The sequence below is a fragment of the Arachis stenosperma genome, chromosome 8, assembly GCF_014773155.1.
Source record: "Arachis stenosperma cultivar V10309 chromosome 8, arast.V10309.gnm1.PFL2, whole genome shotgun sequence".
Lineage (NCBI taxonomy): Eukaryota > Viridiplantae > Streptophyta > Magnoliopsida > Fabales > Fabaceae > Arachis > Arachis stenosperma.
The window spans coordinates 3,689,329-3,754,961 of record NC_080384.1 but is presented as its reverse complement, the minus strand read 5'-3'; the positions used below and the strand labels follow the sequence as shown (position 1 = coordinate 3,754,961).

The following is a 65,633-nucleotide window of genomic DNA, read 5'->3' as shown; positions in this document are numbered from 1 at the left end:
CACAAAATTAGGAAGGAAAATATAAAACATGCGAATTATATGAATAAGTGTGAGATTAATGGATAAAATCCACTCAATTCAATACAAAATAAACCATAAAATAGTGGTTTATCAACAGGTGCCTTTCACCACAATCCTAGATGCAACTGGGACAATGCCACAATCCTTACATCTACCCAGACAAGTGTCTTTCACCACAATCATATTCATAGTCTTTAATCAAATTCACAAGTTATTAGATTTATTAGCCACAATTATTTACCAATTATTTCAATTCTATTAAGTCATGAGCGGGATGAAACCATTGTTCTCACCGCGTACGGGATAAAACCTCCGTCCCCACAACTACACCGCAACCACGAAACAAGCCGGATGAGACCTCCATCCTTGTCCAGTGTAGGTGCCAAAGAAAAATGAAATCAGTACGCAAGGGGGATAACACCCAAACCTTGCCACTAGCAGATATCTAATCAATATATAAGCGGGATATTACCCAAACCTTGCCAATCCAACCAATCAGGCCATACTCAGTTATTATTAGTGTCTTTTAGTAATTCATAAATGATTTAGCTCATTAAACGACATTACTTATCCATTTCATCAATTTGAATTTCATAAACCCCGAATCATATATTAGTTTCCCAATTTCATTAACATGTGAGCCGATGGAACCTCCATCCTCATCGCAGGCGGGATAAAATCACCATCCTCGCAACAACTTTATCCTATTTATCATGTGGTTATTCTGGAATTAATCAGTTCATCTTATTATATCACTTTCCAATGTATTCAAAGCTTAATTATCGGTTATTCCACTCAATACAGAGGTTAGAGAAGTTTATAAACAGACTAGGAGGGCTAAATAGTCCAAAATCATCATTTTCAAAAAATAAGATGTCATGCATACGCATGGATGGTTTCAATTCAGGAAGCCACCTCATGTGTACGCATGGGTCGTGCGTATGCATGGCCCCAACATTCTGCAAAATCTGCAGAATTTAGTTTTTGACACCAAATTTCAAACATGCATAACTTTTGCTACAAAATTCAGTTTTCACCCAAATTCAAACTCCAAGCACCAAGTTATGACCCATCGAAATTGGTCAAAATTTACTTTTTACGCAAAATTCTACACCTTTAAAATTATAATTTCGTAACTCCCTTACTTTTCAAATCAATAACCATTCTTTCCTTTCAATACCCAAATTTAAACCATACTATATACACTAAATCCCTCTTCATCCATCAATTTTCATCCTTAATCAATCTTCCAAATTAACACATTTAATCATTCAAAAAAAAATCCAAAGTTCACCATCATTCACAAGCAATCCAATATCATAAACATGCCAAGGGAAACAATTCACTCAATCAATTCCACCAACTTGTCATAACTTACCAAATAGGGGACACCTCACCCTAGCACAACCTTCAACCTAATTCTCATCACTTAGCCTTTCATAGGCGAACATACCACAATACTTTTCAATTTAACCATATATATGCATTATTACTTAAATTCATGCTAACACACATCATCATTTCAATCATCAACCAACACAAAATTCACATGAAGCACCAATCATCCACAACAACAATTATTTTCATTCAACGCTATCCTAGGAGCAATTAACCTAAGTTTTCACATAGTGTTACACAATGTCTATTCGAAATTAAGATCCGTAGCTTCGTTGACGGCGGTCTCAACCTCGGGAGAACTCTTCTTCGGTAATTCTAACCTCCACACCGATCCAAGCTCTACCAAAATCTACACCAAAGTGATCCTTGAATTCAATCCCGCACCAAATACAAGCTAACTCAAGATTCTACCAATCAACGAAGCATCAACCCGCAACAATCAACTCAACGATTAAGCTATTCATAACAAGATTCACAATTTTTTCAACCTAGGGTTTATAGAATTAGAAAAATTCAAAGTGAAAAAGCTTTTTTACCATAATCTACTCGAATTTGGGATGAAACTCACTTGAAATCCATGCTAAAGTACTCCTAAAGAACCAAAATCATAAGATTTCAACACCATGTATCCTAAAAACATGAAATAGAAAAGAATTTAAAAATGGAGCGAGGATTTCAGATTTAATCACCACAATATTAACATAGAATTGAAGAATATGAGAAGAGTAATGCGTGGCCACAAACGGCTCGCCAATTAGAGTTATGGATTGAAAGTTATGAGGATTTGAAGTTTTGATGAATAATGTCAAAAGGGTTTATTTTCTCACCTCTCTTCTTCCTTCCTTTAGGTAGCGTTTGTTGTCAGGTACTGAGACAGAGACTGAGAGACTGAGACTTAGTATCGTGTTTGTTAGTTTAGAGACTGGTACTAAAATGTCCCTTTTCACTGTTAATTTAGGTAGCGTTTGGTGGAGAGATAGAGACGGAAAGATTGAGACTGAGAGATAAAAATTAAGAGACATAGATTGTAATAAATCTTAATATTCTGTTTGATGCAAAATGGGAAACAGAAATTGAAATAAGAATAAAATTCTAATTTAATTTGTACAAAATGTAAAATTGAAATTAATTAATTGAAATCAAGGTATTTTAAGTATAAAATGTTATTAAAGTTTCAGTCTCTATTTCTAAAAATTTTAGTACTTTGTGTCCTTACTTTTTGAATGTACTGAAATATTAAAATTTTAAGGATAGAGACAACAATTTTAGTATCAATCTCTGAATCAATAAATATGATATTGAGTCTCAATCTTCTACTCTCTGTTTCCGTACCTCAAAACAAACGCTACCTTACCTTAGTATGAGATTTAGTAAAATTAAAGGGCAAGTAGTGTGGGACAGAAGTAGGGGTGTAATCGGTTCGGTTTGGTTCGGTTTTGGACCGAAAACAAACCGAACCGACCTGATCGGTTGAACGTTAATATCAACCATTCGGTTGGCTGCTTTCTGGACAACCGAACCGAACCGAACCGAACCAACAGCGGTTTGGTTCGGTCGGTTTTTTCGATTTTTTTATACCTAATAAATAGAATTTAAAATATCATAAAATAAAGTTTAAAACCTTCAATAAACCAAAATAACAAGAGTATATCACATCCAAATCCAGTACAAATTCAACTTAATTAAATATAAAACAAAGGCAATTATAAATGTCTAGCAAAACAACAAAAATAAACACACTTTAAACCACAACAGTCACTTTAAAACAAATAAAAACCAAACAGCCAATCAACCACCATGCTTAATCTGAATCCACACCAGACTCATCCTCATCTTCTCCGGTTGGTGCAATTTCTACAAAAATAAAACAAGAAAATCAATATAGATTATAGATTATAAACATAAACCATGAAAGGAACTACAAATTTCTTTTTTCCATACCTAATTCAAGTTTCTCAAACTCTTCAATAACAGAATTTAAATTCATTAACAGCTCTAACAGTCCACCAAAACAAGCATCATTAACAGCTCAAATAGTCCACCAAAACAAGCATCATTTAATACTCACCAACTGCCATATAATCAACAGAATTTAAATTCATTAACAGCTCTAACAGTCCACCAAAACAAGCATCATTAACAGCTCAAACAGTCCACCAAAACAAGCATCATTTAATACTCACCAACTGCCATATAATCAACAGAATTTAAATTCATTAACAGCTCTAACAGTCCACCAAAACAAGCATCTTAAAAATTTAAGGAATAAAAGGTGAAGGAAGTAAATGAGGTCAATCATCATATGGGACAGGTATTCCTGTAAGCATTGATTGCATGCCAAGAACATGTTTCATAAAATGGCACCAAAGAGAAATAGGAACAAATTTTTAACATCCTTTTCAACAATTCCAAGTAGCAATATGAAATAATATGCAATTTCACTTTCAAAACCATGACAGATAAAAAACAACTTTCAAAACCATAATAGATAAAAAAACAAGGCAAATACAATGAAAATTATGGACAAATAAAATAAGCTGTAGTCGGGTAGAACAACCAGCTTTGAAAGTTTTAGAGAAATCATAAGGAACTATATTCCCATCTTTAATGATCAAATAACAGCCTAATAACTTCAGCGTAAACAAGCTCTTTGATTATTAACATAAATATTTTTACATTTTAATCAATGTAAGGATGTTGAAAAGACCAAAGGAACCAGTAACACTTCACCCAATTTAATTTGTGTTCAAAGTGTTTCAACAATCATATATAAAAGGGCTTCAAAGTTACTACTTTTCTGTTCATATATTTGATAGAATACACAATATTCTTGCAATATAGAAATGGATTCTACTATCTTTATTCAACCACATAGTCATGCAAAAAGTAAATTCTTTATCGCCAAATACAAAAAGTAAAAACAGATACCAAGATCAGATTGCATAGTAACAAAGAATTTTCTTGGAATTGAAGTTCATAGAACAGATTCTATGCAGTTTGTCCCAAATAAAATATATAATAGACCTTCTATCAAAATTGGAAATGAGTGAAGCTAGTCTAATGCCTATCTCAATGATTTCATCCCTAAAATTACTATCAACTGCCACTTTTAGCCAGTTCATGCATAGTCCACTAAAACTGAATTCTAAAGCTTGACAGCTGGTGAAGCAGAGATCACATGGGTTTAGAATCTACTTCAAAAATTAAACATCAAACTTCATATTTCCTCACAAGCAATGTATTCAATGAATGTCTCTATTTTTCATCCAGGAAAAAAATTAAAATAAAAAAATAAAGCGATGCATTATCCTGTGAGTTCTTGATGCAGCCAATACAAACAAAATTTCTAGCTACAGAATTTCTAAAAAACATAACCACAAAGGCACAAACAGAATTTCTCAAAATCATAACTACAAACAGAATTTGTAAAAACAATTGTTCAGGTTAAATCAAGCACAATATCACTAAACAGAATCTCTAACAATAATTGTTCAGAATTTCTAACCTCCGAAGAAGATATTGTGGAGTTGCTTTCTGCAGGAGATGGCTTGGTGACAGGAGTGCTGCTCGGCGCTCGATTTGGACTGCGACGGCCACTGGAGTCTTGCTTGGCGACTGGACTGCTGCTCGGTGACAGGACTGCTTCTCGGTGAATGGATTGCTCCTCGGCGACGGCGACCCAGCGAGGCAGCGACGGCGACCCTGCGAGGCGACCCTGCGACGGCGATGACTGAAGACAAGAAGAGAGGAAGAGAAGCTAGGGTTCTCCTTCAGGGTCTCCTTCTCTCGAGCATGGTGGAATCGAAGGTGGAACTGTGGAAGTGTGGAACCGTGGAAGAGAAGAACAGAGGAAGAAGGCTAGGGCTCCGGATTCGCCATTCGCGTAAAAGAGAGGAAGAAGGCTAGGGTTGTGTGTGAAGTTGCCCTTTTATACCTAGGTTAAAGGGTAACTTGGTAAATACACACGATTGAACCTTCATTTTTCGGTTCGGTCCGGTTCGGTTCGGTTTCTGCCGAGTCAACCGAAAGCCGAACCGAACCGATCAGTTTACTTCGAAAAAAACAAAAAAAAACCGATTTTTTCGGTTTTCTAATTGGTTGTTGTAAAATTCGGTTCGGTTCTGCGATAATTTTCGGTCCGGTTCGGTAATTTACACCCCTAGACAGAAGGCACCAAATTGAGCACTTGTGCGAACATCTCAAGCACAAGTTTCTTTAATTCCAAGTACTTTTTATATTAAGAGGAGTCTTAGTGGGAAAAAGAGACTTGATTCATGAAGTTGGGTATGGGTGAAGAGTATAATAATACTAAAACTTTGGGCCATTAATTTAGGAGCAACATATATTGCAGAGCATCCACCCACACCCCACCGCCTAGGCCCTCAAACATGTGAAGTGGACGCGAAGAAAAGAAGCTTCCATTTTTCACATCACTACTCGTAGTACTTAATTGTAACCAACACAACACCTCTTATTATTGTTCTCTCAATCTCTCTCTGTTTCTCTGTCTCAGGCGAAGATGATGAAGAATAGGGAAGAGGGTGTAACGGCGGTGAGAAATGCAGAGATAGATACAAGGGCGCCTTTCACGTCTGTCAAGGAAGCTGTCTCATTGTTCGGTGACAAAGTTCTCGCTGGACACGTCTATGCTAATACAACCTACCTTAAACACCAGGTTCCTTCTATATATTTATTCATATGCACCATTTCATGCACCTGAATGATTATCAAACTGTGTGTATGTGAGTATATCATATTTCATCAATTCGAGTATTCCAACACTCATTCATAGTCACCAATTGAATTGATGCCACTGGGGTCTCTCTGGTTCAAGAGTGTTGTACCAGTACCACCAAGTATTATATATTTTGTTAAGGTTATTAGGTCTTTACGATTTAAAAGCTTGTAATTGAGTTTTTTATATTATATAAAAAATCATAATCATGTTTTTATTAGTTATTATTTCTAAAAGAAAATAATAATTTTAAAATATTTTTTTAGAATATTCTATAATTTATTCTACATTAAATACAAAAATAAAAATTTTAAAAATATTTTTTTTTAACAAAAAAATAATTTGAGATATTTAATTGAAAATTTTTGTATAATATAAAAATTTAATTATAAATTTTTTAATTATAAGTATTTAATTTAAAATTTGATAAAGTTATAAAAGTCAATAGAGTAACTAAATATTTTGTTAATTACATATTATATGAAGAAGTATAGGAATTAATTTTTAAATAGTTGATATTAATTATTTTTTTATGAAATTATTTTTAATTCTTATTTTTGAAAGATCCAATATTAAATTTAGGTTCTAGAATTTAAAATTTAAAATTTAGACATAAAAAAAGTTAGCCAAAAAATATTGGTTCACTAGTTAAAGAAAAAAGCTTAAGGATTAGTAAAATTTATTATTTTTGGCCAATATTTTTAATTATTTATCTAATTTTTTTAGTCTAACAATCTAATATTATATTTTTAACTTATATTTTTAAATAATAATAATTAATTACTAACCAAAATAATAATTTTGCTGCCCCTACCATTCTTCTTAGTTAAATTCGTGTTACGTGTAACTTTGAGAATCAATACCTTTCTTGCATTGGCGTGTGACAAAACCAACTAACTGTGTATATATTAAAATCTTAATTCCAAATATATATTTAATAATAATCTCTAAACTTTGCTATGATATTATGTAAGATGAGTACTATGCTTTGCTTGCAGCAGGGTACAAAGGGCAAATAGAAATGGTTATCATTCAAAGAGTAACAGACTGTGGAAATAACATTAATATATGCTTTTGTGTGTTTTAAACTTTTAATTTACTCTTAGCTTGGACATACCATATACAATATAATATACATTCGTTATATTAATGAGTTAAGCTTATTCATATATCACTTGCATATGTTCAGAGTGGAGAGAAGGAAAGTTATTGGAAGATCGGGGAGGTTGCGGCAGAGCTAAAGGAAACGCGAGAAAACTTGGAGAGAGCAAGAGAGGAAAGCATGTTAATGGCGCATTGTCTTTCTTCTCTTCAGGAAGAGCTAGAACGCACCAAGCGAGAGCTGCAACAACTGAAGCAAATGAGTGAAACAGAAAAGCATGTTGATGTTCATCCACCAGCAGATGATGAGATTGAAGAAGACGTCAAGTTTGTTGAGAACTTAACCACTTTTCAAGTTAAGAGTTCGAGATTCGAGGATGAGTTCCAGAAGAAGAGGTACGTCACCTTCGCCAATCCACCCTCAGAGTCTCATCATCATCATCATCATTTGATGCTGCAGCCTCCTCCTGAAAAGTTGGAAAGGCATCCTTCTCTTAGGAGGAACACGAAGAAGAAGTCCTTCATTCCACTCATTGGTGCTATCTTTTCAAGGAAAAACCCAACCCAACATTAACATCTTTTTCGCCTTTACATAAATAATTACCAAACTAATAGTTAATTACATTTTGTTTTAATGCTTGCTTTTCTTTTTAATTTCAGCAATAATAATACATTATCCTATATATTATGTAAAATTGAGATGAGAATATATGATTAATACTATTATCTATTATTGGTCCACTTCAAAATAAGAGCAAAACTAATAACTATCCTTGGAATGCATGTATCTTAAGATGTCCAACGTTGAACCAAATGATTTTTGCCTAATTACTTGAGAGCAGTGGATCTTTTCAATTATTTTACTAAAGTGTGATCTTTTATTATTTATTTTTTTTATATATTTTTTAACCTACTTAAAGAATGTAAGATAAAAGATCACATCTTATCAAATAATTAAAAAAATTAAGCGAATCATACTTTCTACAACTTTTTCCTGTTTACATCATGATAACCAAGTTTAGGATTGTTCAACTCCAAATCTGTACCTAGCGAGCATTCATTAGTGAGCATCAATGCCATAAATTTATAAGTCGTTGAAATTGTAGCAGAGAAGTGAGGAGTGTTAGTAATTTTTGTCATTTGTAGTTATCAAATAGCTATCAATAATAATTTAACGGTGTGAGATTAGTATGAAATTTCATCCAATAACTCACTTCTCTTTGCTGATTATATGCTAGCCAAAATTTAATAAAGTTACTAACTCTCTAAACTTTTCCTATGAAAGAATCCGCAATATATATACGTCTCTGGAAACATCCGACATTATTGTCTTTGTTCTATTATGTTGAAGTAATCAATTAGTATGAGTGAAGTATACCACAAATATGAAATTATTTTGTAATATTATTTATAGGCAGGGACGGATACATGGGGACAAGTGGAGGCCTGGCCCCCAGCTTTTTAAAAAAAAACATTAGTAGTAAAATTTAAGTCCAATCCATAAACTTTAATAATTTTTAAATTTTTTAAATCCCTAAATTGGCTAACAGAAACACTAGTAACTAGATTACCTTTCTTCTTTGACGTTTAGGATTCCTTCTGCAATTGAAGTCATAGCCCATAGCCACGCACTGACGCACTGCCCTCCACTCCACTTAATCATTGACCATTATCTTACTCTCACAACGGTACAACTATATACAAGACAAGGTACATTTTATTATATATTTTAAATTTTATATAAATTTCTTATTATATATCTTAAACAATTACTATGCAGATTTTATTGTTCTTGTTGATATATCTGTGTACTGTGTGACTGTGTATTAGTGTATATTATTAATTTGTCTAGTGGTTTTTTTATTTTTTATTTTTAGTAAAATTGATATAATTTAGTAAAAAAATATTATTAATTTATTATTGATGTTTAATTAATAAAAAATATTTAGACTTTATTTATTCATGTGAGTATATAATTATTTGATTTTTTTTTCAGGTAAAAAAAAATTAGAATATTTTATGACGAGAAAGCAAAGTAAAATTGATGCAATTTTTAAGAGAAAAGCTGCTGATAATATTGGAGTTCAAACAAATCAACCCTCTAATCTTATTTTACAAGAAGTTCAAGTAAGTGAACTCTCTAATCTTACTCAAAATACACATGAACATGAAGCTAAAGTTTCAAGATTAGAAAAAGATGTTGATATCTCTTTACTAGAAAGGGATCCAGGAAAGCGACGTCCAATTTGGCAGTATAATGTCAATGAACGTGACAAGATTCGTAGAGCATATATAATAGCTGGGCCATACCAACCAACAAATATTAGCTATCCAGCTTCTGGTAATAACAATCACCGTCGATATTTTTAATCTTCTTGGTTTAAGAAATTTTCAAGTTGGTTAGAATATTCACCAGAAAAATATGCTGTTTATTGTTTGCCTTACTACTTGTTTAGTAAACATTATGGTGCTCGCAATGATGGAAAAAATGCATTTTCAGAGTTAGGATTTAGTAATTGGAAGAAAGTAAACAATGGAGTGAATTGTGCATTTGTATGTCACGAGGGTTCTATTCCTAATTCTCCTCATAATTTATGTGTGAAATCTTGTGATGATTTAATGGCTCATTCTAAGCATATAGACAAAGTTCTTGATAGGCATAGTGATGAAACTATTGCAAATAACCGATTAAGGTTGAAGACATCTATTGATGCTATTCGATGGCTTGCATTTCAAGCATGTGCATTTAGAGGCGACGATGAAAGTCCTGGATCTTTGAATAGGGGAAATTTTATTAAGTTAATTAAGCTTTTAGCTTCATGTAATCAGAATGTTAATAATGTTGTCCTTGAAAATGCTCCTGGAAATGCTCAATATATATCTCCCGGTGTTCAAAAAGATATATTGCATATCTTTGCTAGAAAAGTGCGTGCAACAATTCGAGAAGAAATTGGTGATTCTAAATTTTGTATAATTATTGATGAAGCAAGAGATGAGTCAAAGCGAGAACAAATGGCTGTGGTTTTGAGATTTGTAGACAAGCACGGTTGTATTCAAGAAAGATTTTTTGATCTTATACATGTTTTTGATACGTGTTTTTTGACATTGAAAACAGAAATTTCATCAGTTCTTTCTCGTCATAATCTTGATGTTCAAAATCTTAGGGGATAAGGGTATGATGGAGCTAGTAATATGCGTGGTGAATGGAATGGATTGCAAGCTCTATTTTTGAAAGATTGCCCTTTTGCTTATTACATTCATTGTCTTGCTCATCGATTACAATTAGCACTTGTTTCTGCAACCAAAGAAGTTTGTTATGTTCATCAATTCTTTTCAAAACTTACCCTAATTGTGAATATTGTGACTGTTTCTCCTAAACGTCATGATCAGTTAAGGGTTGCTCAAGCAAATAATGTTGCAAACTTAATTGCCAATGATCAAATTGTGACAGGTAGTGGACTTAATCAAATTGGTACTTTGCAAAGAGCTGGAGATACTAGATGGGTGTCTCATTTGAATTCTGTACGTAGCTTGCTATGCATGTTTGATGCTACTTGTGAAGTTCTTGAAAAAAGCACTAAAGAAGGTAATTTCTCCACTCGTGGTGATGCTAGTGCTGCTTATGATGCTATCACATCCTTTGAATTTGTCTTTGTTTTGCATTTGATGAGAAATATTTTGGAAGTTAGTCATGATCTTTGTCAAGCTTTGCAACGAAAAAATCAAGACATATTGAATGCTTTAACTCTGGTTTCTACTACCAAGACTTTAATCTAACGAATGACAGAATCAAGTTGGGAGGCTTTCATAAAAGAAGTTATATTATTTTGTGAGAAACATGAAGTTAAAGTTCCTAATTTGAATGCAATGCATATTCCTAGAAGAGGCCGAACTCGCAAAATTGTTGACCAAATTTCAGTGGAGCATCATTACCGTGTTAATTTATTTCTGGCTGTAATTGATACACAGTTGGAAGAGATTAATGGAAGATTCAATGATAATATGGTGGAATTGCTTACTTTAAGTTCAATTTTAGATGCTAGAGAAAATTATAAGCTCTTCAGTGTCAACAAAGTATGTGAATTAATAGAACAGTTTTATCCAGGCGACTTCACTGACCAAGAGAAATTTCACATTAGAATGCAAGCTCAACATTATGAACTTGATGTTCCTAATCATGTTGAGTTAACCAACTTGTGCACAATTTCGGAGTTATGTCAAGGATTAACGAAGACAGGAAAGTCTTTAACATATCCTTTGATTGATCGTTTGATTCGCTTGGTATTAACTCTCCCTGTTTCAACTGCTACAACTGAGAGATCTTTTTCAGCTATAAATATTGTGAATAATAGACTCAGAAACAAAATAGAAGATGAATTTCTTGCTAATTGTCTTTTGATTTATATTGAGAAGAAGATTGCTGAAAGATTTGACACCGATTCTATTATCGATGAATTTTATGATATGAAGAATCGACGTGTACCACTTCGTTAGTAACAAGTACACATGTTTTTTTGTACTTTAAATATATAGTTTATGTCGTTATATTTTTGTAATGCATCTTACATTATAATTTATTTACATTTTTTTTTAATATTATATATATTATTGGCCCCCCACAATAACATTTCTGGATCCGTCCCTGTTTATAGGGGACTATTTGTATTAAAATGATTTTACGTGTAAATGATATTTAAAAATTATTAGATAATTTAACATATTTTAATAAATTGTTTAATATAATATGTGTTAATATCTCAATTATTATTTTTTGTATGAATCATATAAATAATCATCTTATACATAAGTCAAATTATAAGATAGATATTTTTATAAAAATATTTTTATGTAAAAATAATATTATAAAATATTAAATAATTTAACATGATTAATTAAATATAATTGATTAAATTATTTAATAGTTTAAAATATAATTTTTACGAAAACATCTATATAAAAGTAGCACCAAATTATAGCGCGGTAGTAATTTTTTTTGTCAGCGATGGTCCTTAGGACCGTATATGATTATGGTTAATCTAAAAATTAAATTTATTTTTAGTATAATCAAAAATTTAATTTAAGTTAATTAACTAAATTGATTTGAGGAGTGTTAGGATCACTTCAGGTTGGGAATCAGGGTCGTTAGGAGACGAGGGTTTTTTTTATTTTTTTTAATTCATAAACCAAACCACATCGTACTGTAGGCTTTTTTTTTTTGGAAAATAAATAAAAAAAACTATTATTTTTACTCACAAAAATTTTAAACGCTAACAAATTTACTTGTGAAAAAAAGAAAATTATAATTATACTCATAAAAAAGAGTTTCATACAATAAAATTATTCACATACTAAAAACTTATCTAAAAATTCTAAATTATCATTTTTTTAATCTTAATCTTAATATCTTTCTTTTAAATCTCAATATTTTTTTATTTTTTTTATAAATTTTTTCACTTTTATCGTCATAACTACTACCACCACCATTGTCACTAATTATCAGTCTCATCTTTTTTCTCTTTTACTGTTACAACAACACCACCACCATTATCACCACCAAAGCTATGTTATGCTCGATGAGAGTGAGAATATTCTTGAGTCTATGACATCTAAATTCTTACATAGCTTCACTCGGCGTCCCACTTTATTATGAGTCTCTCTCTCGCTACTGACGCACCCAAGTTTCTTTCTTTCTCCACGTACCGTTTTCTCTCTCTGTGAAACACTCAAATAATGACCACTTTTTTCTCTGACTTCACTACACTCTCTTTTTGCAATTTCGAGTTTGTGTTCTATCTCTACTGTTGCTCTGTAACCTCTCTCCGGCGTGACTGTAATATCTGTACTCATAGTCATCACTGCTACTTCTAAGATCGACGATGGAACAGTGGTGATGATTGCGGTTTCTCAAGAGATGGTGGATTTGGATTTTGACATGGCTGGTTTTGAAAAATCCTAACCCTTTAGCTCACGATTTGAAAAAGAAGATGATTGGAGAACAAGATGAAGAAGAAGAAGAAGCTAAGGTCAAGTGAAACAGGTGCTGCTTTGCCATTGCCATGCTCGATCATCGTTGTCGTTGTTGTGACAGTGGAGAAGGAGGAAGGTGAGGCTGACGGTTGGTAGCGACGGCGGCAGTGGTGTTAGTGAAGGAGGTGGTGAAATTCATGAAAAGAAGATCTGGAAGAGAAGTATTGAGATTAGGGTTAGGAAAAGGGTAATTTGAAATTTTTAGGTGATTTTTTAGTTTTGGTTAATTTTGTCATACGAAACCTATCTTTTCTTAGTACAACTATAATTTTTTTTCTTTCATGGGTAGAAATGGTAATTTACTCAAAAATAAATAAAGCACATTTATCATAATTGAACCGGTAATTAATTCGGTCATACGACCGAATCACTGGTTCAATCAATAGGTCATTGGTTCACTTGATTATCAAAAATTAAAAAGCATGTCTTCACAAACATTTTAATAACAATCAAATATCAATTCTTAGACATAACTAATATTACAAAAATAGATAATAAATTAGTCACTAGTACAAAATACCTTCTCGATTTAAATGAACAAGAAAAACAAATCAATAAATTGATGATTAACAAACTAACCAAATTCAAATCGATTCCTATAGCAACAAATTCATCTCATCGATAATTTTCAACAACAAATTCAATTATAATCATTTTTAGCAATAAAAAATTTAGCTAAGTGATTATTTCAGTAAGACAACAATAAATTTAAGGTTCAGTGATGATAATTAGTAACAAATTCAACTCAGTGATGATTTTTAGTAACAAAAAAATCAATTAAGTGATTATTCAGCAATACAGCAACAAATTTAAGGTTCAATTAGTAACAAATTCAACTCAATGATAATTTTTTACAACAAAAAAATCAATTAAGTGATCATTCAGCAAGATAGCAACAAATTCAAGGTTCAATTAATAAAAAATTCAATTCAATGATGATTTTCAGAAACAAATAAATTTAGGCTAAGTGATTATTTCAGCAAGACAACAACAATTATAACATTTGGAAGCATCAAGCATAGCTTATGATCCAAAGTCCAAACTCTCAAAATGGAGCACCATCTAAATCCATCCAAAACATTTGTAAGATATGTAACACTCTACCACACAAAACTTTACGCCTAGGACGTAAATTAAAGGTGGTGAGGCGCCACGACCTCTAAAACAAAATACGTAAATAGATATATACAAATAATAGTTTAACGAGGAGTCTTGAAAGAAAAGTTAAACAAAACACCAACAGAAAAAGCGCATCACTCTCAATCGGGTCAACGCAAAAAAGTAGATAAGTTATATATATATATATATATATATATATATATATATATATATATATTAAGATCAGAGTTTTAAGATACAGAAAATTGTCCAAGCTCCAAAAAAGTTAGGAGGTCTGAGAGTGGGTGATGTAGTTATTCGGAATGCAATTTTCTTGTTCAAGTAGAGGTAGCGATTTTCGAAGGAAGATTGTCCATTATGGAAGAAAATTGTATGCTTTTGAAATGATTTGAATCTAAACATAGTATTCTGTTGTCATCTTGTGCCTAAAAGAGGAGGTCCATAAAAGGATATATGGCAGTTACAGATAAAAAAGCAACATGTGAGAGACAATATGATCAAAGGACTATCTTTGGAGGTAGGGGATGATAGAAGAATTTGATTCTAGGAGGATAATTGGCTACCATGTGGTATATTGAAAATCGTCTTTTCAAGACTTTTTTCGGTCTTAAACCAAAGCGGATCGGTAATAGAAGATTGTGGGTTTTGGGATGGGGTAAAGTGGATATGAAATTTTTAATGGAGAAGATAATTATTTCAATAGGAGTTGAATTTAGTTAACCAACTCCATAGAGTCCTTCACTCAGTCAAATTACCTAGTGTAAAAATTTGATAAATTAGGTGTTTATCCTACTAACTTTTTGTGTAGGTTTTGCAATCTAAACTAATATTGGAAGATATTACAAGTTACAGTTTTACTAGTTCTATTTGGAGGAGTTTGGTACCACCACGAGTTAATTATTCACCTAATTTGTATTAGTGGACAAGGTCAATACTAAGAAGAGATTAAATAAATTTGGCGTTATTGATCAAAATAATAGTATTTGTGTTCTATGTAAAAAGGATAATAAGAATGATTATTACTTATTTATTGGTTTTGAATTTACTTGGCAGGTATGATATGCTTGGTTGTTTGCTTATGATAAACCATGATTTATTTCAGGGAACAATTAAGCAACATTTTAAAAGTTGGACATTTGTACTTGTAAGAAAAGAAGAAGTTAACAGGTAGTTGATTGGTTTTTTTCCTATTATTTGTACTTGTAAGCAACATTTTATTTACTTGTCTAGTACTCTTTGCATTGTTGCTCCACTTTATTGCGTTGAACTTTTTGTTTAAAAAAATTTTTTTAAAAAGATTCATAGAATGTGATACTTACAAATTAAATTAAATTAATATCTGGTATGGTAAAAAATAAATATGAATTTATTTTAGTTTAATTTTTTTTAAAAATAATGTCTTTTTAAAACTAATTTATAATTTTTTTGTATATTTAAATAATTAAATTTGAGATAAATAGATAAAAATTTTAGACGCTAAAATTTAATAAATTAAAAATAATTATATATAATTAATTTGAAAAGATTATTTTAAAATTTTAAAATTTTTTAGTAGTTATTTTAAATATTTTTAAAATTATTCAAAATTATTTTATACTTTATCTTAAATATTGATCTGTTTGTATCCAAACACATATACATTTAACTACTATTCGTATAAATTAACATTTCACATCAACAATTATCATTAATGATTAACAAAAAATTTTATTATCTAACAAAAATAAAAACTAAAAAATATTTTATATATTTTAAAAGTTAAAAAACTAAAATATCTAATTATAAAAACTTTAGGATGAATTCGAATAATTGCTCTGTAATTTTTTATAGACCCTTATAAGTAAATGCTTATTTTGAAACGGTTCCAGTTTCCAAATACCTTTTTTCAGTTTTCTCGGCTTCCTTCCCTCTTTGTATTCTCTACTCAACTCAATACTCTTCTCTCTTTCTCTTTCTCTCTTTCAGGGTATAATTTCCGCGCCGGCGATATCAAGCCGTAAAGTCTCATCGTCGATTTCTATCATACTTGCTTCTTCCGCTTATTCTGCCCCCGAAAACTCAATAGGTTTTATCTTCCTCTCTCGCTCTCTCTATTTGCTTGATTTTGCCATTAGCATATACTATCAGATTAAATTAAACTTAATTGCTGCATTATTTTGGTGTGTGTTGACATTTGAGCTTCAAATTTTGAAACTGATCTTTGTTTTATTTGCTATAGGTTCGCCCTTTATATTCTAAATTCAATCGTTACTCACTTGTTTAGACAGAACACCCAAAAAAAATCGCGATTTTCTATCTCATCAATAATATATGAAACCATTGTATTCAATTTATTTGATTTGATTGTGGTTTCAAACTCGCATTGGACTAGTGAGGGAACTGGCTTTCCCCGCGTTTCTTCCGTAAGAAGCTAAGCATAATCAAATCATCAAAATTTTGTAGTGACCCTAATTTTGTTCATAATTTCCATTTCAGGTATATAACAAAATGATAGGATCGTTTATTACCCGGGCACTTGTGTATGTCCTAACCTCTTACTGTGTATTATATTTTTGGTTTTTGTCATAATCTTTTAATTTTGAGGATAAGATTTCTATTTATGTGCTTGCAGAATGGCTTTTGGCTATGCCTACCCAGCCTATGAATGCTATAAAGCAGTTGAGAAGAATAAACCAGAAATTGAGCAACTTCGCTTTTGGTGCCAATATTGGTATAATATTGATTTTTCATTTGACCGAAGCTTACCTGGTGGTGAATACCAATACCAACTTTCTTTTCTCCCTTGTGATGCAGGATTTTGGTCGCTCTTTTGACAGTTTTTGAGAGAATTGGTGATACTTTTATATCATGGTACAACATACATCCACTGCTTTCAGTTGAACAAATAAGGAAACTGTTTTGCTTTCATATTTTGTTCTTGTCTTTAGAGTGTTCTTCTTGTAGGGTCCCAATGTACAGTGAAGCTAAGTTGGCGTTTTTCATATACCTGTGGTACCCTAAAACAAAGGTATAACATTATTCACTGTTGTAAATCTGATATTACTTTGTTCTTTGCTTTCAAGTTAGATTGACCTGTAACGCTATACTATATGACTTTTACGTGTGTTAGGGGACAACATATGTATATGATTCCTTCTTTAGACCATATGTTGCAAAGCATGAGTCAGAAATCGATCGCAACTTGTCAGAACTAAAGACAAGGGCTGGAGATGTAGCAGTTTTGTATTGGCAAAGAGCTGCTAGTTACGGCCAGACTAGAATAGTTGACATTTTGCAGTATGTTGCTGCGCAATCAACGCCAGCACCTCCCCCTGCTCAGGTAGCTGATGTCTATGTATTGCTTTGAATACTGTTTTTTTTTTTTTTTTTTACGGCAATGTGACTTAACTGTAAGGTCACTACTCCATTTGATGTTGGCATATTGATCAATTAGCTTTCTTTGTTAGCAAATATTTGATTGGTCATCAATACGTATTTTGTTTTCATGCTTCTTTACTGCATAAATTGCCATCTTCAAGGGTTTCAATCTTCTGCTTTATTCTGAAAAACTGTCTCTTCAAATCATAGCAACGACCAGGTGCAAGGGTCCGTCAAACTGCACCAGCTAATCATCAACCAGCTGCTGCAACAGAAATACAGGCTGAGGATCCTCCTTCTCCTACTTCCCGATCATCTTTAAGTCAGCAACAGAAGGAAGTAGCAGAGATGAGTTCTTCACAAGTGCCTAAAGCCGTTTTATCTGCAGCAGGCATAAGTACCCAGAATCCTACGCCCCAGTTGATCAACCAATCAGCAGCACCTGCAGAGACAGAGCCAATGCAGATTAATGCAGCAAATGAAAGTGAGAACCCCTCTACAGAAGAGACAGTAATGGAAGAAAGCATTAGGGTTACACGTGGCAGATTAAGAAAAAATCGATCAACTGCAATGCCTTAAGTCAGTAAAATTTCAATTGTCAGGGTTGGTGGACAAAGATTGGCGTCAACTTCTTGTAAAAAACTGTAAAAAGGCATACTTAGATTAAAATTTCATTTCTTGCTTTATTTTTAATTTTGTTTTGGCATGAAAGACTTGGTAACTTGATGCCACTTCATATGAACTCAGATTCCCAATCCCAAGGAATATTGCATCAGCTGCTTTGAATAGTTGACCTTATCCTTAAGAGGGGGAATATGTTAACACTTACATGGAAGGCACATTTGATGAAGGATAATTTGTCCCATGGCAGTTTGACATTTTTGAATGGATGTATTTCACCTTAGATAGCTGAATGTGTGGGGTGGAAATACTTGAGAGTAGGTGACGCCCAAAAGAATATCGGGGAAGAACATAGATTCATATTTTAATTGTTTGATTGTACAGATATGATACTTTGATTGACTGATTGACATTAACATGGGAAGTCAATCTTAACCACACAAGGTTGGTTGTTCTCTCTCGCTCTCTCTCTTTATATATATATATATATATATATATATATATATATATATATTGCACCGAAGATATTGGACTGCAAAAATTACACCCAAATGAGTTCAGTTTGTTTGTCCAATATATGCTTGAACGAAAAACATGTGTCAATATATTTTACCATCCAACAATTTTGATATGTTTTGAAATTAACCTTAACATTACTAATAGCACAAATTCGCAACATTGTTGTGCCCAAGCATGACAATTTTAAGATGTTAAAGGGCCTTTATTGCAGCTAGGGTTTTGGTTGAGTGGCAATATATGATGTTTCTTGATATGCTGTATCCGGATTCGGACTTGGTAATGGCAAAGTGGTGGATCGGACTCTTAAATGTGTCTGTGTAAATGATAAAAAAAAGCACATTTATTTACCATTTCTTTCTATTATAAAACAATGAGAGCCAGTAATAGGAAAACATTTATAGAATACCAGGTTTGCATGCTAAGTTATTTTGTCGTGAATATCAATATTCGAGCGTGTTATCAGTTTCAATAATCATTAACTACCTCGAATATAATACCGCAAATATATAAGAACTCGCTATATGAATTGAATAATTTGGCACAGCAGCTTTCGCCGCATGAATTTGTCTTCTTACTTGACTGAAAACAAAAATATGAAACACACAATACATAACTTGCAGTTGCATAGTAGTAAAATAGATATTTAACGTGAAAAATGTCACATAACTAAGTCTTGCATAGAATTTCACTATTGTATAGAAAGGTCACCCAGATCCTGGGCCGCAAAAAATACCTCATCAATAGTGGAATTTGATAATTTCCACGAGTTAACTCATTTCTGCTCCATGCCAAAAAACAAAAAACGTTTCTACTCAATACATGTCGGATGCAATACTCTACCTACCAATTTGGTGTTGCTTTCATGCACAAAGGGTGTTATTTCCATACATCAACATCATTAGTATAGCTTCTGCAAAAATATCTAATATCCAAAACCGGAGTTGGTTTATACTTTATGGCTAAACTCTGCCACATCTATGCAAAAAATCAACCAAACAGCTTATCTCTTCGATCTGCATACTTATACTGCCAAGGCAACAGCTGAGAAAGGGAGGGAGTAACAAAAAAGGCCTAACATTTACAGTTTAAATTGCTAGCCATTGCCGTTTGTGTCATCTCAAAAGTTAGCAGCAGCTTGTATTTACATACTGATGATTGCTTCTGTTAGAAGTTATTGTTAACCCACAAATCTGTTAGGGTCACTCCAGCATCTGATTCAAACCAATAGTCATCATCCATCTGCAAATAAATCAATAGATTAATCACTATGGTCTTATTTTATTTTATTTTTCTAGGTTTTGGTTTTCAATATTCAAAGTAACAAGTTATTCATACTTTAAATTCCATAGGAGTAATTTCTTGGATTCCAAATGCCTCTGAGCCTGGGGATGTTAAAACCTCACAAGGATTTTTTAGATCAGCCTCGCTTTCTGATAATATCATGTCCCTCATTTTGCAGTGATTACCATTCCATGATGGATCTATTAGCTTCACCTGCTCGATAGTATCACCCTTACACTTAAGGCCTTTCTTGCTTCAAGCATTAAAATGAGAAAACATCAGTTAAAAGACCGTATTCAAAAAACAAAAATCTAAGACTAAAACCAACAAGGTGCATGGAACACATAAATAAGCACATAAAGAGAACTTCAATAAGGTGGAAGCAACTTTTGGGAGCAATGTTACAGAACACAATACCTCAATAGGTATATATATATTGGTCCAGTTGCACTTCTAACAGTCATTTTGTAATGCCGGAAACCTAACTCCTGCATATTTGTGAATTAGCCATTTATTATTCCAATAAACTTTAATATCATAAAATCTATCGGTAGAACCCACCTGATCAGGATCGGGAACCTCGACAACACTAACTTTCGGAGCCTTGATTGCAATAAGCTCTTGGTTCTATACAAATAGTTAATAAGTGTAAGCACTTGTAATATATAAACAAAGTTTGATAATTTTTTATGTTTAAGGAAAGGAAATTGACCTGGAAGCATGGAAGGTTAAGAATATCTTCATTTGTCAGGAAAAGGTACCTAATAATCAAGCAAGATCACATTCAGGTAAGAAAAACAATAACAAATTCGCAACTTAATATAACACAGACCTCAGAAAGTATATACCTTTGAGAATTTTCATTTTCCTCCAGGTTTTTTATTAGCTCTTGCTTTTGCCTGAGAATTTAGAATGATAGATTTTTAAATAACAGAAAGGTTAATCATCAGAATAAACAATGATATTAGTGGAAAACCTTATACAATCATCAAGTGCAGATTCTTCAGCATACAGACTTTCAACTTCAGTCTGCAATTAAACAAATCAATGTCATAGAGTTCCTGAGTAATTTGCATACAAGTTAATCAACAAATAAAAATGATCAAACAACCTTAAGTCTTTTGAGTTGATAATCCAGTTCTTGGGGTCCATGTCCATTACATCCCCTGTTCACAAGGCAAGTTAGGAATAATCATGTCATATATTCATGATAAGCAACAACAAAGTAGCAAACAAAAGAATAGATGTTTACTTCCACCGTATATGATTCTTTGAAGTCTTCTCTATCAATCCTATTCCTTCGAGAACATTTGTAATATCATAAATTCTTCGTTTTTGAACCTGCCCATAGAAAAAAATATTAGGGTAGCATGCATAAATATATTTTGCTAGGGAAATTAGAGGGAGGAAAAATCATTGTGTGAACCTCCAAGGTCTCAGCAGTTTTATTTAAATCCAAGGTACCATAGTCAGCCGCTTCAATCAAGCAGACAAATTTCTTGGTTAACAACCCTGCCATTACAAGAAAGCACCACATTAATGAATAAATCTCTTCAAAATATCATCATTGACATTTAGCATTACAGATGGAAGAATAATTGATTATGGACATACCTAAGGAACTGTCATAACGACAGTTGTTAACTGCAGCCAAATGAGGAGCTTCTGGTATGAAAATTTAACCCCCACATAATTTATTCAAAGAAAGTAAAAATAACAATGTGAAAAAGCGAACAAAAAATTAACTCAAGAGTTTTAAAAGAAAAAAAATAAGATTGAGAAAGTTGTTACCAGTAGCATTAGGTTCGTGAGTGGCATGTTTTGTATATCTGGAAAGTTTTGACTTGGTGGTTTGATTCTCTGCCCTAATGGGAGGCTGAGTTTGATTGTAGAAAGTAGGAGGTAGTTGACGATGATTACTTGTGTGATTGTGATTATGATTATTGAAGTTGAAACTATTGATTGCACATGTTTGAGTCAACTGCTATATATACATAGGTAGTTCAAGTGTGAGCAAGTGGACATTCTACAAAATAAATTAATAAATAAATTAATGATAGTTAGTATTTAAAACTTATAAGCAAACTCAGCTAATTATATTATCCATCACCATCACTTCCCTCATAATAAAGTGTTCAAGCGGAATCCCCTAAAGCGTAAATTGCAGAATTAACATAACATAACATAACAATTAAGCGTGATAATATTGAGTATTAATTAGTTTTCGATTGTAAAAGAAAAAGAAATGGAATATAAACAAGAAAGAACTCACGGGTGGGTTAGGGAGTATGGAATGGGAAAAGGATTGAGAAAGAGAATGAGAATGTGGATGGAATCGATGCTTTAATTGGGATTTTTTATCCTTCCCCAAAGTTGACATCACTGGTCAGTGTTGCGCCTGGTGTTATGTGTTTCTGTTAGAGAGAGAGAAAGAAAGAAGCGGTGACTGAGTGAAAGAGTGACTTCAGTTCGAATGATCACGCCACCCGCCTTTTGTTCTCTCTCTCTGTATATTTGGGCTTCGCCTCCATTCATACTCTTGGCCTATTATACTGCTCTTTTTTTTTTTATTTCCGCCACAACATACCAAACAAAAGTGTGTCATCCTGACCCCAAAAAAAAAAAAGTATGACCTATTGGCTATTAGAATATACTTCATGAGTGGATACATCTTGTTTGGGTGAATTTTTTAAAAAAAATCTTTTTTTAATTTTTTTTTTAAATCTTATAAAAAAATAAAAATAATTTTATATTTAGATATCTCATGTAAAAAAATTTTTATTTATCAATTATGTTTGGATATAACCATATAAAAGTATTTTTTTATTTATTTATTATTTGAAAAATATTTTTTTTTAAGAAAAAAATCTTTTAAAAAATTATGTAAATTACAGCTTCTAGAAAAATATGTTTTTATAATTTTTTTAGTGTTTTTACTTTTACTACGCAAAATTTGCCAAACACACTAAAAAATAAAAAAAAAATTTATTAAAAAAAGTTTTTTTTATTAAAATAATGACGTCCAAACAAGCACCTTTTCAGGCTAGAAATACAATAAGAACAGAAGCAGGATTCGCAATTTTTCGACATAATTAACATAATCGAAATCAAGTCAACCATGTTTTAGTTTCAACTAGCCTTCAAGGATTCCAAAGAAAAGAGGGGTTACCTGGGAGGGTGGAAACGGAAATCTGCGACAGGCACGAAGCTGAAGGGGAAGAGCGGTTTCAACCCACGGCATTGCAACGGCCTACTAACGACACCAGCAACGACATTATCAACATAGGGAGAAGGGACCGCGGAGGGGACGCCGAGGGACTTATTGCTTGGCGGAAGGTTAGGCGGCAGAGGAGCAGCAGCGGCTATAGGACGACTGTGACATCAGGAGCTCCATGGCGGAGCCAAGTGCACCACCAGGAGCTTCAGCGAGACATGTCTTTGGCGCGGAGCGGCTGCGGTAGAACCCAAGTGGAAAAGCTGTGAATTCGGGCTGGTGACATCACTGAGGAGGACCAATTAAGGCATCAGCTTCATGCATCAAGTCCTCGGAATTCTGTTAGAAGTTTCGATGACAATGGGAGAGCGCTGAGAGATTGACTTCGAGGAAGAAGAGTTGAGGTTCGATTAGGGTCGGGCATTAGGGAGTTGGGTCGTTGGGTAAATTCGGGTTCTGGTTATTAGGTCGGGTTAGTTCTTTGGCCCAAGTCCAAAAAAAAAAAGAATATACTTCCTGAGTAGTTCATATATACTTGCTGATTCAAAAATATTTATGCCCTGCAATCACAGGGGAACACCAATGTTAATGTTAATGTCATTTTTTTATTGAATTGTTGGAGAAAATATAAGCATAGTTGTTTAGTTTCTTGCACTCTTAGTTCTAAGAATTGGACTATTTTTCTTTGAGTGGTTATTTACTTGGTCCTAAATATAATGCTGTATAGTCAAGCACTCATGCCCCCACAAAATAGGCCTCAGATTTAGAATTAAAGGATCACATATTATAATTTAAAATACTATAGTATTGTATTTTTGGTAGAGATAAGGAGTAATCTACAAACCAACAAAATATACTCTATACGACTATAACATTACAAACACAACTATAATTAGAAGTGATAAAACTGAGTTAGAATTTACATCAGAACTATAGTGAAAATATAGTTTCTCAGCTACTATGCATATTTCTCATCATTAATTAACTGGAAATAATTTTGCTATATTTACCAATGAGTTAGACTAGAATGGCATGTAGTTATGGTTCTAAAGCAAAAGAATGTAAAATGATGCTTTTGAAATTAGCATGCTATATGGATATTTACATTTTAATTTATATATATTTATAGATTTAATATTGTTGAAGTTTTTAATAATTAGATATTATGATTTTTTATTTAAAATAAGATAGTCAATCGTGATGTTTTTATGTCGGAATTTCTATAGAGTATTCGACTTCTAAATTACTTTTTCTTCCAACCACATCATTTGAGCAAAGAGATCGATCAATAGTTTAGGACTACTGTAAGAAAATCCCTGATGATAAAAATAAGACTCAATGTCAATATTGTTCGAAAGTGATCAAGTGTAAGAATAGAACAAGTATAATGAGATCATATTTTTTTTTAAATAAATTAAAAAAAAATATTTCCACAAATCCGTTATTCCAACTTTAAATTCCCAGATACGCCTTTTTTTTGGGATTTAGGTCAAGTTCGCTGCACCCCGGTGAACATGTATCTTCATAAATTTCAGATTGGGTGAGAAAAAAAAGTTGGTAACTATTATTATCGTCTCTAGGGTACATAGAAGTATACAAGAGTACACAGGAATAAGTCGTATTTTTTTTTTGAAAATAGTGATTTTTTTAATTTATAATAAAAAATTCTTGTTAAATATAGTTTATTCTGGTGTATTTGTGTATTTCTAGAAATGATGATAATGGTTGCCATTGGCGTCGACGATATTGAAGAAGCCATGCTTGTAGTTTGTGTACTTTGGAGACGATAATAATGGTTTAAAAATTTGAATTTCGTTCTCAACCGAGAGAAATTGGGTGAAGTTCGCCAGGAGTGCGGCTAACTCTATAAAATTATAGAAGTTCGTTGGGGGTTGGGCGAACTCATCCTAAACAAAAAAAGCGCATTCCGAAAATAAAAAAAGGCGCATTCCAAAAATTAAAAATTAAAGTTAAAATAACGCGTTTTTGGAAATAATATTTTTTTATTTATTTCAGAAAAAAACCATGAAATCACATTTAAAGATTTGCATAAGTAACTCTGGTATTACATTGGCACGTGACATCTTGATGCTCTATGAAACAAAGAGGATTCAACTTCAAAAATACTTTTTCAAATGCGGTGGAAGTATTTATCTTAAGACTGATAATTGGAGTTCGTATCAGAATATGACGGATATGTGTTTGACTCCTCATTTAATTGATGTGGATTGAAAGTTGCAGAAAAAAAAATACTAAATTTTTGCTAAGTCGCCAACCACACTGGAGAGATTATGGCTCAAACAAGATTTTGAGTTTCACAGTTGATAATGTATTGTCTAATGATGTAGAAGTTATGTATTTAAAAAGAAGGATGATTTCTTGGAAGAGTTCAATTTTGAATGGAGAGCATCTTCATATGCGGTGCTGTATGCATATTTTAAAGCTAATTGTGAAGGATGAACGGAAGGAGATCAATGATTCGGTTACCGAAAATCGAGATGCTGTGAAGTATGTTAGATTTTCAAATTCAAGATTAACTAGGTTGAAGGCATGCATTGCACAAGAGAATATTTCATATAAAAACCTTGTTTACCTAGATGTTAAAACGCGATGAAATTCTACATACTTGATGTTAGTAGTAGCATTAAAACATCAGAAGGCATTTGAACTATTAGAAATGTAAGACAAAAAAATTTGTTGTAGAATTAAACAAGGGAAAAGGGACATCTTCAATTTAAGATTGGGATTATGCGTGCCAAGTCCGTCTTACTATTTTTGGAGATATTTTATGATGCTATTTTTGTATTTTTGGATCCTCTTATGTCACCAATAATTTGTACATAAAAAATATATTTGTTCTTGAAAGGAGGATTTAACAATATCTTAATGATGATGATTTGAGCATAAGTCTTATGGCAAGTAAGATGGAAGCAAAACACAATAAATATTGAAAAATGTAAAAACTATTAACATGTTATTAATTGCTGTAGTTCTAGATTCTTGTCATAAATTGAATTATGTTAAGTGGTATCTAGTTAATTCTTTAAGTGCAGAAGTGGGCAGTGAGTGAATTGAAGACAAAGTTATCTTTTTGTCTTCATTCACTTTATAATTTATATCAAGGTGCAGCTGAAGAAAATCAAGATGATACCCTCTTCCAACCGAGTACAAATGATAAAACCAAAAATATTTATGATATGGGGTTGTATCACCAATCAACCGATAACAAATTTAATCTTAAATCTGAACTTGATCGTTATTTGAATGAAGATTGTGAGCTAGATAATAAGCCTTTGAATATTTTAGGGTGGTGGAAGGCTAACTTGAATCGATTTTCTGTCCTGACAAATATGCATATGGCACAGGATATATTGGCTATAATAGTTTCAACAGTAACTTATGAGTCTGTTTATAATATGGGAGGAAGAATTATTAACCAATATCGTAGTTCATTGACTCCCAAAATGGTAGAAGTACTTATATGCATCGAAGATTGTCTTAATGAAGACTTTTTCTCTTCTCTTGCACCTGAGAATTTCAAAGAGCTTGAAAAGGTTGAATAAGGTAAACTGAGTATTAAATGTCTCTTAAATATATCATATGATAATTTATTGATTTCAAATATCTATTTTATAGTTTTTCTCTGTTAGTTAGCTTGATATATATAGTACTTTTGTGCAGATTTAATTTTATCAGATGACATTACTTGTTCTATGGGTCTAAGGTTTAATTGCGCTTGAGGATGATTATAAAGTCTAGATAATGATTATTTATGTTTTCTTTAGTCATGTTCTAAACATTCTATATATTAGACATAATGGACAGATGTTTCAAATAACTTGGTAGGATTTAATTATTTATTTTTATTTTTATTTCAGTTTTTTTATCCTGTTATTCGTTATATTCTAAAACTATTTGGTTTTTATTAAAAAATTAAAATCTTTTTGTTGTTGTATATTATTTAAAAATAAAAAAATATAATTTTTAGATTAAAAAATTCAATTTGAAAAGAAGGTAAAAATTTGGCTTGGTGTGTAAAAATCGATTTTACTATGTAAAAAAAATATTTTTTGTGTAAAAATCAATTTTTCAGTGTAAAAGTCGACATTTTAATGTAAAAACTAATCTTTTGGTATAAAACCATATTTTTATTTTCAAATTAATTTTTACTTTTATAATCAGTTAAAACAAACTGAATTTTAAAGTTTTTAACTAGTTAATAATCAATTTTATTATGTAAAATCAAATGAGAAAGTTTAAGGCGTCAACATGTAACACCCTACCATACAGAGCTTTACGCTTAAGCCGTAAAGTAGAGGTGGTGTGATATTACGACCTCTAAAATAATATATATATATATATATATATATATATATATATATATAATAATAATAATATTGAAAAGAATACAATAAACGAGGAGTCTTGAAAAACGGGTAAAACAAATTCGCAAGACAAAAAGCGCAACACTCAGAAAATCGGGTTACTTGCGTGCGAAGAAATCTAAAATTCTTAAGTATAAATAAACAAAAAGTGGGAATAGAGGGCCAAAAGTACAAAATAACAAGTTCCTGACTCAGCCTGCGAAGCTAAGGCTGGCCGGAGGATATTTAGTTATTTATATACATATATACATACCCTAAAAAGAATCCAAAATACAAAGATAAACCCTAATTCTCCATAAACCTCTAAGAGGTACAAAATAAAGTAGTTGGTCGAAGAATTAAGTACAGATATATACATAAACTATAAAACCCAGAAACTACTCTACTACAGAAGTCCAGACGCCTACCGAGGAGCCTCTCGACCTGCATTTGAAAAACAACAATACAGTATGGGGTGAGAACCAAAGGTTCTCAGTATGGTAAAGGTGCCACACACATAAGATATAAAGTCTTGGGAATGTCAGAGGCAATCCTAGAACGCCATCACTCAGATATAAGGTCCTGAGAATGCCAGAGGCAATCCTGGGTTTAAGCGGTGCGGATTAGGCGGGCTTTTGCTATTTCTGCGTTGACCCGATTGAGAGTGATGCGCTTTTCTATTGGTGTTTCGTTTAACTTTTTTTTCAAGACTCCTCGTTAAACTATTATTTGTATATATCTATTTACGTATTTTGTTTTAGAGATCGTGGCGCCTCACCACCTTTGATTTACGTCCTAGGCGTAAAGTTCTGTGTTGTAGAGTGTTACATATCTTACAGGTGTTTTGGATGGATCTAGATGGTGCTCCATTTCGAGAGTTTGGACTTTGGATCATAAGCCATGCTTGATCCTTCCAAATGTTATAATTGTTGCTGTCTTGCTGAAATAATCACTTAGCCTAAATTTGATTGTTGCTGAAAATCATCATTGAATTGAATTTTTTATTAATTGAACCTTGAATTTGTTGCTATCTTGCTGAATGATCACTTAATTGATTTTTTTGTTGTTGAAAATTATCATTGAGTTGAATTTGTTTCTAATTGAACCTTGAATTTGTTGCTGTATTGCTGAATAATCACTTAATTGATTTTTTTGTTACTAAAAATTATCACTGATTTGAATTTGTTACTAATTATCATCACGGAACCTTGAATTTATTGTTGTCTTACTGAAATAATCACTTAGCTCAACTTTTTTATTGCTGAAAATTATCATAGTTGAATTTGTTGTTGAAAATTATCGATGAGATGAATTTGTTGCTATAGGAATCGATTTGAATTTGGTTAGTTTGTTAATCATCAATTTATTGATTTGTTTTTCTTGTTCATTTAAATTGAGAAGGTATTTTGTACTGGTGACTAGTTTATTATCTATTTTTGTATTATTAGTTATGTCTAAGAATTGGTATTTAATTGTTATTAAAATGTTTGTGAAGACATGGATTTTAATTTTTGATAATCAAGTGAACCAATGACCCGTTGATTGAACCAGTGATTCGGTCGTATGACCGAATTAATTACCGGTTCAGTTATGATAAATGTGCTTTATTTATTTTTGAGTAAACTACCATTTCTACCCACGAAAGAAAAGAAATTATAGTTGTACTCAGGAAAGATAGGTTTCGTATGACAAAATTAACCAAAACTAAAAAATCACCTAAAATTTTCAAATTACCCTTTTCCTAACCCTAATCTCAATACTTCTCTTCCAAATCTTCTTTTCATGGATTTCACTACCTCCTTCACCAACACCACCGCTGCTGCCGCCACCAACCGTCATCCTCACCTTCCTCCTTCTCCACTGTCACAACAACGACAACGATGATCGAGTATGGCAATAGCAAAGCAACACCTATTTCACTTGACCTTAGCTTCTTCTTCTTCTTCATCTTGTTCTACAATCATTTTCTTTTTCAAATCGTGAGCTAGAGGGTTAGGATTTTCCAAAATCAGTCATGTCAATATCCAAATCCACCACCTCTTGAGAAACTACAATCATCACCACTGTTCCATCATCGATCTTGGAGGTAGCAGTGATGACTATGAGTACAGATACTACAGTCACGCCGGAAAGAGATTACAGAGCAACAGCAGAGATAGAACACAAACTAGAAATTACAAAAAGAGAGGGTAGTGAAGTCAAAGAAAAAAGTGGTCGTTGTTTGAGTGTTTCACAGAGAGAGAGAGAGAGAGAGAGAGAGAGAGAGACTTGGATGCGTCAGTAGCGAGAGAGAGACTCATAATAAATTGGGACGTCGAGTGAAGTTATGTAAGAATTTAGATGTTATAAACTCAAGAATGTTCTCACTCGCATAGAGCATACCATAGCTTTGGTGGTGGTAGTGGTGGTGGACTGGTGGTGTTCTCGTGACAGTGAAGGAGGAGGAATGTGAGATTGATAATTAGTGACAACGGTGATGGTAGTAGTCTTGACAATAAAAATAAAGAAATTTATAAAAAAAAAAAAGAAATGTTGAGATTTAAAAGAAGGATGATAAGATTAGGATTAGAAAAATGATAATTTAAAATTTTTAGATGATTTTTTAGTATGTGGATAATTTTATTGTATAGAACTCTTTTTTACGAGTATAACTATAATTTTCTTTTTTTTTTCACAAATAAATTTGTTAGTGTTTAAAATTTTTGTGGGTAAAAATGATAGTTTTTTTTATTTATTTTTTAAAAAAAAATCCTACACAGTACAATGTGGTTTGGTTTATGAATTAAAAAACAAAACAAAAAAAATAAAAAACCCTCGTCTCCTAACGACACCCTGATCCCCAACCTGAAGTCACTCTCTCCCAAGTCTCCCAACTGAGCACAGCTTCACTCACTCTCAAGTCTCACCTCTCTACCTCACTCCGCCGTGCCCTGTGCCTCGACTGTGTGCCTGTCGTCCGAAGCTCTGCGTGCGGCCAACCCTCCTCGCCAGTGGCCTGCCTCTGCAACGGTGCTGCAACCCAAGGTACCCAGTCCGTCCCTGACTTTGCGTCTGCTTCTGCAGTGAGTGTAGGTGAGCTTTCAATTTTTTTCACTAAGCGAAATCATTTTAAGAAACATCCACCGTCATGTTTTTTTAAGGATATAAGTTTTTAATATCATATTTAATCCTTCTTTAGGACCTGAAGTTTTGTCTTACTTGATTCAAGAATATCACTTTTTTAGGCATAGCATTTGTTCTTGAGTAATTTTATATACTTGATTTGTTCAGTTTTAATGGAGGTTTGGATAATGGCGTTTAGGGGGTTTTATGGCTTAAAGACAAGTTGAGACTAAATTAGGAAGTGAGGGTAGACAGTTGGGAGGAAGAAGAAGAAGAAGAAGAAGAAATGCTGTTCATAATTGGATTAGGATTGGGAGATGAGAGAGACATAACGTTGAGGGGGTTGGAAGCAGTGAAGAGCTGCGAAAAGGTTTACATGGAATCCTACACTTCCCTCCTCTCATTTGGGCTCGACTCTCATGGCCTCTCCAACCTGGAAAAGCTGTATGGGAAAACTATAACTCTAGCAGACAGAGAGATGGTGGAAGAGAAAGCCCATCACATTCTTGAAGAAGCTCGCCACTCCCATGTCGCCTTCCTCGTTGTTGGGGACCCTTTTGGGGCCACAACCCACACTGACCTTGTTGTTAGAGCTAAGAAGATGGGGATTCATGTCCAGAGTGTGCACAATGCCTCTGTCATGAATGCTATTGGCATCTGCGGTCTCCAACTGTATCGCTATGGCGAAACTGTTTCCATTCCGTTCTTCACTGACTCTTGGAGGCCCGATAGCTTCTATGAAAAGATTCACAGTAATCGAACCATGGGACTCCACACACTTTGCTTGTTAGGTCTCACTCACTCGCTCACTCACTCACCTACTCTCTTACTTTCTCTGCTATTTCTCTGTGTTGACAAATTCTACTTCGGTTTTCAAATTCGATGGGTTCACTGCAGATATTCGTGTGAAGGAGCCCACCCTCGAATCTCTGGCAAGGTTGGGTTTGGTTTACTCAACTTCTTCCTCTTGGTTTTATTCATTATTGATGCATTTTTTTTTTCAGAGGAAGAAAAACCTATGAACCCCCCAGATATATGACCATAAACACAGCCATTGAGCAGCTCTTGGAGGTTGTGCAAGAGCGCCAACAACCTGGTCAGTTCAATATTCTCCTCAATCATAAATGCTATGCTTCTTCACTTTGGCATGCTAAAATGTTTTTAATTGATTTTGATATGTTGTTACGTGCTGGTTAAGAACAAATCTTCTTTACTATCATAGCTGTAGAATTCCCTTTGATACCCTCATAAGAAATATTATTAACAAGCTAAATACAACTTTTCCCTCCCTTTGGCATGCAGCCTACACTGAAGATACCCAGTGTGTTGGGTTTGCTCGGCTAGGAAGTGACGATCAGATGATTATAGCTGGAACAATGAAGCAGCTGCAGATGGTTGATTTTGGAGCCCCTTTACACTGCCTTGTCATAACAGGCAATACCCATCCATTAGAGGAAGAAATGCTCGAGTTTTACAGATGTAGGACCTAGTTACCACTTACAAGGTTGCAGGAACATTTGAATTTTGCAAATTTTGAATTTTTGTTAATGTGGAGTTTCTACAGTCAAAATTTATGTGGAATTTGAATTCATTACAGGCTAAAGAATTAGACACTTGGATTTTTTGTTTTTTTCTCACTTTATGCTTTAGACACTTGGATTTTTTGTTTTTTTTTTTTTTGTTCTTTTTATTGTTAAACAATGTTTTTTTAATAAGTGTGACTTTAATGTCAACAACACTTGCATAGCTACTGTAATATAATCATATTAGAATTCACCTTTTTATATAGCATAAATCTCATATCAATATTGACAGATTGAAACTTTGTCATTGATCAATTTCCTATCGAAGAAATCAAATAGTTATTTCAATTTTTCTATCATTAGAATGCATTAGAATCAAAATTCATTTGAAACAAAAATGATTGCAGGTTTCGTTGGTTTATCGAAATGTTGAAACTCACATACATTCAAGCCAAAATTAACTGATTACTGATCACACTTCAACGCTCAAGCATTAATTTATAAGCAAATGTAAGTATTTAACACAATAGGTCAGGTATAAATAGCTAGCTATAATCACATTGGAAAGAATAATAATGGAATGATATCCACAAGATATGGACAATGTTAATATGCTTAAATACAGCTAAAGCTGGCCTAAATCTAACGGAAGGCACTCTTACCACACTTCCCTTGTAACCATGTCAGACGTATCTTATCACATTTTAAAGAAATGAAGGTCTCCCTTAAATTAGGGTCTTCAAAAAGGTCCAATGCAGAAAAGTAGAGAAGTTGATCAATGCCTTGTATCTCATCCAGAGCCCTAATACAGTTAGTTATGGAGAATTTATCATCATTTTCAGTTGGAACAATTGTCCTTAACCTTGAAGCAGCAACCATCTCTAGCAAGGCTTCTGCTATAACATCGCAGCTATCTTGATCCAGACTAGGAATTAGCGTCTGAGATGGACGTTTCTTCTTCCTATCTAACGAATTCTTTGTTACTTTCTCTGCAGTTGAGGTGTTACCTTGTAAGGACTTCATTGATGATGGGTTCCGATAATGTGAAACCCCAGCTTCCGGACATGAAATTGAGCCGGCAGCATCGATCCCAACAGACTTGTTGAACTCTTGGTAGTGACTAGATTGGGCATATTTCCCATCTGCAGCTGAATCTGTGAATATTGTGCAGAGTTGCTCGTATATTGGACAATCTTTCACTTTAACTGTTTCAGGCCTAGGTTGTTCCTGTAGACAAAACCTATAAAAATTTCATAATGAAAATAGAGATAGATAACACCAATGCTATTTTTAATAGACTATTTTACCCCAATGTCATCCCATAGTTCAAAGCCAATGCAACAGGAATCATCTATCACGTAGTCATTATTTTGATCATATGCAGATCTCAAATTGTAGAAGCGTGTCCGAAGAACATCTAGATGCTTCCTCAACTGATTATTATTGAAGTTGAGATCTGTTTGCTTATTAAATTCATCACGAATGTGATTCCATGTTTTCTTGTCAAAAACATTGTTTGGTCTATTCCCTAGTTGAATCTGCTTGACAACCAAATCTGCAAATATCTTGTCAAGGGATGCAGTCCATCTCGTCCTTGAACGCTCTTGCTTGGGTTGATTACCAACTTCAACGTCCATCTACACCTATTGAAATGTTCATAAATCAACACTTAATTTAATAAAATTCTTATGGAAAACACCCTTTCTTGAAAGCTTGCCCAAGTTTCAATGAACAATTTCATTGTTAGCATAATCATCTTGGAAGAGCATTTTAATGAGAAATGTAACAAAAGTTTAATAAAAATGGAGTTGGCACTAAATGTTACTATGAATCTATGATCATTCTGTTTACTCCTACAAACACAAGCAAAAAAAATGAATTAAAAAGTAGAACAGCAAATACCATGTGCAACAGAACCTAAGAAAATCGACTCGCACTTTGATAATTGCTTACATCATTTTGAAATGAATGCCCTGTATCCTTTGATTTATAGAAAATAGTAATGATTGGCTAATTATTGGCATTAGAAGGGAATGAGGTGCTGTACAAATTTTGGAAAAACGTACTTAGAAAACATGGGAAGCTGATATACAGCAAAAGCAAATCGAATAACGATAGATGAACCTGTGAATAAGGAAACCTTTTAACCTGAAATTGCTATTCTTGCATATTAGATCAGAAACAGTGCAAAAACATATTCATGTTAACGTGAGTACGTGACAAATGCAAGCCTATAACCAACTAAAATGTTGTTCAAAAATAATGGAAGAAGAGCCGAATAATCCTAAATTATCAAGTAATGTTTGTAGTTAGGATCTCAATCATCAATCAATTTACGCGCGAGAGTAGGAAGAGAAGTATTGCAAGGCAGGAATATCAAATATAGTTGGAGGTTTGAGGCGAAAATGAATGATGAATGAAAGTGAAACCTGCGGGGGCTAGCGATTCAAATTCCAAAACCAGAATAATCTAAGATGAAGAGCAGCGAAGTGAGATTGGGTTTACCTTTGGAATTTGGCGGTGTGGGAGTGAGAGGGTTGCATAAGGAGTGGAATTGCTGAATTGCAGTAAGCAACCATGTATCGAAATTTTATTTCGAAGAGCAAACACGCAAAATCACACGCTCAAGGGTTCTCTGTGCTCCTCTCTCCTTCCATTCCTACTCACACTTACCAAAACTTTTATCAGTTATCTCACGGGACTTAATTTTGAGTAAAGTGTACGGTCCGTTTTCACATATACCACATCAATTAAGTGGAAATCTGCTATTCCATGTATGGTCCGTTTTTAAGTTAATCATTTATTTTTTACTGTACATGAAAATTACCAAAGAATCCCTAAAATGACAAAAAAAAGGGCTAATCTAATAAGCAGCTTTCATGCTACGTTGAATTGAGACTGCAGCGAGAGCCAAATTATTATTCTAATGGCTTGAAGTTATTGGATAGCATTTCAAACTTATAGAGCTGGGTAAATCCTAAAAAAATTATTGTAAATTATTTGGCCATAATTTCACCATTTTTTTCACTTGTGTCCAATCATAATTTTTTTACAATACAATTATCCTCCAAATAAAATTTAAAAGAAATACTAAAAAATATTAAAATTTATTATTTTTTATCATTAATTAATAGAATAAAATATGCTGTTGAATTATTAAACTAAAATAATTAGATCAATAGTTAAAATAACGATAAAAAAATAATAAATTTTAATTAGGAGTGCTAGGGAGTTAATAAGTTTCGTGATCTATAATCATTAATTAGTTATCATTAATATTTTTAATGGTGTGAATTTACATCTAATGGTGTGGAATTACTTATTTTTCTTTTGTTAGTTAAGTACTGACTAAATTTTAATAAAAGTACTAGCCTCCTAAACTTTTTCAATTATCCTCTAACACTCTAACAATTTTCAAAATTCAATACGCATTTATTAATACAGTACTTTTTATCATCCGGAATAATTAAAATAAGGATTTAATTAACTTATGTTATAAAAATAAGGACACATTTTAAAAAGATAACAATAGATTTTTTTAATACTTTTAATGTATTTAATGCATTAAAAATATAAAAATAAATCATTTTTGTAATAAATTTTATAAAATATATATTTTTAAATTTTTATGGTATACTTAATTTATGTTCTTAAGACACAAGTTAGCAAAATTCTTAAAATAATACTACACAAATAAAATAATAAAATTTATATATTTAGAATAATTCACATAAACAATTCAAATGCACTTTAATATTACACTAATGTCTTAAAATAAAAAAGAGTAATTCTTTATATCTGATTTACTTGTAAGTTTTACTAGGTATGCTTTATATATTACTTTTGGACAACCCTCTCAACAATTAAGAGATCCATTCGAAAAAAACAGAGACTAGCTAGTTGAAGTAATGAGCTCCTAATATACCAATATTGGGCTTCAATCGAGATAATGAAAAATTATTTGGTCTTTTTAGTTAGAGCAATTACTTAGAAATACATTTTTTGAAATATCCCTTCCTATCTGATAAAAAAGGATTCCATGATCTTGAACTGATCTTACCTGAAATTGCAAATTTTAAGTTTGTCTATGAAGAACAGATATAATTATATTAGTGTCTATAATGGATTACTTTTGTATAATACTAATCGATAGGGTCTCATTGGTAATTGCTACAAGATCTCGTACATTAGAATCCATAATTATGGTTATGTATCCGAGTCCATTAGTATGGAACATTCTCCTTTTCAAGTGAAATCTCCTAGTATATGAAAGAGTGATAAAGTGCTTTCGTTGTTGTAGAATAAGAAGTCTTCGTATCTTAATGCATGTATTTAATTTATTTGGAGCTATTAGAGCGGGATCCACTTTTTGGGGAATATGAGTTAAAACAATAACAAGAATATTTTTAGTGGAACATCTTTGATAATTGCTGGAGAGATAGTTCACTAATAGACCGAGAGATAAGTAATTCGACTTATTCACATCCATTGGATAATGGAGATGGAATAGCCGTCGGTTGGTTAGGACATCCTAGCTTTAGAGAAAAAGAGGAGCGTAAACTTTTTATAAGACGTATGCTTACTTTAATTTTTTTGGGACATTTTCAGTTGTTTTGATCATGGTTCTGAAAATCGAACCGGACCGGTCGGTTCAATCGAAATAACCAGGAATCGATCACCTAACCGGTCCGGGTAAGGTCAGAAACCGTCTGGCAAAAAATCGATAAAAAAATCGGTCGAACCGAAAGTTAACCGATGAACCAGGAGAACCGTCCAGTTTTTTAACGGTTTTTGGTTTGAAAGTAAAAGTGCTAAACGGCGTCGTTTTGTCTCTTGAGAAAAAAAAAAAGAAAAGGCTAAACGCGGCGTAACAATACGGGCAGTACAGAAGGCTCCCTCCCCCTTCACTTTCACAATTCACACAACCTAAACCCTATCAGAGAACTCAGACAAGAGCAACCCCCACCAACAGCTGCTTTTCACCCTCTTCTCCTCATCGTGGAACATCGCCGTCGCTCGTGCCGCTCACTTTACCGTTGCACGTCGCTCATCTTGTGGAGGCGGGGAAGAAAGAGGAGGAAGGAAGCTGACGGTGGTTATGGTGTGTTTGCCGGCGGCAGTGGAGGTGGTCGCGGCGGCGTTCGGGTCGGAGGCTGGGAGAAGAAACAGTGAGAGGGAGAGGAAGAGAAGGAAGAAAGGGGAAGAAAAGAGGAAGAAACAGTGGAGGCGGTCGGCGGCGTTCGAGTGTCGCTACATGCTTCTTCAATGTCGTCGGTGGTAAAATCTTCGACTCTAACCTGGTCGTTCTTCCCTGATTTGAGTTTCTAATTACTAGCAGTAGCCAGCAAGTTTGCAGCTCCCCCGATCTGAGATCTACCTCTCCTTCCCGTTCACCCACTACTCTATCAATCTGAGATATGCTCATTTTTTCTTAATGCAGAGTTCAATTTTTGAATTTCTGCTGTTGTCAGTATGAGAAATCTTTTCTTTCTTGCTGTTGTGGAAATTAGAATTCCTAGGATTTGGAGTTGAGTTAGCATGAGTTTTTGTGGAATCTTGATCTGGAAGAAGCGTTAGAAACATGCGTTTTTTAGAAACATGTGTTTGTGGTGGTTCTTGAAGTCTGCAGTGTTGAAACTTGGATTTGGTTGCTTTTGGAGAAAATGTTAGAGGTCAAGGGCATCCCTAGGTAAGCTTGGAAAGAAGAAGAACATTTTTTTTTTGCATTTTGTGTCTTAAGACTTGTTTTTGTTCTAATGATGTTCTGTATCAATATTTGAGAGACAACTAGTATGCGCTGAACTCTCTATTGCTAAGATCATTCTTCTGAAACCAAATTCCTGGCCCTTTAATTAAACCGATTCAACTACGGTTCGACCTCGATTAACCATTGAACCGTTGAACTAGTTACTTGACCGGTTCAATGACCGGTCCGATTTTCGTAACCTTGGTTTTGATAAACGGAGACAGAATTAATTATTAGAGCCGATATTCCTTTTCGAAGTATAATATTAAACAGGTAAATGTAAATTGCTTCTGCAGAATAAATGCAAAAAATAAAAAAGATAATTAATTCAATAAAATGTAAATTATAATGTCATAACCATTTCTTTATCCACACCCACAAATTTATTTAATTTCTATTCATATTTTGTGTTGTGAACAAAAATTTTTATTAATATAACGATAATAGAAAAAAATTAATGCATTATAAAAATATCGACGACTAGGCTGTCGATTTTAATATTTTATTTTTAATTTTTTTTAGTACTATCGACAGCAAGCCGTCGAAAATTATCGACGGCAGAAATAGCCGTCGATTTTTGGCGTCGAAAAAAACGCTTTTTCTTGTAGTGATTTATATAATTTTTATTTTTTATGTTTTTAATATATAAATATTATAATTTTTTTATGATGTTAAAATTATTATTTATTAGATATTAAATAAGTTCATTAAACAAGTATATTTTACATATTTTATCCAATACTTAATAAAATAAATTAATTAACAAAAAATAAAAAATAGATATTTTTATAACTTATAAGAATAAAGATAACTTCTTTATTTGACAAGAATTTATTAATATTTTTTAATTAAAAAATTAATCATGATTATATGTATTATTAAATATATAATATTATATTTGATTGTAAAAAATTTTAATTTTTTTTTTCTATTAAAATTTTAAATCCATCCTATTCAAAACTTTTATATAGATAAATTGTGATAAGAAATTGGGTACTAAATTTATCATAAAGATCCATAACAGTACTAAAATTTAATAACACAAATTACACTAAACAATCACCAAGATTTAGTAAGGAGTGACATAGCTACTAAACCATAGTATGCAGTAGATTCTCATTATTTAGTATATTTATGTAGAAAAATAAGTATATGCAATTATTTTTACCGAATTAACCACTTACAATCATTTATACAATCTTTACATATATCATTTGAGGTTAGAGATGAGAATAAGTTAAGGCCAACTGATTCCAAAATTCAAGTTCAGGTCATTAAATTCACGATCTGAACTTAAACTCGCGAATTGATTTAAATAATAATATAAATATAATCAATAATTTTATATATAAATAAATTATAACTTATATATATTATTTATCTATTAATTATAATTTATTTTTATATTAAATTTTACATAAAAAGATGATTATAAAATTTTATAGCAAAACATTAATTAAATTTATTACGTTTTACTTAGTTCATCTTTTATTCGACTTCTAATAAAATAAAAAAATATTTCAATTTAGATATGACAAAAATAAAAAGTGATGCACACTCGTTTTAATAGACTTCAGTACTAAAAAACTCGGGAATTGGGGACCTAAGGTGGGTAATGGACTCCCAAAAGTTTTAAAAAGTTTTTAGTAGTTAGTAATATTAGTTTAATTATATTAGTAATGTAATATTAGTCATGCTTAGTGTAGATTTAACTTGGTATGAAGACATAATTTATAAATAAAATATTCATTTTAAAGTGAAATTAATAAAAAATATTATAATTTTATATTGTAATTGATATTTTTTATAATATATAATGTTATTTTTATTTTAAAATAATTTTTATATAAATATTATATAATTATTAAATATAATCTTTAAAAGTAAAATTTTAAAAATTTATTATATAAAATTTACAAAATTATATATATATTGAATTGACCTAATATAAATTGTTGTTTTTATATTAAGTTAGACTAAATTTGAATATTTAAAATAAATCTAACAAAATATTAATATTTTATTGCAGTACATTATTTATCATTGTTGCAAATTACAATAATTTACAGAGTATTTTGTTTTCATATCTAAGGTCCATGAAACCATTAAAAAAAAAAATCCTTAACCCAATATTTTCCAATCGGCTCCCCAGGCAATTAGGCAACCGACTTCCCACTATCGACAATGGTTTGATGCGTTTAGGAAAACACAAGGGTAATTCCGTAATTGATAATATGGTGTTTTTGGATAAGGGTATCACATGTTGAAGGTTTTTCTTGCACTCCCTTTTTATGGAGTATATTGCAGATTTCTAACAATCAATCATGTCCATTACAATATTTTAATATAGATCTGAACGCCCACAAATAATGGAATAGCAGATTTCCAATAAAGTGATATGGTACATCTGAAAACTTTCCTATATTATATTAGTGGAATAAAAAAAATATAAAAAATATTAAAAAGTTAGAAATTATATTTTATTTTTTAATCGAAAAAAATTTAAAGATTCATTCTACTATTCATTTTTTTTTGGGCTTAAGACCACTAAAAAAACGAATTGAAAAGATCCTTTCTGATTTTACAACAACGTTGAAGCTATGCTCTAAACGAAGATGATGAAACGATTGACGACCCATGGTGACCACTCTTTCATGGTATCTGAAGCCATTTTCACAGCTCATGGGAATGCTTTGGAATCTCAATTGCGACCATGGATGTTCAGTGATGATTCGTCTTTGCTTCCCCTTTGTCGTAGCTCGGAACGGTTCTTCTAAACTTATCGCCTTGTGTTGTGGACCTGCCCCTTAAATTCAAGGCAAAGAGATCAATTTCGAGGACGGATATCCCTGCTTCTCCAATTTCTAATGCGAGCTAGCCTGCATCTTGTCTCTGATTCTCCATGTGGATCTGTTGCTCCTTCTTTGTTCTATTTTCCTTAATTTGATATATCGCGGAGCTTTCTTGAATGGTTAAGGTTGGGTGGTTGAAACCAATGTTGATTGTGCATCCCAAGTAGGTTTATGAGCTTCTACCCCGAAGTCCCAATGTAAGATGCTTTCCTTGATTTGTTTGATGCTTAACTTTGGTTGGAGCCTGTGCCCAACCTGCAAATGGATTTGATCCAATCCTGCTCGTTAGACAAGCCTCCTTCTCAAGTATGTCTTGTAACAGATTAGGAGGGTTCCCGGGTCAATTCTTATTCAGCTTTCGCTCAGCTTCTATTACTGCCGCCATGTGTGCCAATTAGTTCCCCTCCCTGAGGTCCAGGTAAGTCCACCATTCTCCACTTCTTTCATCCAATCTAGAATATGTCTTAGAATGGTTCTGCTTCACCTTCTATATTGTTTGATTTGAGTGCTTGTACCATGAGAAGGCTATCCGATTCAATTAAAATTTTATTTAAGCTAAGGTTTCTGGCTAAGATAACTGTATTTCTAATCGATGTTGCCTCTACTGTTAAGGATGAGCTTGCCATGATTCTGTTCGTAGCACTGATGAAGGCCAAAGGTGGGTTCGGAATTCACAAAATAGAATTCTTCGTTGCAAGTATAGTTCCAAACCGACAATTGACCCTCAATCAAAGTTTAATTCAAAGAATTGTTACAATTCAAATCAAATTATCTGGGAGTTTTAAATCCCGTGTCATTCTCCCTAAGAATTGCAATAGAGTACTCTATTATTGGCTATGAAGAGAAGGGGGGTTTGATGGCAAGAAGCAAGTAATATAAATAGCAAGAAATTAAAGAAACAAACAATAACTAAATATCAAGAGGAATCAAACTCAAGGCAATTAATCAAGAGAAAGGAGAATTTAAATGCTAAGAAACCTATTGGTAAGGATTGAGAGTTAAGGTTACCTATCCTAGCCATTGACCACAAACAGATGATGATTATGAAGAGTTAATCCTATTTAGTCAACCCTAACATCGAGGATAAGTCAAATAGGCATAATTGATCTCAATCCACAAGTCTAGCCTACTCACCAATTAGTTTAGTCAAAGACTAGCATTAGTGGAAATCAAATCAACTAACTACCCTAATATATCAATCAAGAATGGACATCAATGACTCAAGGTCACCAAAGTCTTCAATTTCAATCCAAGAGTGTGAAAAATTACACTAAAACTAACCCAAGCATTTTATCAAACACTTGATGTGCATGAAAATAAAAACATGTTAAATTGCAATAAAAATAAAATCTAAAGCTACCAAATGCAAGAAATTAATAATAACAACTCAATTAAACATCAATAAATATAAAAATATCAAATTACATTAATGGAAATTAAAATCAACAAAGAGTTCATAAATATTTTTTTTGGTTAATGAATTGCTGCATGCACAAGGCGGGATTCGAACCCCCGACACTTGCTTAAGCAGACGAGTGAGCTGACCACTCGACCAACTCAAGTTGGTTAATAGTTCATAAATATTAAAGTGACCAAAATAAGAAATTAACAAGAATAACTAAGAAAATTAAAGCAATAGAACAAGAAAAAGTAAAGGAAACTAGATTAAGACAAGAAATAAAACCTAAATCTAAGAGAAATTAACCTAATTCTAGAGAGAATAGAAAGATTCTCTCTCTAGAATATAACCTAAAGCATGATTCTATCTAAACCTAATTACTCTCGCCTTGGTCCTTTTTGAATTTGGCCTCAAATAGCTTCAAAAATGAGTTGGATTGGTGGTGCACGAATTTGTGATTCGCACAACTAACCAGCAAGTGCACTGGGTCGTCCAAGTAATACCTTACGTGAGTAAGGGTCGATCCCACGGAGATTATTGGTTTGAAGCAAGCTATGTTTATCTTATTATTCTTAGTCAGGATATTAATTAAAATTATCAGTTGGAATTATTAGATTAGAAAAATAAAAGAGAATAATAACGTTACTTGTTGCGTAGTAATGAGAGATATGTTGGAGTTTTGGAGATGCTTTGTCCTCTGAACTTCAACTCTTCCTTGAAATCCTTTTCCACACGCAAGGTCCCTTCCATGGCAAGCTCTATGTAGAGTGTCACCGTTGTCAATGGCTACTTCCCATCCTCTCAGTGAAAACGTTCCTATGCTCTGTCACAGCACGGCTAATCATCTGTCGGTTCTCAATCAGGTTGGAATAGAATCCATTGATTCTTTTGCGTTTGTCACTAACACCCAGCCTTCAGGAGTTTGAAGCTCGTCACAATCATTCAATCCCAGAATCCTACTCGGAATATCACAGACAAGGTTTAGACTTTCCGGATTCTCATGAATGCCGCCATCAATCCGGCTTATACCACGAAGATTCTGATTAAGGAATCTAAGAGATACTCATTCAATCTGATGTAGAACGGAGGTGGTTGTCAGGCACACGTTCATGGGTTGAGGAAGGTGATGAGTGTCACGGATCATCACCTTCTCCATAATTAAGCGCGAATGAACATCTTAGATAAGAACAAGCGTGTTTGAATGGAAAACAAAGGAATTGTATTAATTCATCGAGACGCTGCAGAGCTCCTCACCCCCAACAATGGAGTTTAGAGACTCATGCCGTCAAAGTGTATAAAATTCAGATCTGAAAATGTCATGAGGTACAAAATAATTCTCTAAAAGTTGTTTAAATAGTAAACTAGTAACCTAGGTTTACAAAATATGAGAAAACTAAGGTAATTGGTGCAGAAATCCACTTCTGGGGCCCACTTGGTGTGTGCTGGGGCTGAGACTAAAGCTATCCACGAACTGAGGCTTTTCTTGGAGTTGAACTCCAAGTTATAACGTGTTTTGGGCGTTCAACTCCAGATCATGACGTGTTTCTGGCGTTTAACTCCAGACAGCAGCATGTACTTGGCGTTCAATGCCAAGTTAAGTCGTCTATCTTCGCGCAAAGTATGGACTATTATATATTGCTGGAAAGCCCTGGATGTCTACTTTCCAACGCCGTTGAGAGCGCGCCAATTGGACTCCTGTAGCTCCAGAAAATCCATTTCGAGTACAGGGAGGTCAGGATCCAACAGCATCAGCAGTCCTTTTTTCAGCCTAACTCAGATTTTTGTTCAGCTCCCTCAATTTCAGCCAGAAAATACCTAAAATCAGAGAAAAACACACAAACTCATAGTAAAGTCCAGAAATATGATTTTTGCCTAAAAACTAATAATATTTAACTAAAAACTAATTAAAACATGCTAAAATCTACATGAAATTACCCCCAAAAAGCGTATAAAATATCCGCTCATCAATTGGGCTCTGGAAGCCCACAATTCCCCCAGCGTATTGCATTAAATGAAGTCACGTGTTGAGTGTCACGCGTACACATCGCTTGATGAAGTCTCTGGTCACGTGTAAGCGTGGGTTACGCATACGCGGGATTGGGCAAATTTCCAAACTTTATTTCTTCATAAATTCTCCACTTTTACATGCTTTTTCTTCATTCCTTCATTCTAATCTTTGCCTTCTAAACCTGATATCAGTCAACAAACACATCAAGGCATTGAATTTGATTAAAGTGAATAAAATTTAGCAATTATAAGGTCTAAAAAGCATATTTTTACTATTAAGCACAAATTAGGAGGAATTCACAAAACTATGCTAATTTGGTGAATAAATGTGGGAAAAATCAATAAAATCCACTCAATTAAAGCAAATAAATACCATAAAATATAGATTCATTACATTCCCACACTTAAACAATAGCATGTCCTGATACTAAACTCAAGAAAAAAACAAAAAAAGGGTATTACATTTATTTAAAGTAAACTACCTCTATGCAAATTACCTAAATACATGCAACTACTTAGTCAGAATAAATCAATTTTCAAAAATACATATATGAACATAAGGGATAAGGCAATAATAATCAAATCAAATCCACATTTGAATTGAGTTTTACAAAAAAAATTACAAACTTGCAAGATAAGTAATAATAATAGGTGGAAGCATAGAATTGAGCAATCAAACCCCTCACCGGATGTGTATACGCTCTAATCGCTCAAGTGTTTAGGGTTGATCCACTCAATTCTCCTCTAATCATGCTTTCGAAGATTTTCTTTTCATCTAACAATTGACATTTATTTAATGCATTCATACAAATATCACTAGGACTTTTCATAGATTGTAATGGAGCTAGGGTCAAGGTAAGGTTATATATAGTCAAGTGAGCTTGAAATTTGAATCTTTGATTAACTTAAACTCTCACCTAACACATAACAACTTATACAATTCAAATGCAAACCTAACTACCAATTCTTCACTTTTTCACACACTCATGCATTCTTTCAATTCATGTCCCATATGCATTATTTTTATTTCTCAAACTTTGGGGTTAACATTTGTCCCCTTTTTATTGCCTTTTTTTTTCTTTTTTTTCTCTTTTTTTAATTTTTTTAAGCATAATATATACAAGATAGACTAATGCATAGGGTTCAACATTTAATGCATGAGTATGTACCCAATTCCCAAGATTTTCAATGAAAATACAAAAATACACTTTTATCTCTACCATTATTTCCAAACTTCTCCACACTTAGATGATACACACTCTTACTAGCCTAAGCTAATCAAAGATCCAAATGAAGGACATTTATTATTTTTCACTTAAGGGTAGTGATGTGTTAAAATTAAGAATAAAAGGAAATTTAAATAGGCTCAAAATTAGTTAACAAAGATGGATAAAAGGGTAAGGCCATTTTGGTAAGTGATATCAAATGAAATAAAGGCCTCAATCATATAAGTGTATTCATACACAAAATAATAGACATAAAGAATCAAACCAATCCAAGATTATAATCATAGAAAGAGAATAACACACACAAGAATGAAAATAATGGCTATATAATGCAACCACACAATTAGGCTCAAAACTCACATGCTTATGTGTTCTTAGCTCAAAAACATGTTTCACAATATATTTCAAGCAAGTTTCAATGAAATATATATCAACTCAAATCAATTAGAATATCTATATGCCCTATTAAGAATGTTTTTCTTAGAAAATTTTATTATTTTAACTAAGCTTATTATATATGTATATATGAAAAGAAATGCAACAAACTAGAAAAAATGCAAATAGATCTCAAAAAATATATACAAACCAAGAAAGAAAATGCAATTAAGAATTCAAAGAGAATGTAAAAGTGTTTGGGATTAGAACTTTTCACCCAAGATTGTCGATCGGTTGGATGACCTCCCCACATTTAAAAGTTTGCACCGTTCTTGGTGCATCGAAAGATGAGAAAGGGGGTACGGTGACTATACGGATTGCCACCTTCAGCTGGTGGATCAACTGGCTGCTGCGTGTTCTTCCTCCTGTTTCCTTTGTTGCCTATGGTGAATCATCCAAATAAAATATAAAACTTGCACATCAAGCAATGACACACCTTAAAGTTTGTTTGTAATACTTAATTGACATGAAGTGGTAAACATAGCAAGCATAGTCCACAAAGCTTAAAAAACTTAAAAAATGTCACTAGGTAAGCTTATGATCCGATTTCATGATTTCTTAATTTTAATACTACTAGGTGACTTAAATAAAAATCAATCTTAAACAAGCATCACCTAACAAAAAATGCATCAACTACATACAATTTTCTAATAATAGATAGTGAATTCAAATTACAACATGCAATTTAGAAATCCAACAAGATTTATGAAGTCAATGTCACAAGTACTTGGTATGCACAAAATTAACCATGAAAAATTCAATACCAAGCAACAAAGTATATCCTCAATAAAGATAGCCAACAATAAATAGCAACAATAATGCAGTAGCAATATCTCAACAGAATTAGCAAATCAAATCAATAAATCAATACTTATCACTAAAATAGAAAATTAAACCAACTAACTAACTAACTAAAGGAGAGTATGGTACGTGGTGAATGATAATGATGGATGATTGTTGAAGGAAAGAAAGAAAGGAAGGGAAGAGAAAAGAAGAAAAGAAATAGAGAGAAGAGAAGAAAAGAAGTATGTGAAACAGGGGAGGGTCACGCGTATGTGAGACTCGGGGAAAATAGAGAGCGATGCATACGCGTCTGGCAGGCGTACGCGTGATAGGGAGAGAATGGAAGGCACGCACGCGTACGCGTGATAGGCATGTTTGAAAAAAATGTATGTACGCACTTATGTGTGCGAATGCTCCGGGTAGGGACGTAAATTGAAAATGTGCCTACATACAGGTGTGTGCGTACGCACAAAAAGGCAAAATTTTTTTTAACATAAAATGGATCATGTGAGCGTGCGCACATAGGTAAAATAGAAATGTTGGATTTGGAAGGGATTTTTTTATGAGGCTAAACTCACAAGGATTAGAATTAGAGTTCTACTTCGCTCTTCTTAAGAGAGAAAGCTGCTCTCCTGAGAGAGAAAGGTCCTATCCTTAGTTATTAATATCTTAAAATTTGGTTTTGTAGCTCCACGTGTCATATCCTTTTTCATGAAGGTTTTGTTTGTTTTTCTCTATTGGCGTTGAAAAGTCATCAAATGTGATGAAACTATGAAAGATAGAAGTCCCCAAAGTCTTACCAGCCAAAGTCTTACCACATGCTGACCATGGATGAAAGTTTCAACACCTAATTAAAGTACCTGTTAATTCAAAAAAATAATAAATATAAATTTAAAGCATCAAACAAGTGTGTTTAAAATTTGGCCAATCTGTTCTAAAAATCTACTCTGTAACATATCATTGATGTAAATTCTACCTATAAAAAGAAATAATTCATTAAACAGAAAGGCAAAATCTTTTTGAGCAAAAGAACCTAATTCATCCAATCCCTCTTTTTTTATTACCTATTTTCTATGCATTACAAATTTTTCATTTGTCCAAGCATCACTATTATCACACACAATTACTTCATTATCATTCAGACAGTCACAACATATATTGAGTATATATAAAAGATTATCTTTGATTTTGAACATGTGGTTGTTGTCTTTCGAGATTGGTGTGTCATCAAAAGTTTTACATGAATGAATCATGGAGCTACCGTTCCTCTCTCCTTCTCCCCCCTTGACTGAAGTCTCCATTCGCTCTCATTATCAAATTCTCCCTCCCCAAGTTATTAGTAAATATGTGATTTAAACAAAAAATAAGACATCACATGTCCCTTGATATTTATTTATTTTTTTACTTGGGCCAAGCAAACATGATTAAAATAGAACAAGTTCACTGCAATAGTCCAAAACAACAATGCATCACATTTCTTTTTTTATTATTTATTTATTTTTTGTAAAAACCATGAATGGCTAGAAACCACCTATCTTCAAGGATTATGTCAAAAATTTTAACAAGGATAACTTATAAAAAATCTAACTACAATATCCAAAGTATGAAAACCTAAATTAATCTGAATATGTAATATGTAATGTATTTTTTGGTGTCCGAGAATAAAAGAAAAAAAAAGAAATAAAAAATAAGCACTCTCTAAATGACATTAAGTACATCACAACGCAGTAAAAAAATGTAATATATTTTTTTTAAGCAACAAGTTTAACACAACATGGTGGAGCAAAGAAAAATGTAATATGTAAATAACGTTACTGAATCTATTGAAGTAAGAACCATTAGATTGAAAACATAAATTTAAAAGTACATGCAAACAAAGTGTTGTAATGCTACAGCTCAAGAAAAAAAAATATAAATTTATAACAATCCCATCAACAAACCAGCATTTCAGCATACATAGCAATTCCATCCATCAACAATAACATAAGTCTCAACGAAAATATAAATCTAACGACATAGAACATAACATAGTCATTCATAAGGTGGCTCTGAGAAGAGGATGGTGGGTGGGCGGCGACGCTGTCCGGGCGAAGGTGGCGATGCTCGAGACGGAGAGACTCGACGGTCAAGACTGCTGGGTCGTCTGAATCTGAGTTTGTTGCATCTCTCCCAAGAGAGAATTTAGTTAAGAACTTAAGATGCAGAATCACTAATGGATAGATTTCAAAGTAGCTTATGTCTCAAGTGGATTGGGTTTCGATGCGTGTTATGATTTTTTCGTTTTGGGTCAGCTTTATTGGCACCAAGTCCCAAAAAAAAAAATTAAAGTTATATTAAATTTTTAAATTAAGATTTAATATTTAAAATAAAATATTATTATACCTTGCACTTCAAATGTTACATTATTCATTTTGATTATTAAATTTTGACAACTTTAAATAAAATAATTTTTTTAATTTTAAATTTTAAATATGATGTTAAATTTTTTTAATTTATTTAAATGGATCTAAATTCAAACTAACAAATTTTAAATTTTTACGTTTATTTTTAGAGTTGTATCTATTAATTTAAATTACATAGTATTTAATTCTATATTATGATTTAATATATCTTAAATAATACAAAAATATTTGTTAGTAATTTTTTATTTTTTACTTTGATGCTTTATTTTGTTAGACATTATCAGTATAAATTTTTTTCTTGTGTTTGCCATTATCAGTTTTATTTTTAAGCGATTTTTTTCTTAAGCTCAACATGGTATTTATAAGTTTTACTATTTGTATTATAAATTTATCCTTTAAATATCTTTGGATAATTTAGTATTCAAACTCAAGGATTTAATATTCACATTAAATAATTAGTTAAGAAAAATAATTTAATTATGATATATGTAGATTAATAATTCAAACAACATTAAACCATTATTATATTTGACCTCAACGTTTAAATTAGCATCTTTTATAATTCACTAATATTTATAGTATCAATAAAATATAGGTGATGAATTGCATATAAAAAAAAAAATAAAAGAATCACCATATAGAAAGTAGTACTTTAGTGGTTAACTTACTCATATAAATTTTAAAGTTTGTCAATTGAGACGTAAGATTTATAATGAACATAAATGTTGCCTTAATTGATCTCAATGTTTAAATCAGCATTTTTTTAGAGTGGAGTAATATTCATTATATATATAAAATACAAGTGATGAATCGCATATAAAAAAATAAAAGAGTCACAGTGATTTAACTTACTCATGTAAATTTTAGAATTTATCAATTAAGACGTATGGTAGTTATTTTTAAATATTTTTTTTCTTAAACTCCACATGGTGTTCACAAACTTTATTATTTTTATTGTAAATTTATCTTTTAAAGTTATTTTTGAATAATTTAACTTTTACCTCTAAAATTTAATATTTTAAATTTTGGATTCAGACAGTAAAATGTTCACATTTAATAATTGATTAAGAAAAATAATTTAATCAATTAGGATATATGTAGATTTAATAATTCAAACAACATTAAGCTACTATTATATTTGACTTCAACGTTTAAATTTGTATTTCTTTATACTTTACCAATATTCATAGTATTTATAAATTGTAGGTGATAAATTGCGTATCAAGAAATAAAAAAGTTACTGTGCGATTAGTATTTATGATAGTTTACTTATGTAAATTTTAGGATTCACTAATTAAGACGGGTTTATAATGAACATAAGTGTTAGGTTGATTGACCTCCATCTTTAAATTAAAAATTTTTTAAGAGTGTACCAATATTCATGATATATATAGAATATAGATTATGAACCGCATATAAAGAAATAAAAGACTCGTTATCTGATTAATGTTTACGGTTGTTAACTTACTCATATAAAATGAATATAATTGATAAGTTAATTGATCTTAATATTTAAATTAGCATTTTTTTAGAGCCCACTAATATTCATATAAAATATAAGCGATGAATCACATATTAAAAAATTAAAAAAATTGTTATATAATTAATGTTTACTGTGGTTAGCTTAATCATATCAAGTTTAGAATTCACCAATTGAAATGTAAAATTTAAAATAAAAATTAAAATAATTGACCTCAATTCAAATATAAGAACAATGTAAGTTAATATATATTTTTTTTAGTAGAAAAGTAATAGTAAAAATTATTAATTAAATTAATTACATAATAAAAAATACAAAAAATTCTTTAACCAAAAAAATAGAATTATTATCTTCTCATACTATATTTTTAAAAAAGAATTAAAAAATAAATTACATATTAAATATTATTTATATATATATATATATATATATATATATATATATCAACTATTTTAAAATAATTTAATTTATATTCTTATTGAATAATATTTATTATTTAAAATTATAATTTGAAGCACGGGAAATAAAACAGTTTTCTTACAAGTCTAGAACTAGAACAAAACAGAATTTTGCCCTAGGGTCCCCCATTCTCAGTTTCTCACTACTCATTTGTATCATTTATTCTTTTAATTGTTTTTGGTTTGGGTCAACTTTTATTGAACAGCGAAGGACAATAAGCCCAAAAATACATTATTGGGCCTAGATAATGAACCCAGATTCGTGAACCACAAAAGCCATATGCAATTAGCGCCAAGCCGCCAACTCCATAGATCTCGCATACATTGATTTGATAAATCAGTATCATGAAAGTTGTTAAAATGGATATGTTATCCTTTTTCATGCTACAGATCTGACTTCTGTGATGCTTTACTTTTTTCAAAAGGAAAAGGATTGATGATGAGTACAATAGAAACAACTCAACAACACTAATTTATAATGTGGAATTGAAAATTGACACGAACCCCTCCCCCTAAGAATAGTTCTTGCTGTATGCACAAGGCAAATATGAGATTAACGTGAAGACCACCACTCATCAAAACTACAAATAGAAAGTGCAAAAAATGCCATAAGATAAGTAGCAACACGGGAAACAAGTATGTCCTAATACTAGTGTCTACTACCATAAAACAAATGATGCATCTTCTACCCACCGTTTGCAGAAATAAACGAAAAAATGAAAAAAAAAAGAAAAGGAATTGCATTAAGTGTTTGATTAAGGTTTAAGTAAAATGAATGGTTTAAGCTTTAATGGGGTTGCTTAAGATGAAGGGTCCTTCTCATTATAACCACTGGACGGTCCAAATTCAATAACAACTCCACCGACGAAGCTCGCATCAGTCACATGGTTTTGACTCTTTATTGACTCTTATGCCCCTCAATAGGCCAATACCCACCGACGCAGCAGCAAGGGCACAATCGTCATTTACCACCCAAAACCACAAGATCTCAACTACGCCTACCTCCAACGAGATCCTCTAGCGGGAACATTGGTCGTCGTAGACTATTCTATTCCATTCCAATTCAATCAACGTTCCCAATTTTCTGCATTGTTTCCATCCATTCAGCTACGCTGTTTCCACACTGTACTATTACAGGCTGTTACTTCTTTTCCCCCTTTCTGTTGATTAATTTGTTATTTGTTAATCTGAAACTGAATTGTTACCGAAGATAGGCATTGCCATTGTTATTGGTCATAGTAAAATTTGGATTCTGTTTCTCTCTTTGAAGAAGAGGGAACAACCGGCATTGTAGTTAGCGAAATGGCAATGCCTTGAGTTTGGGGGTGGTTTTGTTCCGTACAGATCCAAGTTTTCCTTTTTTTCCCCCCAAACTCTGCGGTGGAGTTTTCATTTTTCAGCATTGTGAAGCGCATTTTGCAGAATGGGAGAGAAATCGAAGTCAGGAGGGTGCTGTGGCTGGTTTATAGCCTTTTTGATTCTCGCTCTGGTGGTCGGTGCTATCGTTTACACCGTTAAGAAGAAGATCGGTCACTCCCATTCCGATAAGCCACTTCCGGTACCTGGTCCTCCCGGCGCCATCGACCAGAAATATTCCTCTGCACTCAAAACTTCCATGCAATTCTTTGATATACAAAAATGTATACTCTTTTCGTATTTGGATTTTACAATGCTGTTTGTTTGCGATGCGTCTTAATCAATTTATTGTTTCTTTTCTATCAGATTTATCATGTTGCAGATTATTTATATCTTTTTTTTTTTTTTTGCTCATCTTGACTCTTGACTCGGCTTAAATTATTGGAAGTAGTTAAGAGGTGGAGACCGACAAGAGAAAGGGATTCAATTATTAAAAAGTACCTAGATTTTAATGTGTTAAATTGAAAGACGACTTGTGAAAAGATATTATCGTCTTACTCTTATCTAAATCGATGGGAAAAGACTGGTAATAGTAGCTGATGTTGTTTGTTTTGTTTTACTTGTTGCATCTTGCGTTGCATATATATATCACTATGAGATCTAGAATGTAACAAGCTTCATATTTTGTTTACTTGTTTTATTGGGTGTATTGCTGATCTTATTTTCCTACTATCTTGGATTTTCTATATGTTGAGTTAACAATCATATTTCGTGATGCAGCTGGAAAGTTAACTGACAACAAAATATCTTGGAGAGGGGATTCGGCTCTAAAGGATGGAAGCCAAGCAAATTTGGATCTGTCAAAAGGAATGTATGATGCTGGGGATCACATGAAGTTTGGGTTTCCAATGGCTTTTACTGCTACTGTGTTATCCTGGGCTATTCTGGAATATGGAGATCAAATGGATGCTATTGGCCAGTTGGAACCGGCCAAAGATTCCCTCAAGTGGATCACTGATTACCTTATCAATGCTCATCCTTCTCCCAATGTTCTTTATATTCAGGTTACTACTGTGCTCAACAAACCCCATTTGATGCCCTGGCTTTATATGCTAGTTATCTGGTTTACCCGCATAATTTAATTATTATATTTATCTATCTTCTATGCTTAAAAATGATATGAGCACACTGGATACCTCGTGGTTCTTGGACTGTATCATTGGTACATTAGAATTCGATTTTAATTCATCCATGGTGAAAACATTTTAAAGTGTCAATAATTCATATGGAGCCACTGATTTGGAAAACAGTTACAAGCTTCACCTGGAAGTGTAAATCTTTCTTAGTACAACAATGATGTAGCTACATTCGTGTTTTCCTATAGTTTAAAAACATTGATCAACTTTCAAATGAAAACTAGATTGTTTTTTCATTATGGTTTTCAGTTTCCAACATAATTGTTGTTTGTGGTACTAATGCCAGGGGAAAAAGATCCTCTAAAGTAACAATGCTAGTAAAATAGTAAAGTGATAGTTTAATTACCTTTAAATTTGCAACATTTATTATTTGTGAGCCCCACTATCTTAATCCAAGGGTGATTAATAATGTACTTTTTTCTCTAAAGTGACAATATAACTTTAGAAGAACCAGATCCAATGCCAGGACAGGCCATGAGATTTGGTAAGAGATCTTGTTCATGACAGTCTATTGATTTGGGATTTGCGAGACTGTGTACTGTATATCCCTTGATTTCTAGACTGTTGGATAGGCATATGGTTATGAATAAATTTGGAGAATTCTTTTATGAATAAATTTTGGAGAATTCTTTTATGAATAAATTTGGAGAATTCTTTGTCCCTGTTATGTTTTGCCCCTTCAACCATTGTCTTCTGTAATTAGGGCTCTCAGGATTTTTATACACAACTAGCTTCTGCTAAACCCTTTCCTAACTAGTTTCAGTTCCCCAAAATCATTGGTGGTACAGGTGGGAAATCCTGTTTCAGATCACAAATGTTGGGATAGGCCTGAATCCATGACTGAACCACGGCCTCTCACACAGATTAATGCATCTAGCCCTGGATCAGATGTTGCAGCTGAAACTGCAGCAGCAATGGCCTCGGCATCTTTGGTCTTCAAAAAGAGTGATTCTACATATTCAAGCACTCTCCTCAAGCATGCAAAGGAATTGTTTACTTTTGCAGATAAAAATAGAGGAATATATAGCGAGACTATACCTGATGTTGCAACATACTATAACTCAACTGGATACGGTGATGAACTTTTATGGGCAGCTAGCTGGCTCTATCATGCTACGGATGATGATTCTTACCTTAAGTATGTGACTGGTCAAAATGGAGAAGATTATGCACAATGGGGAAGTCCAACCTGGTTCAGTTGGGACAACAAGCTTGCTGGAACTCAGGTATCTTTCACTAAATCACTAATAAGGAATATGTTTGATTTTTAATAACTGAATACAATCACTAGATGTTATAAATGTTGCTATAGAAAAAGGATTATGCTTGAGCAATAACTCTATGTTCTTGGTGCAGGTTTTGTTATCCAGATTAAGCTTCTTTAAGGCAAAGGACATTTCAAGCTCATACGGCTCTGGCCTACAAAATTACAGGAAATCAGCTGAGGCTGTAATGTGTGGCCTTCTTCCAGATTCTCCAACAGCCACACAAAGCAGAACAGATAGTAATTTCCATCTCTAATGCTATATTATTGGATACTTGATGGTAGTAGCAAGGGAGCGACACTACCATTAGAGGAAACTATTGAAATACTTCTTTTTTTCTCTCTTTCTTTTTCTGCTGCTATGTCTTCTCTAATCCCCGTTTCATGTGGTTTAATTTCTCTTCAATACAGAGGGCCTCATATGGGTCAGTGAGTGGAACGCTCTGCAGCATCCTGTTGCTTCTGCATTCTTGGCTGCTATTTACAGTGACTACATGCTTACATCACAGACCGCAAAACTAAAATGTGATTCCAGTTCCTATAGCCCATTAGATCTTCGAGACTTTGCCAAATCTCAGGTACATATCCATTATTATTTGCACAGATATCCATCCCAGAGTAATTGATGCGTGTCCATATTGAAAATCTCATGACACTTGCAGGCTGACTACGTACTGGGGAAGAACCCTATGCATATGAGTTTTCTAGTGGGATATGGAGATAAATACCCGCAATTTGTACATCACAGGGGTGCTTCGATTCCTGCTGATGCAAAAACTGGCTGCAAAGATGGCTTCCAGTGGCTCGACTCAGCTGATCCTAATCCCAATGTTGCTACTGGAGCACTTGTTGGTGGACCATTCTTGAATGAGACTTTTATTGATTCCAGGAACAATTCTATGCAAACAGAACCAAGCACATATAACAGTGCTGTAATAGTTGGCCTGTTATCGAGTTTAGTCACCACATCTTCTATCGCTCAATCTCTTAAGTAAGCTGTAGTTCCTCGCCATCCTCAATTCTACTTAAAAATGGATGAAAAAGATTGGTGCTTAATGTAGCATATTATATTTGTATCATTATGTTTGTTTGTATGAGTGTAAACTTGTGGCTTTTGGATAGGTTAGTCGTTTGTGTATGTAAAGTTTGATTTGGCATTATTAGCGCATTAATTGAGCTTCTTTTTGTAGTGGTGCACGTTTGTAGAACGTATCTTCTACATTTTGTTTACAAAAAATCGTATGGTGATCACCGTATAGTGGTGATCCTTGGTTGCATTAAATTGCACGAAAAATCTGCGTCACAAATCTTGGAACATTCTACATGACTTTGCCATCAAAGATTAAGATACCTTGTAAGTTGTAAGTTGTAACTACACGGCTAAGCTAGATCCGTTATTGCCTATGATGCACGGACATGGGACATGCTGACACGCGAATTTTAAAATATTATAAGACACGGGGACACGCATACATATAAAGTATAAAGTATTTTTTTGACAAATCGTAGTGATATTTTGATATTTTATTGATATTAAAATATAAATGAATTTTTTTAATTATTTTTAATGTCTTATTTTAATTATATTAAGTATTTAAAATATTTTTTATTTTAATAAATAATAATATATACTATATCTAAATTTATTTCAAGAATATATGTTAAAAATAAGATTGAACACGCTAACACGTGATGGTATTTAGGTGTGTCCAAGCGTGTCCAAAGAAAAATTTTTTACTTTTTATTAAGACACATCCGAAATGTATCTGACACGCAAACACAACAACTCAGCGAAATGTCCGTACTTCCTAAATTATTGCTAGTGGTGACACCAGAGAGATTCAGCTCGCAGTAAAAACTCTACATGCATTTTAAAGGAATACAAACAAATTGCTAGGGTAAAGGACTTTGGTCTTTTAGGGTTTATGTTTGAAAACAAAATCGTCTCAAGTATTTTTTAATTTGAGAAATATTTTTAATGTTTCAATAAATTTTTGAAATAATCATTCTGTTTAATGAGAAATGATAAATTGATAAGTTTAATTATCTTTCTAACTTTATAAAATTGACCCTTGTTAAAATTTTATCCAATTCATTAATATGTATTTCTCACTCTTTAACATCAATTGTATTCCTATTTTACCCACAACTATCAATTACAATATTATTAAATTATCAAATGTAGAAAAACTTGTTTTAATGAAACTTTACTGAGTATGATATTTAGTTTATATATCTGCATGTTTTACAAGAAAATTATGAAAACACAATTCTCTGAATTATTAGAATGTTAAAATGGACATGGCGAAGATTTTTAATTTTGTTCTATACATTAGATTATTACTTTATCCTTCTTTTATACATCTAGGATGAATTGAAATTTTGAATTTTTTTTCGATCATTGATTAAAGCTCTCCACCAGAAAATGGGAGAAGAGTTCAAGAAATCAACTTGAGCTTACAAAACAACAACGACGACTTACATCATACAAACAAAACTAACACCACATCACAAAACAAAACAAAAGCAAAATACCTCCTGTTCCTGCATAGTAAGCCGGGCTTGAGGTATAACTCGTCCTGTTCAAAGATTGAGTTCTCTTTTGCCTCATGTGAAAGAGATATACGCGGGTTTCAAGAGAAATGGTGGAGGCGGACCTGTAAAATACTCCGACGCTCAAGTTAATGAAAATAGAAAGTGAATATAATATTATTCAAAGTAAGTAGCGTATCTGTGACAGTCATTTATATTTATAAAGTTGTTTGTATTGTGTTTGGGGTGGTTATTAGTATATTCGAGGCTGTTTTAGGGAGCTTTAGCTAATCATCTAGTAACTGCCTTTTAGTGATCCAGTTTGAGTTTGTTTAGAGAGATTTGTAGAGAGATTCTTGCGGTGACATAGGGTTGGCGCCTGATTATTTGACTTTGTTTGGATTTCGAGTTTATAGGTTCCTCTTTAAATCGAGTTATAACTAGCGGATCACCTCCTAATTTAACAAGACAAATCCAAATGACCTTATGACCTCGCCATCAAGAATATCAGACACAATAAAAACAATAAATTACGAAGAAGGCCCATATCAAAAATATTAAAAGATTAATTAAACACAACATTTTTAAATGTTGAACTCTTCTCGCTCATACCTTATATTAAGATTTTGAACCTGATTATTTAAAAAAATGAATATTATTATTTTTAATATTTTATTAAAATTGATTATTTAATAATATTGTAATTGATAATTATGGAAAAAATAGGCACAAAAAATTAATAATAATAAGAAAAAATACACATTTGGATATAATTTTGATAAGTGTTAATTTTGTAGAATTAGAAGGATAATTAGGCCTACTAATTAGTCCTCTCAGTCATTTTTCCTGTTAAAACTATGAGTTTTAGGACAAAATTATTCCTAATAAAAGTTAGTCATGAAACAGAAAAGGACAATGTTAATTATAAAGTTAAAAATGTTATGGCTTTCAGTGGGAGTTGAAACTTGCAAATCAGTTATATAAAATTTTATAGTCAATCGAATTAACAACAGAAAAAAAAAAAGACAAAGTTATGTGAAAGTGTGACTAAAAAAATATTTGTTTTACTAATTCTTTTGTGTACATCTTACCGACAGAAACACTTTCCGCGAGATTATATCTAGCTTCACTAAAGTCATACGAAGGGGTGGGTCGCAAATTGCAATGAGTTTGAAGGGGTGATAGTAATAGCGTGATGGTTAGGGTGGAATGAAGGGTTTATTATTTTCTTTTTTTTTTTATATTTTGTAGTTGGACAAATTGGATTGACTTTCAAAAACTTATTACAATGTTAAAAATATTTTTAAAATAAAAACTGTTGAATACGAATTTTTTTTTTGGTTCACGAATACGATTTGAGTTATTATTGCTTTTCATTAGGTAAAAAGTACCATCAAGCATAAATTAAATCAGCCTAATTATACATACAAATAATTTTGTATTTAAATTTAATTAAATTAGTCTAAACTTGACAAAAATTACTTTCATCACACTAGCGTGTATCATACACATGTTCTAATAATACAATTTCTTCGTCTTCATCTTTTTCTTTTATTTTTTCGTTTTCTCCTCCTCCTCCTCCTTTTAAATTTGCACACGTAGGTTTTTTCTTTTTCCTTATCGTAGTCATCAATAATACCAACATTTTATTAATAAAAACCAACATTTTGAATTGAACTTAAATTTATATAATGGACAATATTCGGTTCATTTAGTATTATACAGTGGTTTCGCTTTGATAATATTTTCGGTTCATTTTAGACGCAGGTGTTTCTGAATTCAAATTTATATAATGAACAAATATTCAGTTCATTTAGTATTATACAATGGTTTCACTTTAATAATATTTTTGGTTTATTTGCAGTTCAAGTGTGTTGTCGATGAATAATTTGTCCCAATAGTTGGAATGTCTTTCAAGACAAATGAATGGAATGGAATGAAATCTAATACAATTGAATAAAGTGATGATAAATAATTTTATTCTTTTTTGCTAAAAAAATACTCAATCATTAAACAAAAACACATCGAATTCATTTTTAGATCCAAATGAATCTCAATTAAACTAAGAAATAAACCAAAATTACTTAATAAATAAAAAATTTGATCCACACTTATTAGCTATATATCAAGTGAACCTCAATTAACACACAAATCAACCGAAATAAATTAAGAAATGAACCGAAATTATTTAATAATGGCAACAGAGAAAATCCGAACTAATAAAGATGTTTGCAAAATGTTTGGTATTATTGGTGATGACAATAATGAAAAAGAAAAAGAAGAAGACGCAACATTGATGAAGAAGAAGAACCTGCGATGCGCAAATTTAGAAGAAAAAGAAGAAGAAAGAGAAGGAGAAGGAGAAGAAGAAGGAGAAAGAGAAGGAGAAAGAAGCTCGTAATTTTAAGATTAGATTTTGTTAAGTATTTTATTTGGATGTAAAACTTTATTCAAATTTAATGAGTTTAGCTAACATGTGTTTTAAGTTTATTATTAGTAAAATATTTTAAATATTTTTATTTAATGAATACAAAACAATTATATTAAAAATTTAAATTTTTTATATTTTTAATAAAAAAATTTTAATTTGTAAATTTAACATCTATCTTTAAAACACATATTAACTAATTAAATTCATTAAGTATTAATACTCAAATTTGTCTCTAAAAAATTAATTATTTTTTAAATTAATTTTTAAAAAAATTTATTAATCGAATTAGTCCCTAAAAAATATAACTGTAAGTCAAATCGTTTCTTTCATTAATTAATTAAATAACATATTATGTTAAGTATCACATAATATAATGATTGTCATAAAATAATAGGTCATAAAAATTTAAGATATGATATATCAATTAATTATTCTGTAATATGTAGTACTTAACATGATATATTATTGTTCAACTGAAAAAATGATTAATAATTATATTTTTAAAGGACTAATATGATTAAAAAAAAAATTTAAAACACAAATTCAAAAAATTAGTTATAAACAAATTTGAGTATTAACTATGAATTTGAGGACTTGAATCATGGTCATCTTTAAATAGTTTTTGTTAATTAAATAAATTTTAATTTTTTATTTATTATATTTATATTAATAACTTAAATTAAAAATTAAAAATTTAATATTTAAAATTTAAAATTTAAGATTTAAAAGATTTAAGATTTAACGTAAAAAGCGCTAGCTCTTTATTTTCTTCGGAGTAAAGTAAAGAATCGAAGTGAACTGATCTGAAAGCCTAACGAGAGAACTAGACGAGAATGTTTACTTGCAGGTTGAACACCAGGTGTTTGGAGAAAGTTTCATGTGGGAGGCCCCATATTGTTTTAGAATTTCAGCCGTGTCCACGTTTCAGTACATGATATTCACCTAACTTTCAAAGACGTCAATGATTTTGTTTCAGAAACTAAGTACACACATACTTTCAATGGCCTTTGGGCAATATTCAAAAGCACCACTTTGTTTTACGGGGAAAATAATGTGAATGTGAAAGTTGAATCTAACTTGGGAAGAGTTGGAAACTAGAACTGAACTAGATAGTAGCAAAACACACATGTGAAAGTAACGAAAAACCTGCGCAAATGCAATGGATTCAATTACTTTAAATATGCTTTTTGGTGGGTCATCAATCATCAATTCCTTATTATGTCACTAAGTTCGCTAATCAATATTTAATTAGCGTTACTTCTTTTGGTTTTCTCTTTAATCCTTTTGACCGAAGATAAAGGAGAGTGAAATGATGGATGGGATGCACACAATAAAAGACGAGCCAAGCTTCAACATTATTAATTCCCACCGCTGCCAGATGGCAAATGCCAGTGGACAAATTTTATCAACCGAGCTGATGCTTATCCAATGCCTAAAAGATAAAAAAGAAAACTTGGAATAAAGGGCAATAATCAAAAGGTATTTTCAAACGTTAATATTTTAAAGACAATAAAAAATATTTAAATTTATTTTATTTAATATTTATTAATTTTTAGAATGATTTAACTGTGATCTTTTATTATCTTCTTAACATTTCCTTATTTTTAAATTACCAACTTTCCATAAATAAATTGTAATCAACTAATCATAGCACCCTTCCAACCTCCCTCCAAATGCAAGTTCCAGGTTCCTACTTCCTACCTTACCAATATCACCATTGCCTCCTGTAGGGCCACCATTAATTTTCATTTCTTTTTCATCTAAGAATGGAATATGGGAATAAATTCTCTCAAATTCGACTAATTATATTAATTTAGGTATGGTTTTGATAATGTAATCAAATTGGCCTATTAATTGAAAATTAATTATTAGATCGATTTAATTCAGATAAAAAAATTAATTAAAAGTCGATTAAAAAATGGATTAGTCGGTACAATATTTTAGCTGTTAATCAAGTTAAAATAATAATTATTTTTAAAAATATATTTTATTATATTCGACTCAACTAAAATTAAAACTCATTTAAATTTTAATCTTTTAAACCTCTAATTTTATAATTCAATAATCAATTTAATTTTAAAAACTTTAAATTTAGATAACAACTCATATATAACTATTCTTTTATATATAAAAATAATAATTAAAAAATATTAAATAATAATTTAATTAAATATATTAAATTATCTAATAATTTTTAACGGTCAAATTTATATTAATACAATGTTATATACTTTTTTTATCAATAATTTGTTTTTCTTTATTTTGTGTCTATTTTGGAATTTAAAACTCTTGATGAAAGAATCCAAACACTTATCACCTCAACCAATCACACGTGGGCAATAATTCTCAATTCAATTAAGGAAACGCCGTGGTGAGGGGAGTTCTCAGGGGTGGGCCAATGGGCCCAGGACACTTATCTGCAGACATCACAAGCTCTCATGAGGTGTGGGGACACCGGACATTTACCTTTTAATTTGTGTCTTTCTCATACACACGAGGCACCCTTTCTGAGTACGGTCAAGGACAGGTGCCCTTTCTTCGGTTACATTCATGCATCTGAATCTGAAAAAGAATCATCAACACCTTACCATTAGAGATTAGACTATGTTCCCAACTACTAGCTCCTACTTCTAGTTTTAGCTTTAGCTGTAATTATGGTAATAATGTCCATCTCACTTCTCTTTGGGAATAAACATGATGATACACGCGGGTTTTTAGTTACCGAATCCAGAAATTTTAAGTAGTAAAAATACACATATAACAGATAAAAATAACAAAAAGTTTTACATAAACATATTGAATATATATAATTAAATAATATAAAAATATTAAATATTTGATAATATTTTTATTCATATTATTATATTATCTATATTTAAATTTAGTATTAAATATTAAATATATAAATATGATATTAGCTAAGATAGTAGATTGATTTTTTTAACCAACAAATTTTTTATTTGAGTATTGAAAATAGTAAAACACGTTTTTTTATAAATTATTTGTGATGTATAATATTTTAAAAAATACACTAAATTTTTTATATCTCTATTATATATTTTATAAATTACGTAATAATTATTCAACCATTTAATAAAAAAGATTAAATTTTTATTTGCTGTGAAAGATCAAGCTAAGAGGTGGTTAAATAACCAACTCACAGCAAGCATAAGAACATGGAAACAGCTGTCAGAAAAATTTCTCAATCAATATTTTCCTCCTAAAAGGATGACACAGGTAAGGCTGGACATCCAAGACTTCAAACAAGAGAATAATGAATCTCTTTATGATGCCTGGGAGAGGTACAAAGAGATGCTAAGGAAATGTCCCTCTGAAATATTTTCAGAGTGGGTGCAATTAGACATCTTCTACTACGGGCTTACAGAAAAAGCTTAGATATCTCTAGACCACTCAACTGGTAGATTTATACACATGAAAAAGACGATTGAAGAGGCTCAAGAGCTCATAGATACGGTTGCTAGAAATCAGCATCTGTACTTAAATAGTGAGTCCTCCATGAAAGAAGAAGCTAAGGCAGTATTAACTGACTTTAGTCCTCAGGAACAAGTTACTGAACTCAATCAGCAACTATCTTCTATAACAAGACAGTTAGCAGAATTTAAGGAGATGCTACAAGAAACCAAAAATACTAATAAGGATATGGAATCACAATTGAATCAGACAAAATAGCAGTTATCAAAATAGATAACAGAAGAGTGCCAAGCAGTTCAGTTAAGAAGTGGAAAAACATTAAATACCTCAACTCAAAGAATCAGAAAGCCAAGAAAAGTACAACTGACAGAGGATGAGCAAACTACTACCCAAAATCCCTCTGAGGACAGTAAGATCCCAGAGAGGAATGATTCTAGCGTTCAAATACCAGATAAGGGTAAAAAACTGGCGTTAAACACCCAGTTCTGGCGTTAAACGCCCAGTTCTGGCGTTCAAACGCCAGAAAAGGGTGAAAAGTTGGCGTTAAATGCCCATTGGGAGCCCAATTCTGGCGTTCAAACGCCAGAAAGGGGAGGGAATCTGGCGTTAAACGCACATCCAGCCCCCAAGCCTGGCGTTCAAACGCCAATGAGGGATCAGACACCTGCAAATGCTGATAGTAACCCCTCTAAGAAGGCTTTCCCAACCACCTTTGTAGGAAATAAACCTACAGCAACTAAGGTTGAAGAATACAAAGCTAAGATGCCTTATCCTCAGAAACTCCTCCAAGCAGAACAGGATAAACAATTTGCCCGTTTTGCAGACTATCTCAGGACTCTTGAAATCAAGATTCCGTTTGCAGAGGCACTTGAACAAATACCCTCTTATACTAAGTTCATGAAAGAGATCTTAAGTCATAAGAAGGATTAGAGGGAAACTAAAAAACTCTTCCTCACTGAAGAATGCAGTGCAGTCATTTTAAAGAGCTTACCAGAGAAGTTTAAGGATCCTGGGAGTTTCATGATACCATGCACATTAGAGGGCACTTGTACCAAGACAGCTTTATGTGATCTTGGGGCAAGTATCAACCTAATCCCTGCATCCACTATCAGAAAGCTTGGCTTGACTAAAGAGGTCAAACTAACCCGGATCTATCTTCAACTTGCTGATGGCTCCATTAAATATCCATCAGGCATAATTGAGGACATGATTGTCAAGGTTGGGCCATTCACCTTTCCCACTGACTTTGTGGTGCTAGAAATGGAGGAGCACAAGAGTGCAACTCTCATTCTAGGAAGGCCTTTCCTAGCAACTGGATGAACCCTCATTGATGTCCAAAAAGGGAAGGTGACCCTGAGAGTCAATGAGAACGAGTTTAAGTTAAATGCTATCAAAACTATGCAGCATCCAGACACCTCAAAAGACTGCATGAGCCTTGATATTATTGACTCCCTGGTAGAGGAGATCAATATGTGGTGCATGAAATTGTGATCATCAATGGCGCCATCAACATGGTACGCACAATTGCAATCTCAACTCTTTATCACAACTTCGCACAACTAACCAGCAAGTGTACTGGGTCGTCCAAGTAATAAACCTTACGCGAGTAAGGGTCGACCCCACAGAGATTGTTGGTATGAAGCAAGCTATGGTCACCTTGTAAATCTTAGTCAGGCAGACTCAAATGGGTATAGATGATGAATAAAACATAAAGATAAAGATAGAGATACTTATGCAATTCATTGGTGAGAACTTCAGATAAGCGAATGAAGATGCTTTGTCCCTTCCGTCTTTCTGCTTTCCTACTGTCTTCATCCAATCCTTCTTACTCCTTTCCATGGCAAGCTGTATGCAAGGGTTTCACCGTTGTCAGTGGCTACCTCCCATCCTCTCAGTGGAAATGTTCAACGCACCCTGTCACGGCACGGCTATCCAGCTGTCGGTTCTCGATCATGTCGGAATAGAATCCAGTGATTCTTTTGCGTCTGTCATTAACGCCCCACAATCGCGAGTTTGAAGCTCGTCACAGTCATTCAATCATTGAATCCTACTCAGAATACCACAGACAAAGTTTAGACCTTCCGGATTCTCTTGAATGCCGCCATCAATTCTAGCTTATACCACGAAGACTCTGATCTCACGGAATGGCTGGCTCGATTGTCAGGCGAGCGCTCGGTTGTCAGGCGATCAACCATGCGTCGTGTATCAGGAATCCAAGAGATATTCACCCAATCTAAGGTAGAACGGAGGTG

General features: G+C 32.4%; 7 protein-coding genes across 14 annotated transcripts; 5 read left to right on the top strand and 2 right to left on the bottom strand.

Moving 5' to 3' along the window:
• Positions 1 to 5,913: 5,913 nt before the first annotated feature.
• Positions 5,914 to 7,892, top strand: LOC130946904 (WEB family protein At1g75720-like). The gene is made up of 2 exons (XM_057875799.1): positions 5,914 to 6,094; positions 7,344 to 7,892. Exons 1-2 carry the CDS (start codon positions 5,939 to 5,941, stop codon positions 7,827 to 7,829), a joined length of 642 nt encoding a protein of 213 aa, XP_057731782.1. The 5' UTR covers positions 5,914 to 5,938; the 3' UTR covers positions 7,830 to 7,892.
• A 1,382-nt stretch (positions 7,893 to 9,274) lies between these two features.
• LOC130945257 (uncharacterized) lies at positions 9,275 to 10,426 on the top strand. The gene is made up of 2 exons (XM_057873988.1): positions 9,275 to 9,596; positions 9,756 to 10,426. Exons 1-2 carry the CDS (start codon positions 9,275 to 9,277, stop codon positions 10,424 to 10,426), a joined length of 993 nt encoding a protein of 330 aa, XP_057729971.1.
• A 5,851-nt stretch (positions 10,427 to 16,277) lies between these two features.
• On the top strand, positions 16,278 to 18,812 carry LOC130943611 (putative HVA22-like protein g). Of its 2 annotated transcripts, XM_057871555.1 has the most exons (7): positions 16,278 to 16,466; positions 16,877 to 16,920; positions 17,013 to 17,111; positions 17,195 to 17,251; positions 17,345 to 17,408; positions 17,511 to 17,720; positions 17,969 to 18,812. In XM_057871555.1, exons 2-7 carry the CDS (start codon positions 16,889 to 16,891, stop codon positions 18,335 to 18,337), a joined length of 831 nt encoding a protein of 276 aa, XP_057727538.1. In that variant the 5' UTR covers positions 16,278 to 16,466; positions 16,877 to 16,888; the 3' UTR covers positions 18,338 to 18,812. The 2 variants fall into 2 exon arrangements, with proteins under 2 accessions (XP_057727538.1, XP_057727537.1); XM_057871554.1 differs by having other exon boundaries at positions 17,195 to 17,408.
• Positions 18,813 to 19,563: 751 nt separating this feature from the next.
• LOC130946326 (transcription factor E2FC-like) lies at positions 19,564 to 22,665 on the bottom strand. 4 transcript variants are annotated; one of them, XM_057875017.1, is made up of 13 exons: positions 22,452 to 22,665; positions 21,971 to 22,163; positions 21,794 to 21,844; positions 21,606 to 21,691; positions 21,432 to 21,520; positions 21,291 to 21,345; positions 21,156 to 21,208; positions 21,028 to 21,078; positions 20,892 to 20,940; positions 20,741 to 20,806; positions 20,597 to 20,667; positions 20,234 to 20,432; positions 19,564 to 20,137 (listed from the first exon to the last, which is right to left on the bottom strand). In XM_057875017.1, the coding sequence occupies exons 1-13, from the start codon at positions 22,557 to 22,559 to the stop codon at positions 20,063 to 20,065; spliced, it is 1,146 nt and encodes a 381-aa protein (XP_057731000.1). In that variant the 5' UTR covers positions 22,560 to 22,665; the 3' UTR covers positions 19,564 to 20,062. The 4 variants fall into 4 exon arrangements, with proteins under 4 accessions (XP_057731000.1, XP_057731003.1, XP_057731004.1 ...); XM_057875020.1 differs by having other exon boundaries at positions 21,794 to 21,841; XM_057875021.1 differs by having other exon boundaries at positions 21,794 to 21,823.
• Positions 22,666 to 30,575: 7,910 nt separating this feature from the next.
• On the top strand, positions 30,576 to 32,536 carry LOC130945076 (probable diphthine methyl ester synthase). 4 transcript variants are annotated; one of them, XM_057873741.1, is made up of 5 exons: positions 30,576 to 30,781; positions 31,028 to 31,650; positions 31,757 to 31,796; positions 31,864 to 31,955; positions 32,162 to 32,536. In XM_057873741.1, exons 2-5 carry the CDS (start codon positions 31,146 to 31,148, stop codon positions 32,347 to 32,349), a joined length of 825 nt encoding a protein of 274 aa, XP_057729724.1. In that variant the 5' UTR covers positions 30,576 to 30,781; positions 31,028 to 31,145; the 3' UTR covers positions 32,350 to 32,536. The 4 variants fall into 4 exon arrangements, with proteins under 4 accessions (XP_057729724.1, XP_057729725.1, XP_057729723.1 ...); XM_057873742.1 differs by having other exon boundaries at positions 30,582 to 30,781; positions 31,059 to 31,650; XM_057873740.1 differs by having other exon boundaries at positions 30,582 to 30,829; positions 31,059 to 31,650.
• Positions 32,537 to 32,858: 322 nt separating this feature from the next.
• LOC130945159 (L10-interacting MYB domain-containing protein-like) lies at positions 32,859 to 35,070 on the bottom strand. The gene is made up of 3 exons (XM_057873853.1): positions 34,888 to 35,070; positions 33,690 to 34,025; positions 32,859 to 33,609 (listed from the first exon to the last, which is right to left on the bottom strand). The coding sequence occupies exons 2-3, from the start codon at positions 34,017 to 34,019 to the stop codon at positions 33,025 to 33,027; spliced, it is 915 nt and encodes a 304-aa protein (XP_057729836.1). The 5' UTR covers positions 34,020 to 34,025; positions 34,888 to 35,070; the 3' UTR covers positions 32,859 to 33,024.
• A 16,844-nt stretch (positions 35,071 to 51,914) lies between these two features.
• LOC130943351 (endoglucanase 10-like) lies at positions 51,915 to 56,245 on the top strand. The gene is made up of 6 exons (XM_057871192.1): positions 51,915 to 52,810; positions 53,307 to 53,590; positions 54,511 to 54,948; positions 55,079 to 55,226; positions 55,398 to 55,564; positions 55,649 to 56,245. The coding sequence occupies exons 1-6, from the start codon at positions 52,594 to 52,596 to the stop codon at positions 55,979 to 55,981; spliced, it is 1,587 nt and encodes a 528-aa protein (XP_057727175.1). The 5' UTR covers positions 51,915 to 52,593; the 3' UTR covers positions 55,982 to 56,245.
• Positions 56,246 to 65,633: the final 9,388 nt, after the last annotated feature.

Coding starts and splice junctions, on each gene's coding strand:
- LOC130946904 (XM_057875799.1), top strand. CDS start 5,939: ATGATGAAGAATAGGGAAGAGGGTGTAACGGCGGTGAGAAATGCAGAG. Junction 6,095..7,343: donor CAACCTACCTTAAACACCAG/GTTCCTTCTATA, acceptor GCATATGTTCAG/AGTGGAGAGAAGGAAAGTTA.
- LOC130945257 (XM_057873988.1), top strand. CDS start 9,275: ATGACGAGAAAGCAAAGTAAAATTGATGCAATTTTTAAGAGAAAAGCT. Junction 9,597..9,755: donor TATTAGCTATCCAGCTTCTG/GTAATAACAATC, acceptor ATGCATTTTCAG/AGTTAGGATTTAGTAATTGG.
- LOC130945159 (XM_057873853.1), bottom strand. CDS start 34,019: ATGGACGTTGAAGTTGGTAATCAACCCAAGCAAGAGCGTTCAAGGACG. Junction 33,610..33,689: donor AACTATGGGATGACATTGGG/GTAAAATAGTCT, acceptor TTTTGTCTACAG/GAACAACCTAGGCCTGAAAC.
- LOC130943351 (XM_057871192.1), top strand. CDS start 52,594: ATGGGAGAGAAATCGAAGTCAGGAGGGTGCTGTGGCTGGTTTATAGCC. Junction 53,591..54,510: donor CCAATGTTCTTTATATTCAG/GTTACTACTGTG, acceptor TTGGTGGTACAG/GTGGGAAATCCTGTTTCAGA. Junction 54,949..55,078: donor ACAAGCTTGCTGGAACTCAG/GTATCTTTCACT, acceptor TTCTTGGTGCAG/GTTTTGTTATCCAGATTAAG.
- LOC130946326 (XM_057875017.1), bottom strand. CDS start 22,559: ATGTCAACTTTGGGGAAGGATAAAAAATCCCAATTAAAGCATCGATTC. Junction 21,521..21,605: donor AAACTGCTGAGACCTTGGAG/GTTCACACAATG, acceptor TTCTATGGGCAG/GTTCAAAAACGAAGAATTTA. Junction 20,941..21,027: donor GAAAATGAAAATTCTCAAAG/GTATATACTTTC, acceptor CTTGATTATTAG/GTACCTTTTCCTGACAAATG.
- LOC130943611 (XM_057871554.1), top strand. CDS start 16,889: ATGATAGGATCGTTTATTACCCGGGCACTTGT. Junction 16,921..17,012: donor TTTATTACCCGGGCACTTGT/GTATGTCCTAAC, acceptor ATGTGCTTGCAG/AATGGCTTTTGGCTATGCCT. Junction 17,721..17,968: donor CAGCACCTCCCCCTGCTCAG/GTAGCTGATGTC, acceptor TTCAAATCATAG/CAACGACCAGGTGCAAGGGT.
- LOC130945076 (XM_057873741.1), top strand. CDS start 31,146: ATGCTGTTCATAATTGGATTAGGATTGGGAGATGAGAGAGACATAACG. Junction 31,797..31,863: donor ACCCTCGAATCTCTGGCAAG/GTTGGGTTTGGT, acceptor TTTTTTTTTCAG/AGGAAGAAAAACCTATGAAC. Junction 31,956..32,161: donor GCAAGAGCGCCAACAACCTG/GTCAGTTCAATA, acceptor TTTGGCATGCAG/CCTACACTGAAGATACCCAG.